At 38.8% G+C, this 72,089-nt stretch overlaps 1 long non-coding RNA gene across 1 annotated transcript; it reads left to right on the top strand.

Annotated features, from left to right (window-relative positions):
• The first annotated feature begins 29,712 nt into the window (after positions 1-29,712).
• On the top strand, positions 29,713-47,389 carry LOC149460471 (uncharacterized). Its single transcript, XR_016313065.1, has 4 exons — positions 29,713-29,830; positions 32,511-32,529; positions 47,064-47,159; positions 47,254-47,389. It is a non-coding gene; the product is annotated as an uncharacterized LOC149460471 (long non-coding RNA).
• Positions 47,390-72,089: the final 24,700 nt, after the last annotated feature.

Here is a 72,089-nt window from a genome sequence, read left to right as displayed (position 1 = left end):
AGTTGATTAGACTCTGCTGAAAATAACTGTCACTTAAAAAAATAATGTACACTTATACTTCAAGAAAGCAAAATTCCATAGCTATTTTGTTACTCACATAGAGCAGAATATTCCTATTTAATAAATATATTGCATGTGATATAATAATACTGACTCTGTATATATGAATCACTAGTACTGATGTCGTTTTATTTTATAGGCTTAAAGGTATGGATCTCTATTTTAGTCATGGGACTATCATTTTCAAGGCTCATTAGACTCAATTAAAAATAACTGTCACTTAAAAAAAAAAGTACACTTAATCCAGGGACACTAGAATTCCAATGTATTACACAGAGCAGAATATTACTATGTAATAAATATATTACATATGGTATAATACAAGCTGACTACTGAAACTGCATATTTGGGTTACTAGTACTGATGTAGTTTTATTGTATAGTCTTATGGGTAAGGATCTTTATTTTAGTCATGTGACCTTAATTTTCAAGGCTTATTAGACTCAATTTTAAAAATAACTGTCATTTAAAAAAAATAATGTACACTTAATCAAGGGACACTAGAATTCCAATGTGATACACAGAGCAGAATATTACTATGAAACTGTACATATGGGTCACTAGTACTGATGTAGTTTTATTGTTTAGTTTTAAGGGTAAGGATCTTTATTTTAACCATGTGACCATCATTTCCAAAGCTTATTAGACCCAATTAAAAATAACTGTCACTTTTAAAAATAAAATAATGTACACTTCATTTAGGGGTACAAGAATTCCAATGTATTACACAGAGCAGAATATTACTATGTAATAAATATATTACATATGGTATAATACAAGCTGACTATTGAAACTGTATATATGGGTCACTACTACAAATGTAGCTTTATTATATTGGCTTAAGGATAAGGATCTTTATTTTAGTCATGTGACTATTATTTTCAAGGCTCATTAGACCCAATTAAAAATAACTGTCACTTAAAAAAATAAAATAATGCACACTTCATTTAGGGGCACAAGAATTCCAATTTAATCCTTATGTTTTACTTACATAGAATAGAATACCACTCTGTAATAAATATATGATATGTAGAATAATGAACAATGTATATATGGATCATTAATATAGCTTTATTCTGTAGGCTCAAGGGTAAGAATCTGTGGGACTGATTTACTAAAACTGGAGTGAAAAAATCTGGTGCAGCTGTGCATGGTAGCCAATCAGCTTTCAACATCAGCTTGTTCGTTTAAGCTTTGACAAAAAAAACTGGAAGCTGATTGGTTTCTATGCAGAGCTACACCAGATTTTGCATTCTACTTATAATCAACCACCCCCTGTGTTTAGCTATGTGACTATTATTTGCAAAGCTAATTTAAAAAAATTGTCATTTTTTTTGTAATAAAGATCCTTATCCTGGTAGGTTAGGTTGGGTTCCTGATGTGTGATTTAATAAATGAATACTCAATATTACTCATGGATATGTACATAAAGACCAGTGAGCTGTGTTTTGTGATTTTGGTGGCATGAACACTGGTCATCATTTGGAGAACGTTGCTGTTGTTGATGACTGGTCATCTGCCTCCATATTCATCAATAAAGGGAGATGCAGAGTAGGAGAAATATGATGGCTGGAAATGTTCCTTCTTCTATTGGAAATGCAAGGACAGATGCTTGTCTCTTGTGAGTGGGTCTCCTTGAGGAAGGCAGTGAAGCAGAAAGACATGATGGAGAAGAGTTCGCCTCCCCCCTTGTCAAAGTGTTAAAAATGTTCTTGTCTTACTCTGCAGCCAGCATTGGAAATGAAAGTGACATTTACGCCAAGGAAGCCACGTGTGCTCCTCCTCTGCATCTCTCCGCCGATCTTCTTTAAGGTTGGCCACATCTAGCCTGGAAACAGCTCAGGCATCCCAAAAAAGTGAAATAATTAGGACGTAGACACAAGTGACAAAAATGGAAGAGGAGGAGGAGACTGGGAGGGAGGGGGGTCTGTCCTGCCTAATTGATTCGGTTAAACGGAATGCAGGAGATGTGAACGGCTGGACGCTCCTATTCCCACGCTCGGGGGCAAGTGGCAGTGCCATGGGCCGGCAGCCTGTGATAGACAGACAGCCATGCAGGAGGGGGGGAGGGGAGGAGGGGGAGACACAGCAAGTGCCCCAACACCACACTCAGCTCACAGCTTTAAGAAAGTGCAGGCATTTCCCACCCACAGCCATCTGCAGGCTCCCCAATGAGAGCACCAACTGTTTAGCAGCAGCACACTGTCTGCTTTTTGTTCATCTAATAATCACCAAGATCCTGATGCTATGACTGTGTCAGTATATATATATATATATATAGAGAGAGAGAGAGAGAGAGAGAGAGAGAGAGAGAGAGAGAGAGAGAGAGAGAGAGAGAGAGAGAGAGAGAGAGAGAGAGAGAGAGAGAGAGAGAGAGAGAGAGAGAGAGAGAGAGAGAGAGAGAGAGATGATCTTTGATCCTGATACTATTAGTGTGTGTATATATACATATTATATCATATGTATCATATCATACATGATCTTGATAATATGAGTATATATCAAATCATAGCATCAGGATCATATATGATATGACACATGATATCATATACATATTTATATACACTAAGGGATTGATCTGATCTGATACATATGACTTGATTTGTGTGTGTAATATATATATATGTATATAATGACGATCTGCTATAATCAGGAATATATATATATATATAAGGTTCCAAGGAGTAGGGCCCCCCTAACCCTCTTGTATTGAACTGTATCGTTGCTGTATTGTCTCCCTTTATATTGTAAAGCACTGAGCAAACTGTCGGCGCCATATACATTCTGTATAATAATAATATATGATCCTGATGCTATTAGAGTGTGTATAAATACAAATGATATCATATGTTTCAGATCATATATGATCCGGATGCTATACGTATATATATATATATACATATATATATATATATATATATATATATATATATATATATACATAGTATCCGGATCATATATGATATGATACATATCATGATAATATATATATATATATTAGGTTTTGCACTCTCCAGTTTTAGTAAATCAATGCCATACTATATAACTTTATATATATATATATATATATATATATATAAATATATATATAGTATGGCATTGATTTACTAAAACTGGAGAGTGCAAAATCTAGTGCAGATGTGCATTGTGCATGGTAGCCAATCAGCTTCTAAATTCAGCTTGTTCAATTAAGCTTTGATAAAAAAAAATAATAAACTTGGAAGCTGATTGGTTTCTATGCAGAGCTGCACAAGATTTTGCACTCACTAGTTTTAATTCTCTCTATATAGGGGTTTTAACCCTGTATATGAATGAACCCCTATATATATTAGGGCAATGGCATGCATTGTTGTTTCATGAATAAGGAGGTCTTTTGTTATGCACTCTTAATATTTTGGCTTCTTTAGGGTTTACTAGAGGTCTACTACTTCAGTCAAGTCAATTCTAAATTGAATGTTTATTCTTTAATTTAAAACAACATTGATTTAGGAAGTTTACTGATGACTGATCAGGCAGAGTTAAACACTGATGATACTCAGTATGTTCCCATTATATAAGGTTTATGTATCTTAAGGCAATCCATGTCTAAACAACGGTTACAAAAAATGAAAATTTCCCATTCAGCAATGTTTTACCTGATGTAAATTATCAATGGGATATAATATGCTGCGCTGTGTAGTGTAATTATTACAGAAGCAACAATAGTAGCGAATAAAAAGTATAACATGTTTATACAAAGGTGAACAGGCATAGTATATGCACATGATAGAGACTCACATACAATTAGTATATAAATACATATGTGTGCGTGTATATTTATATATATATATATATATATATATTTATTATTTTTTTTTTTTGGATGTAGTATTATGTTGTTCTGCTTGGCTTCAGATGCATTTGGGAGGTTATTATGTATAGATTCCATACCCCATTATTTATAGAGTTTTTTCACAGATGTTTTCAATAGCCTCATCATGACAAATGCATAGTTTATACCAGAATATGTTTTCATAATAATGTATGCTTCCCATAAGGGCCTTCATATTCATCCACTGAGAAGCCATGCAAACAGATACACAATTAGAACAACATGGGGTCTATTTATCAAAGTCCTTGGGCTGCAAAATGGGGCCAGAAGGGTAGCAAGTGCTGCTTTTGGTCTGATCAAAGACCCCTAAATCCATTATCATTTAAAGCAATAGATTTCATTAGATAAAGTTTCAGCTAGCCCTCTAAAGGCACACTAAACATTAAAAATATTATGCTGGGCCTTCTCCCCCCAAGTATGAAAAGGGCTTAGCTGCAAAAGCTCAGTAAAACATTACAGCGGCTTATGTTTTTTTTGTGGATTCAGGGCGGTTATGTAAATCTTGTAGAGGGGGCCAGAAAACCCAATAATGCAGGCGTATATGTTTAATGTTATCCAATAGAGAGGGAAATACTAAGCTCAGGCATTCGCTTCTCCAGTATTCTCCAATCTGGTTTATATGAGTAACAGAATGAGCAATCATCATCATCTGATATTTACATTTTGATATGAGCAATTGTGTAGGTTTCGGCTATATTAACCTTTTAATACAATTTGGCTCTAAATTATGCTGCCCTTTCAAGGCTCAGTTTTGTATGTGTAATAATTGCAAAAAAAAGCTTGCACCTATAGAGTTACAATAAAGGAAGTACCATTGCGTCATTAGTTACCGTTATAAGGATTACTACTACCCAAATATAAGATGCTTCCTCTTTGCAGGTTAGTTAGGCCTGGGGCCATGATTTGCAGAATGGATTGTACTTAACAGCAGCCACGTGAGTTTGATTTAATTTCCACGGCCCAATCAGCTTGGAAAAATTTAAAATATAGAAATGTCCCCTTATACTTAATGCATACTCGAAGACAACACTTGTTAGTGTAAACCATGCACATTTTAGCACCTCGCTGTCTTGACTAAATCAGTAATTTTTTTTTGTTTTTGTTTTTAATCAACCAAGTTGTTTTTTTTTGTGATGCTGATTTTACCTCCTATGTATTTTACAATACAGTACATGATGTTTTAGGTGCCATAATTACTGTCTCATTTATTCCAATAAAAAATGTTATATGATTTTGGCAAAATTATGCCTTGGCTTGATATATTATATTGCTTCATAGTTTACCAAGTCAAATAAAAATCGCTGTCTTATTCACTGTGTGTGATAGGAACTAAGCTGAATACATGTTTTGCTTCTGAGCAGAAGACAGCAGGCTGCAGGCTTTGGGCCTACTGGAAATTAAACAAAAGCCAAGCCTGTGAAACATTTAGCATCATCCATCGCTTACTGTAACAGCGTGATAGCTTGGCTTTGAATATTTACAGAAATGGCCTTTAAAAAAGAAAGAAAATCCCTCTTCTTTTTGAATATGGGCCATTACACTACTATATCTTTTGCCATGGTGAAATGTATCTATGTTGATTGTATTTTATATGAAGATGATTGTGTGTTATGTGATTTTTACACTATACTTGCATGTTCTCATGTACAAGTATTTATTTTCATTACCAAGGATAGGATAATATATTGTTTTTCTGTTTGATCTACATAGGTCTGTCTTTGCAGTGTGCTATCACATGAGATTAAGGTATATCAAAAGGCATTGCTCACAGATGTTGTCAGTAAATACCTTTATTGGCACTTTGTTTATGTTGCTGAAGCCACTGGCAAAATATTAGTACAGAAAAATTGAGCTATAAAGCGACTGCTTTCATTTTTATTTCTAGCTACTACTTTTATGGTGTTTGAAAAACATGCATGGTTGTGTCTTATAGATCTCCCTTTGTCATGTGTCTGTAAGTGATCGTGTTATTGCAAGCATGTATATTCCAGTTGTGATATATAACAGGTCATGGGTGGCTATTTTCATTGACAACAAAACTGATCACACTGTGATGTAGATTTAAACTACTGTTTAATTGTAGTAATATATGTGTAAAACTGGTGATCGCTTTTTGATGTGTTTTCAGTACTCAACAGTACATTTGACTGATCAACCGAGCTAAGTCTTTTCAGGGCGTTCTGAGGGTGGTGGGACCTGCATGCAGAATTCGACCGCCCTCAGGCACTGCCATTTTGTGGCACTACCATTAACATGAATGTTCTGCTCGGCTGGATGTTCGTGTTTAAGTGAGAAGGGGTGGGGGGTGGGTTGGTGACGAGATAAGCGGTAATGGCAGACACTGCCAGGGCAACTTATTTCAGCAACATACAGTCACTATCAGAGAACATTTTCTCAGCTGCCCCAGTGACTGTCCCCCAAGACAACTATTAAGGTTGAGACTACTCAAAGTTAAGATATGAGATTGCTACCAATCTGCCTTTAAATGGACAGATCAGTTGATCATCATCTTGTGTTTATGAGTACCTTTACTGATATCTAATTGCTTCAGGCCTAGTGCTTAGTAAAGGTTCCTATAACAAACTGGGGTAGATTTACTAAAACTGGAGAGCACAAAATCTGGTGCAGCTCTGCATAGATATAAACCAATCAGCTTCCATTTGTTTTTTTTTTGTCAAAACTTAATTGAACAAGCTGAATGTAGAAGCTGATTGGCTTCCATGCACAGTTGCACCAGATTTTGTGCTCTCCAGTTTTAATAAATCAACCCCATTGCTGTAAATGAGTGTAATGCAAGTATATATGGGTGTGCTTTATTAACATAGTCACTTCTGCATCTCTGTATGATTCAAACATCCAATTTGATTTTCTAAAGGAAAATTGCATTCGATTTTATAAAGAATTCTTAGGATCCATACTTACAGGATAAAAGTAATAATTTTGAAAAGTTCATGTTTCAAAAAGCACAGGCCAGACCAAAAGCTTTTGAAATGTTCAGTTTCTCTAGCCACATTAAGGATGATTGAACCTTAATGCATAAACTTGCTGACATTTGCAGGTTTATTCAATAAGAAAGTGTTAGAAGCAATGATAATGTGTAAAGTGCAGCAGTCCATTACAACCAATCAAAAATGTACTCTTCACCAAGTTTACTTTAGTAATGCTAAATGTGATTGGTAAACATGAGTTGCTGCATTGTAGTGCTTTTTGCATTGCTTTAATGAATATACTTGGTTATGTCCTTAGTTGAACCCCAGACAGGCAGCTAAATATAGAGATGGGCTGCACATATTGGAAGTTTAAACTGCCTAGGGATTTGTAATTCTCTGAAGCTAGTTTAGTGATCTGGGAACCCCTACCAGATAGCACAGCTAAGTCCGCTACCTCCACTGCAGCATGAACAAACAGAGTCCCAGCCCGCTGCTTGCACATAAATGGAGCTGCAGCACAGAGATGAGACTGGCCTCCTTCACATGGCCGAAACATGGCCGTAAAATTTTTAATGACCATTTAGCAAGGAACAAAAGTTCCTGCCTAAATGATCAGTAAATAGATTATTTTTGTACGTGTAAAAATTGTCATGTTGGTATTTATGTATATGCATATCCACAAATGCAGATTTCTAGATTTTGTGTTATTAATCTAAGTACAATGAATGTTTACTTACCTGTGTGAATATCTCCATTGAAAATGCAGCTGTGTTCAGATCCATAAATTAAAAAAAATGGTTGTAAAGGCATTTTTTTACAACCATGAGAATGAGGCCTTATCACTATGCTTACCACCCCAGTTACCACATGTAAACTGCAGCAGGTTCAAATGACTGACCCCTCTCAGTTCTGATATATAGGAAGGCAAATTAAGAAATTTATATTGGTGGCCTTTAAAACGGAGTTTTTTTGTAATGAATACCTAATTGCATTAGTTGGTTTAACAAGTTCAGGCAATTACTGTCAGTTGTGTTACAATAGAGCATCCCTATACTGACCATTCGAGTTAAGAGTTTTTTTTTTTGCGGTTGTTGATGTCTCCTTGCTTATTTGTGTTTTGGAGCGAGGAGTGTTCTTACACCAGAAGATTATATTTTTTTAATTTTCACTGTTATTTTTTTAGGAAAACTGTACTAATAGGGCACTTTATGCCATTTAGCAATTCTCTCCTTACAAATGTTACTGATAGTCAGCAAGTGGGCAATTCATTAAGAATGGTAACCAGACCAATAAATTTCTATTCATCTCGAATACCCAATAAAATCATGGGGAGTTACTATCTTATTTTCTTCTTATTGGGCATTACAAACACATGTTCACCTTAATAACGGTATCCACCAGATAATACACAACCAGTCATGTAATGCTTTATCATTAGAAGGTCTGTTCAAAATTTGCTTCAGGCCTGAGCTTGAATGAATGGATTTTACCACTATGACTTTAGAAACCTTCAGAAATAATTATCTAGTCAATTTTGGGAAAATAGTTGGTATGATTTACTAAGACTGGAGAGTGCACAATCTGATGCAACACTGCATGGAAACCAATCAGCTTCCAGGTTTTAATGTCAAATTACTTGAACAAGCTGAAATTAGAAACTAATTGGCTACTATGCACAGCTGCACCAGACTCCCAGCACAAACCTTTTTAGTAAATCGCCCCCAGTGTGTATTGTTTTAGAGTTTCACTGTCCACAATTATGCTTCCAGATAATCCCATAGCCCATAGACATGCATGCTTGCTTGTTATGAATACTTTCGCCTGCTCATGTATCAATGAACAATCAAGTCATCAGGTGAGTGTGATTGTGTGTACTCAATCCAATTGCTATGGTATGCTATCTATGGCCAGGTATAAGCACACTCCAAGATCTATTGGCTTAGCATCTATGAGGAGATCCTGCCTAGCTTGACTATTGTACATACTAAATTCCAGCATCTCCTGCCATTAGAAAACAAAAATATGTTTTTGAAGTTGAAGTAACATAGTGACATATTCAGTGGAGTCCAATTAATAAATAAAATAATAAAATAATTCGGATTTATCAGAGATCCCCCAAAACAAGACAAGAGAGTTAAATAGGTGACATGCAGACCCAGGCTGGGCACGCACATATGCCATGACAGAAAGAACATATGGTCTTTTAATAATAAAACATTAACAGTGCACAGGGTTAAATGAGGTAACATGTCATTTCCTGCTCTGTGTGTGACTTTGTAAAGTAAGGTTAACAGCAATGTGATCACTTTCTTATTACATGATACTCTCAATGTGTATATCAGTCTGTCCCTTCTACATATACAGGCTTATTAAACAAGGCAGCTCAAACAGTCATGATTATAGGCAAAGTACAGCAATCCTTAGGAACTGATAAGAACTTCAAATCAACTGATCTGACTACAACAAAAATGGTTGCAATGGGTCACTGAAAGTAGTCTATGACTTGGCTGATAGTGTTATATGTCTTGAAAGGTTCTTTCCCTTATCTTCATAGTAAGCAGAATGATTTGATGTTTTCCAAAATGCTGAAGAATATTTGTACTTAATAATGAAAGCTAAGAAGCTGCCATTATTACGCTGATATTTTTCTGATGTGAACCTATGCTGCCCAGTTGTTGCTGAAATTTGTTAAAACACTTGCTTCTTTTAAGACTAGTATGATAATTTCCCTTAGCTTTCAGGTAGAGAACTAAGTTGAATAAGCGAATACACCCGTACATGTATGAAATTGTCACTGCACTGAATAAGATACAGAACAAATATAATATACTCATAGGTTTCTACGCTGTCACCCTGTTTTACCATATCTGAAAACAAAAATGGGACAGAAAATGGTCTTTTATGCAAAAGTGAAAACTAGAGTTAAAGAGAACCAAAAGTTGCCTGTAGCAACCATTCCATTGTTTGAATCCATCTGCACATTATTAGCTGAGATTTGACTGATTGCTCTGGAAAACCCTTCTACTTTCCATTTCTTCAGCTTTTATTGATAGAAAATATATCACATGAAAAAATAATAGAATTCAACAAAAAGTATACATTATCTGCCATTAATCCAGTATTGCATGAGTGATAAGCTGTAAAACATACAATTGCTTAAAAAAAAGACTTTTCTGTAGATTCTAATAACAGTGCAGTTTGGATCTCTTAATATACCTTACAAGATTTTTGTTTCAGGTTCTTAAAGTACAACACCAGCCAACACTTTTTTCAATTAGTTTTGGGGAGTTTGAAATTATTAAAATATCCATTTTTAATCAGGATTCATGGAACTTTAGTTCCACCAGAAGTTGCTAGGGGTTCCTTGAGCTGTGGCTGATTGACTTTCCATTTGATGGTGCCTACATAGTTCTAGGGTCAACACCACTTGGCAAGGCCAACAGCATGGCACCAATTATTATTTTTGTATAGGTGATATTCTAACCAATATTGTAAGGGTTGCAATCGTCCTATTGATCACCAATGTATGGGCAATTTTTCCAATTGACCCCCAATGAAGTGGTTTTAGTAGGGGTTCCCCTATGGCAGACTTGATTATTATTAAGGGGTTCCCCTATGGTAAAAGGGTTGAGAAAGGCTGGATAAGAGCCTCTGTTTGGTTTGTATTGCTGTCTGTGTAACTATTGGGGAGATGCCCTTCGCTGTCCCAGAGAAAATGGTCACCAACACAGAAAGTGAAAGGAAATTGCTACAATGGGAACTAAGAGAGGTTTTAATCCTCCTTTTTTATACCATGTTTTGGCTGGAAACACACTTTATAATAGTTATGCAAATTAACTTCTAAAGCAGACAGCCAGAATCATTGCCGTCTTTTCTTGTGCTTCTTGTATTGGAAGATGGTTGTTGGATTGGTGTGACTTTGCCTGCTCCCTAATAGTGGTCACATTTTAAGGAGCAGGAGGAGCTCTTATTTTTATTTTGTAGTTCGTACTCATTTTTACTACAGGCATAAGGACTTTCTAAACAGTAAATGTTTCTTTACAAAATAGCTATAGCTTTTTTAAAATTACATTTGGGTTATGTTATCAGTTTATAAGTAAGTAGTGCCTGGTGGAGTTCTTTTTTTCACCTTGTATGATTACACATAATGACTTTTTATATTTTCTGGGCTATTTCTCCATCCTTAGATGAAAGGCAATTTTGTGACGCGGATTGTAAAATTACTCCGACTCTCTTGTATGACCCACTCTACAAGGTAAAATATACTCTGCTCCTTAGCTCTTTTCCAGTTTGATTAAAATCACCTGGATTTAGTCAATGAAGTATTGTGAAGGGTTTGTCAGGTGATTATAATCAGAAAGGTCATGAGAAGTTTAAGAGCAGAATATTTTTTACGTAACGGAGTGGGTCATACTGGAGGGCCTGCTACTGCTAGTTACATTTGTACTAACAGTATATATAATATAATGTGTGCAATCTTTATCCTGAATTGATGTATCTGATAATACAAAGGCAGTAGTAATTTTACCTCAAACCAAGTTTTCTGCAAGGTTACAGAAAATCTGTCTGAATTCTTGGCTACCCACTTGGCTATCTATACAAATAAAATGCCACTTGGGCATGATATGAAGCTCTGAAAGCCCTAAAATGCATCTTATATTCAGTGCAGATACCCATGTCATCCTATTCCAGAGGAATAAACAGCTGTAGGATGAGAAGAATCAATGTGATAGTCATGGAGGTTGGCTGCAGGTGCCTGCTGAGGTATAGCTCATGCAGTGGTCAAAGGTACAAAAGTGCAAGATATGGATCCATGAAAATGTTCAAGGACAAGTCTGACCACAAATGATATTTGAATTTTAGGTGCAGTCTGTCAGGCTGAATCACCCACCAAATTATAATGTCCCTGGGGATTCAGTAATAAGCTCTTCCCACCAAAACGCCTGGCTTTGTTGTTACTCTTTTTCATGTCTCTTTCTCCTTCTACAAAAGTAAAAATACAACAGGTAGAGTGGTTCCCTTTGTAAGTGCTGAAGAAACTTTGGAGATCTGAGAACTCAGCAGGTCGACTCTCACCACAAGAGTCCCTGAAAATCATAAAAAAAAACACTTAGTGATAGAACTGTCAAAAATATAACGAAAACGGAAATATTCATTTTTGGGCAGATTATACAGGTTTACAGAGTTTTGCATGGCTAACCACTTCAGTACGTCATTATGTGTCACTCTGATTTGAGCAATGTTCTATAACATGTTAATATCCTGGTTTATTTCGAGACCCAACTAGACATAAGGCTGCCCAGACAAGTCCCATCATTTACAAATGCAATAAATCATTCTCTTATGACTTCTTACAAATCTCTTGCTGCGAGTCATTCTCAGCTGGGGGGCAGCCTTAAGGGATGTGTCTGCTTACATTAAAATGTCCCATAGACATATGGGCAATCTAAGTGCACAATGATCATTCTTAAACATGATAATTTTTTTTATGGTCATATTGATTAAAGCAGACTTTTTATCCCAGAGGAACCCTTAAAATGATTTCAGGTCTGCAGGAACCCTTACAAAAAGGGGCAAAAATGTCCCTTGCATTGGTGGTTGGTAGAAAAGAATGCACCATTACAGTGGGGATCATAATTCCACTCAGAAAGGTAAAGAGATAATTGGTGTTTCGTAGCTTGCTTTGCCTAGTGGTATTGGTCCTGCATTAATGCAGGCACCATCAATAAGCCACAGCTCAAGGAACCCTTAGCAACCTCTGGAGCAACCCTAGGATTCATCTGAACTTTGGCTTAGAATGGCTTGGTTAAAGATTCATATTTATACATTGTGAAAGTTCTAGTGGGTTTGGCTTCATCTTCAGGGAATGCTAGAAAATCCAGTATGGTTTAATGACCTTTTTCCCACGAATAGTCAACTTGGCATATATGCTATAGTCATTATAGATTAAATCGCCCATATCATTTAATAGCCATCCTATGCTTGTGGATACGTTTATGTTACAACTTATAGCAGTTCACATATACCTACAAAAGGTTTATGTGTAAAATACCTAGCCCACAGCGACCAATCCAAATTTAGTTTATTAGTCAGACCAATACAACACACATTTTTGTTGGTTCCTGTGGATAATGCTGTTTGAATTAATTTCTTTGCTTCTTAAACTGCGTTACTGAATAAGTCCTCTAATGTGTAAAATCTGTATGCTTATTAATGATTGTTTAACCGATTTAATCTGCTTAGCATTTCCCAACAAATGTGATTACTCTTGAATTTTTATTATTAGTTCCCTCCCAAAGAATTAACAAAATGCCGAGGCCTAGTCGGCTTTGACATTAGTCAAATCCATTGTACTTGCGTTAACAAATAACCAGACAATCATATATGACTGCATTTAAAATATTAATGTTGGTTAGCTCCATCCAGTTTTAGCAGTTTCCCTGTTCCATTCATTAAGTGCCAGCAGGAAATATGTTTAGGCCTTGTAGCATCTTGGGAGCAGTAAGCAAGCAATGCATTCATTAAGTGTAAACAGTCCTTGTGGGACAGGTCTGTCTGCAGCTTTCTGCTTTACAAGACAGGTTTACTGACTGTCTGCAGGACAGTGTATTTGCATTGATACCCTCATTGGTGATTTTACACGTGTTGGGTTTAAGTACAGCTTGCACTGAAGGCCTAAGCCATGTGTTTATGTACATTCGAACACTGTTAACACAAACAAGCATTGCCTGTTAAGTGGATGCATATGCATGGTTTATTGCTAGTCCAGGGGTTCTATTTACCTAGAGCTTTTGTCTCCCCCCAATTAGCATTTACATTACAAAGTGTATGGCTTCCTTCCCTCAACCAGTTCAATTAAGACAATAATATGTTTGCTGGGAGGCCTATTGTTTACCAAAAGCACTCAGCAGAGTCAAATTACTCCACTCTCACAGCCTGTCATGCAATGTCTGGATGTTCGAATAAATACAACCTGTCTTTTTCTCTCCTTGCACTGAAAGAACTGAGTTATGTATAAAAACAAGGGCCTGATATACTAAGGTTACACCTCTGTTCACCAGGCCCTCCATCTTGGCCTGTGCAGTAAGGATGCCTTTCTGTGATTTACCAATAGTGAATGACACATACAGCTTATGACACCTACTAATTCACTAAAATAGAGCAAATCTCCACATGGATGGAACAGCCTATTGCTAAGAATTCATCAACTACTTGGAGCACAGATTTTAAAATTTAATATTTTTTTACAGTGTTTTCCTACATTCTATTTTTACAGACTATTGGGATACCTGGTACAGTGAACTATTTAGAATTAAATGTTATATATTTAATATAACATTAAATATATATTGGATATTAAATATTAATGTTTTGTTAATTTATCACCCATAGTAGGCTATATTTCTATAGTCTGTACACTTAGGCCAGCCCTGTCTGCCCATATACATGTTCATTTGCAGAGACATTCATGCAATGAAGCAAGAATACCAGCAGACAGGCATGATCATTTTGTGAGCATGTATCTTTGAATACTATTCAACCTTGTTGACAGAGTGAGCTCAGCCTGTATATATTAAAAAAAAAAAACAAATAAATATTATACACATATTAAATTAAAAAAAAAAAATTATATATATATTCATTTTGTAAAGCGCTGCACAAACTGTTGGCGCTATATAAATCCTGTATAATTATAATTATATATATATATATATATATATATATATATATATATATTTATACATATGCACACAAATATTCACATGTACATATTTACATGTATGTACCAATGTTTAGGTTGTTGCTTCAAGCTCTGAATCTTTGGTTACAAACATGCACACCATACAAAGCCATAATTTGCATAATTTAATGATTGTAATGGATTTTGTGTGTATACTGTAGGCCAAAATAAATAATAATAATATAAATCATTGTGTTTATTTTTAAAAAAATCATACAGGAGTTTTATAGCGTCAGAAATTTTTTCAGTACTTTACAAAATAAAGATAGACAGTACAGTTACAATTTAGGACATCAGGTTTAGAAGGGCCCTGCTCATGATTGCTTATAATCTAATATAAAAGATACATGATTAAAAAATCTTATGTTGTAAATTGCTAACATACCTCCATATCTTTCTCTTAAATATAATTTTTTATGTGTGTGCATGTTATTTATGGGTGTCTAGTGATGCATTGTGCATTTATATAAATCTGTAAGAATAAAAAACACCAAATATGGGCAAACAAATGTGTGTGTTTAACAAAAGCTCTAGCATTGTATATGGTTTTATTTATGCAGGTGATGCCAACTGCCACTAGATTTTCCATGGCGGGGCACAGTGCCCTGCGTCTGAGCTGTTGTTTATTTTCTGATGTGAAGAATGGGAAGTCACTGTGTGGTTTGGCAAATGCTGCATTGTCCCCAGCCTTTGTGAATGTTGTTTGTGTCTGGAATATTTTGCTGGGGAATGGGGCAGAGTGTAAAAGAAGTTTATCTAGAGCAGCTCCACTTTGTAAAACAGTTGGAGTGGACTCCTAGCTTGCATGTGTGTGCATGTTAACTAGTGGGAACCAGGCCTTATTCTTTGTGAAAAGGGAGCAGCAGATTGCCTTGCAAGGCCAATGCTAAAAAGACAGCTGAATTTAACACCATCTGGAAGAAAAGGTCCCTTCACGACTTTCTCACACCGTCAGACAAAACTAGTCTCTCTTGTTCTGGGCTCTTGTCTATGCAGCCATACAATACTGAGTCATTATACTTTTGCTGAGAGAAAATATGAGAACACAATATGTGTAACCAGTGAATGACCAAGTTCCATTGTGCCTGCTTAAGTCGATTGAAATCTACGTCTAGAGCCATGAATGGTGGCATTGTCTCCCTCACCGGGGCTATACTAAATGTCAGGCCAGTGTAAAGAAAATCTTCAAGCCTGCAAATAACATACCAGATCTCAATTATAATATTTTCCCACACTAGAACTAATATCATTGCAAGGCCCTACAGTGCTGGAAATAACACACAGAAAAGGGGGACAAAGGCTGGAGAGGCAAAATAATGCAAGTGTTTGACAATTACTTTCACTAAAATGTAAATATTCTCATTCTGCTGAACTTTATGACATGAGAAGATTAAGAATGTATTTTATTATAAATGGGGGGGGCATAGATTCACACAAAGAAAATGATGCATACAAATGTGAGCTAAGCAAACACAAATGTAGGACATGCAGAATATAGATAGATAGATATATAGATATATAGATAGATAGGTAGATAGATAGATAGATAGATAGATAGATATATGGATATTTAGGCATAGTATAGTATATAAAAATATATGCATTGTGTAATGCATACAACATATGTCATGTTTGAGTTGATAATATAAGGATATAGGCCTAGAAAATGCTTGGGAATATTTGATTACATATTACACAGTGACATAAAAGTGGATAAAATACTATGTATAATTTTATTTTTATAGTTAAGTTTGTGTTGCATGTAAGTGCATATATACTGTATATACATAGAAACATACAAAACACACACTTAAACACACACATATATATATATATAATTTTTTTTTCTTTAAGAGCATATGTTGTATTTTAATATACATACACACATATATATATATATATGTATATATATATATATATATATATATATATATATATATATATATAAAAATAATTTTCAATTGCATGCAAGTACATGTTAAGAATTCACTTGGAAAACTTTTAACTGCCCAAAATAGCCATGTTTATTGCATGACTTGTCAACAACTAAGGCACAATAAGGTGAGTTATTCCCAGTCAAAGCATTGAAGTTATTATCACTGGTCTTTGATGCATTGCCTGAGCTGATACATATAACAGATTATTAATTCAGAAGCGTTTGATGGCTTATTTCCTTCCAGCTTATTGCCTCATCTGAATGCTTGTTTTAATTGGCATTTTTGCTTAGGAAATCAGTTATGTCACAGAAGAATCCGCCTCCCTCTCTGTCCTGTGTAACTGAGAAGGGATTCAGGTTTTAGAAGAGCCTAGTGTTATGAGGCTGTGCATACAATGCAGTATCACATTATGTATATGAAAGGATCCTGCTGAAATATAATAGAGCAGACTGGGGGACTCATGACTACAACTGAAATACAAGAAAGCAGGCGTGTCCTCTTCTCTTTTCAAGGCAGAAATTCATGTATGTGAACCATCAGATGAACTATTTGTTTTACCACTAGAAATTATTGTAGGGTGGGTGTGTGTTTTATAGTGAAGACGAGCAAGGGGCACAAAATATTCTTCTAAATATATACATACAGTATGCTGTATGACGAATACAGTATATTGTCGTTATGGAGCAGTTTAAACATACAGAAGGAGCAAACAATGGGATAAATAATGTTTAAGTGTATCTAAACACAAGCACAACAATGTTATATATTGCAGCTTAACTGTCCTTAGATGTAGAGGTTGCATTAGTTTTCTTTTTTCAGGCTTGTTTTCCCCCTTATTTACACTTGGTGATCCTGTGAGTAACATACTACCTGTCCTATTGTGACAACATTCAATCACTGTACCATATGGAGGAGCAACTTTATCACTCTAGCATGGTTTCCTGATCTTCTCTTCTCCCCTCTTCTCTTCCCTTTCTGTTCCCTCCTCTTATTTTTTTCTCCTCTCCTCTTCTATCCTCTCCTCTTCTCTTCCCTTCTTTTGCCTTCTCTATCATTACCTATTTTTACATATTCATTTAAAATCACACATTTGGGATGGTGCTGTAAAAGGACTAAACTTGACCCTTTATTCACCTCAATCAAGTACAAAGAACTTAAAAAAATACATTTACCTGGACTGTATAGAAAGATTAAAGTGGATGGGAAGAGAATGGCCTCTTTAGTAAATCAGCCCCATAAGGAGAACAGTAACACCTCACAAATGGAAGACATTAAAAAGTAGTCTTACATTGAGAAATACTCAAAAATTGCTCAAAGTGCAGTGGGGCACTGCACTTTGAGCAATTTTTGAGTATTTCTCAATGTAAGACTACTTTTTAATGTCTTCCATTTGTGAGGTGTTACTGTTCTCCTTATGGGGCTGATTTACTAAAGAGGCCATTCTCTTCCCATCCACTTTAATCTTCGAACCACTCAGATGATTTTTTAAATTAAATCTACCCTGTTGTAGTTTACTGTTCAAGATGCACATTTCCCAGTTACCACTTTCATGTGACAGTGACATTGGCCCTCAGCTCATTGCCATAAATAAATTCTTTATGAAGCTCTTTTCTCCCTTACAAAACCCTCCTTGTCCTTTCATGTGGATTCCATTAACCATTGCCACCCCAAAGATAATATTTCCACCTCTGTGTAATCAGCCAACATTATACATGAAAATAATTGGTGTTTGCCGTGGGTCCCTCTTTACCCAATAGGACTATATGCATCAGCACCATACACTCTCTTACAATAACTTGTCAACTAGGTTACATGTACATGGACATACGTTTTACTAGGCTACATGTTCGTGGTCATATGGTTTACTAGGCTACATGTACATGGTCATATGGCTTACTAGGCTACATGTATATGTCTATATGGTTTGCTGATCATATAGGAAGAGTTTTTCTGGCATAAAAGGTCTTGCGTAAATGATCATTAAACTGCTTGTGTTTTATTGCCTTTAAACATGAAAAGGCATGTATGCAATAAATGCGAAAAATTTAGTTGTATATCCTCTTTCTCTTTTTTTCAATCCTACAATGCTCTCTTCTTACCTCTGTAAATGTGCATACATGTGTTTACATGCATATGTGAATGAGGCCTCTTTCACACAGGTGGTTGTTCTGCCGCTTGTAAATGCATATTCTTTTATTTTGAAATTCCAACACTCCTGGCACAGAGATCACTTGCATTTGTACATTGCATTTATCGGCGATTACATGCATTTACATGCGGCTGCGATTAACTTTGGTAGTAAATTTTTGCCTTTTCTATAGCAATAGTTTACTTATTTTTTCTTTGTACTGCGATTACCTGCATTTATGTACAGATAGCTGTGGAACATTGCTCCTGGATGCTGTCAACTTTATTTTTCCCAAATGCATAAAACCGTATGTTATTTAAACATTGCTAAACACAGTGTGTGAATGGAGCCATAGGAATGCATTGTCTGCATTTAGCTGCGTTAAATAAGTTCCTCTAACTGCATCTGAAAGCTGAAATATAACTGCTCCTGTGAAAGGGGCCTTATGCAGGCCATAGACAGGTCAAACATTGGCCGATTTTTCGAAAAAAAAAACCAAACAATCAGTCATTTGGTAACCAACGTTACCACCAACGGTAACAAAAATCGTCCAACAAAAACATAGAGTTCACCCCATAACTTCTGTCCCTTGCAGGTCATGGTTCATGCGCAGGTTTTTTATCGGTAAAACGATTGGCCAATTTGTCCATCATTGCTGGGAAAATCGGCCGATCGTCAAAATCGTCCGCAAATTTTCCGACATGACTGAAAAAAAATGTGCAAAAAATCAGAAAAACGGCCGGCCAATTAACCCACTAACAGTGCGAAAATCGGCCGATTTTTTTTTCAGCCGAAATTGGCCGATTTTCGAACCGTCTATGGCCGGCATTAAATGCGTGTCTGCAGATATTTTGATTATTGGTTACAGATCTAAATGTACAGCATGTTTATACACCAGTGCACATGTCCTCATTAAAACAATACATCTGTATTCAGTTCCTTAAAGAAACAAATGCTTTGAATTGCACTTTGTTATGGTCAAGTGCATGGACCCTTCCGTACAGTATCAGTATATAGAAAATGGCATTATTGGGAGCAAATGTTAGCCCAGATGATACACAGCACTGGGGGCAGCTAGATACTATAAGTGCTTACTTTCAGCTAAGTTTTTACAAGTCTGAAACTAACCATAAAACACTTCATCTTTAAACAATAAACTCTAAGGGTAGAAATGTGGGATTAAACAGATAGAGTATTGTGGCGACCTCATTTTTGGCTTGATTCCTATAATCAAAGCTTGTAGTGTCAGATTGTTGGTTGGTGTATGTATCTCTCAGCAGGTGAAGCAATGATTACTTGCTTTACACACAACATTATGATATGGCTGGGGTCTGCCTAGGTTGTCAGGTCATTCCATTAAATTCTGCCCTCCTGGTTGTTGGAAGATGGAGAACTCCACAGCTGTGGACACTTCACAAGCATTTTATATGCAGGTTAGAAACAGTCTTATATTAATGACTGATAAAATATTTTTACAATACAGGACTGCATTCCCTGAGCTCCATATTAGATAAAATATTGCATAGATCAATATTGATGTGCAAACTGCAGTAACCTATAGCAACAAAGCACATGTCAGATAAGTGAATCAGTTTGGGATTCTAGCCTTCTGATTGCTATAGAGGTCATAAGGAAGCTGCATTTTAGTGCTTTATCTTGAATGCATATTTTACCATAATTATTATTATTATACAGGTTTTATATAGCACCAACAGTTTGATGAGAGCTTTACAATATAAAGGGAGACAGTACGATTACAATACATTTCAGTACAAAAAGAATAGGAGGGCCCTGCTCGTGGAGCTTACAATCTAAAGGAAAGGGGAGGTGGTACAAAAGGTGATAGCTGTAGGGGATGATCTGATGGAGGTGGCTCAAGTTCAGTTTTTAGGTGGAGGAGGGGGAGGATTCCCTGAATATGTGAGTTTTCAAAGATCACCTAAAGGCAGACAGGGTGGGGGCTGACCGGAAATACTGGGGTAGGGAGCTCAAGAGAATGGGAGAAGTTCTAGAGAAGTCCTGGAGGCGAGTGTGGGAGGAGGTGATGAGGGAGCCAGAGAGAAAGATGTCTTACAAGGAGTGGAACAGGCAATTTGGACGATATCTGTGGATGAGGTTGGTGAAGTAGCTAGGGGCAGTGTTGTGGATGGCTTTGTATGTTGTGGTTAGTATTTTGAATTCTATACTCCTTACTTACTCCTTACTTTGCTGCAAAAAGGTATTAGTCCCTATTCACACCTTTGCAATATAATGCATGTTGGACAATGTGGGACACTGCATGACAAGAGGATTACCATTATTTCATTATTTTCTATGGGGCTCAATCTTCCTACCTGTGCATTTCTCTTCAATTAATTTTGTAAAAATGTGCAGGTGTACATTGGGAGCACAAGAAGATCACATAAAAATGAAAATGCATAAAAAAGTATTAAAATGCATAAAAATACATGAAAATACAGATACACAAGTGTGAACCTAACCTAAGTTTGCCCTTTTCCTCTGATGTGTTTTCAACTGAAAACAGTCATCCCATGATGTCATGTGTATTCAATGCATGCTGCAATGCATTTGTATTAAATATCACCACACATCATAAAGCACATCAATGCGCTCTGATACACATCATGATGAATAATGGGCATCCTGATGCATGTTTTAATGCATGCTTTATAGAGTGTTTCCATTTATTTCAGTGGAAACTGCATCAGGCAAAAATGCAAAGGTTTCAATCCAGAATTAAAAGGATGCAAAACACAATAATATGCATATTGAAGACAAGTGCTGAAATGCAGTGTTTCCATAGTACTACAGGGTAATTGCCCCTTTAATGTAATTTTCAAATTGCTACAGTCCTACCAAGCAAAATATAAACAGATTAAACTTCAGTTTAAATTGTACACTGTACATCTCTTTAACATAATGGGCTTGATTTACTAAAGCTGAACTCATATATTACCAGCAAGGATGAGCAGTGCTCCCTCTTCTTGCCTGGCTACATGATGCTTCCTTCCTCATGCTTGCACCTTCTCAAGGCTGAACACTGCTGTACTCACTGGATGATCTCTGGGATGTACCTTACTATGGATGATCAGTCAAGTAAGTGACACATAGCTCATTCTGAAGACTTTGCAAAAAATAAGAAAATACTGAAAACAGCTGGAGAAAAAAAAACATTGTATCATATATGTTTTAAAGAAAGACTTTTAATATCTATTAAAATAAACTTTTATTGATGTCAGTGTCTGCTATTTTTTATTGGAACAATACTTCTCACAATGTGTATCATAGCTGGTAACAAATTATGTTCACATAGACAGCAGACCTTCCCATAAATTCATCACATACAGTAAGTGGTCTGTTGAAATTGGCCAAAATCTAGGGAACTTGTGCACACTCATTACACTGATGGAATGAGCACACCCCTGTGTACTGACTGAGGTCATTTACTAAAAATAGAGAGTTCAAAATCTGGTGCAGCTTTGCACAGAAACCAATCAGCTTCCAGTTTTATTGCCAACACTTAACTGAACAAGCTGAAGTTAGAAACTGATTGGCTACCATGCACAACTGCACCTGATTCTGAGTGCACTGGTTTTAGTAAATCTACCCCTGTGTGTACTGACTGTGATGTGGACACCATTTAGCTGGCGGAGAGATCCTATACACATATCTTCATAAATATACATGTGCTAACAGAAATATTAAAAGTACTCTCTCCTACAAAAAAATAACTCTAAAAAAGAAAGACTCTTACCTCTTCACCTATACTTACTTCTTCAGTAAGTGGTATTTTCTCACTTCACCACTTTCAACAGCTATACCCGCCAGGAGAATCTTCAGCATCGGACACTTCCTTCCGTATGTGTCGGATTCATGCGTCTCCTGCTGTGCTCTATGGTTCCATCTGCTGGCCACTACCATACTGCAGTACACATAAGTGCTGTAGGGACCAGCGGGGAGAAGCTCAGTGCACAGCAGGAACCAGGCATTCACCTCATATTTTTGAGATTTTTTTTTAATTGCTTTAATAATTCCTTAATTTAATCGGGGTTGATTTGTTATTGGATTAGTGGCTGTTTACTTAGCAAGTTGATTGTTCAGTGTGAAAAGTGTATATTCACCCTGCAAAAAGAATGATAGTAAATAAAGTGTGTTCACTTTGTGGAGATGAATGAGAATAAAAAAAACATTATTTTCTGGTAGCACAGGTGTTTTTGGTAACACATTTTACAAACTCATTGTACATTAACTTTACAACAATGCACCTCCATAGTGTTTTATACAGGTGCACACAAAATATGAAGTTTAAAAATAAAAAAGAATATATATATATATATATATATATATATATATATATAATTCTATTTTATATATATATATTTATTCCTTTATGATTTTCTTTTCGCACAATTAATTAATCTTCAATAACCACATGCTAATTTCCATGTGTTCATCTCATTCTAATAAAAAACCTAAATAGCATACATTGATTAGAATAAAAATCAAAATCAGTTTGATGTGTATGGTTGGGAGGGGGGTGGAGGTATTTTCTTAACGTCTTATGATCATATCTATTTGCATGTCCCAAAAAAGCAATGAACCAATCAGGAAAATGAACCAGCTCTTAATATTTAATGTAGCTGAATATCTACATGTAGGTCTTTGTGATCTTTGGACGATCACATATTTCAGGCAAGGATGATCCATGAATTGGAGGTTTCCTTACAGACTGCAGGAAATTGCCTATTGTCAATTTTAGTAAATCAGGATCCATGATGAATGGACTATCTAGTGATCAAAGTTATGCTCTTAGTAAATAAGGCCCCTAGACCGGATTTTAAATAAAACAAATAATTGCCAGAAATATATAATTTCTATAATTTTCCACTATAAGGCCCCCCCGAAATAATAAAAAAAACCCATGTCTGTGTTAGCAGTTGCAGTGAAGCTCTCGGGGTAAGTGGCAGAATTGGTCCTGTCACTCCAGTGGCTGATATGCAATTGTGCGGCGAGTGATCTCACCATGGGAGGCTTGTGCTGCCACCGAATGGTCCAGTTCTTTGCTCCTGTGAGTGCTCTTCTTGCCGGCCGCTGATTGGTGTTTCCTAGGAGACGGCCGCTGTGCTTTCCTGAGCTCCCTGTGTACTGATGTGCGGCATGGCACTCCTTGCAGTAGGTGCTGAGATTGGGAGCACAGCCGCCTTTTATCCCAATTAGAATTACAGCGGTCCATGGCTTCACTCACATCGCTCATTTCCAGGACCATTCGCATGAGAGATATAAGTCAGCAAGATCAGCACTTTAACATGATTAGAAGGCAGAGATCACCTGTATGAGAAGGCATTAATTCATTCAAAAATCATGAAATGAAAATATTTCTTATCAGAAATCTGTCAGACTAAACCCACTCTCCTATAGTGTATTCAAATGCAAATATAACATTTTCCTAAAAACACAGGGGCTTAAAAGTCCTGTCCTCTGTCTTCCTATAAATTCCGTCCTCTGTCTTCTTTAAATCAAAGTCTACCTTAAATGAAATAAAGCAAATATTCCACAATCAAATTTCATGACACTGCAATGGTATAATAATCACATTCCCTGGATGTATAGAAATACAATGTCTGAAGCAGTATAAACTAATAATAATAACAAATAAATAATAGTAATAATAATAATGATAAATTTATATATACATATATATATATATACATATATATATATATATATATAAATATATATTATTGCAGCTTACCAATCCTTAGATGTGGTGACTGTATTTGTTCTTTTAAGCTTTTTTTCCATTTATTTTCAGTGATACTTCCTGTCTTTTTGTTGTCATAAATACTTCAATAAATGATCAATCTCTTTCCAAATTTTCTCTTTTGATAGGATTAATCGATCAATAGTCGACAACCCATATGACACACACCAGGAAGTGGATTTTGATTGATAGTTAAGTTATGATAGTAATTTACAATTGTAAATTATCGGTTGCATCTCTGTTTCTGTCACGTAATCCCATAATATAATGGATCGAAAAACAATTGTATCCATGAACAAAGTATCTCAGTGATACTGATCGATGCAAAACGATCAACAATTTTCCGCCCTGGCCAATCAACTCGGTTTGATCAAACCCGATCTAAATTGAGTTTAAAACATTTGGAAGCTATGGCTATTAAATTGTTGGCAGTTTCAAGCAGTTTGTTGGAATCACACGTGGAACAGCTAATAAAATCATAGCATGCATGGACACCATTAATGTGTCTCCACTCTAGAGGGAGGAGCAATAGAGCCACCCCTGGAAATCAGCATTGTCAGTCTGGGGACAGGACATTGTTAAGGTAACCACATAACCTCCCATAATGATCATTTTTTTCCAATTGATATCTACCAAAAAGACTACTCAATCTATAGCCAATAACCAATTTGATCAATATGCTACATATGGGGAAGCAGATTCTGATCAAAAGGTATGATACAATTGTAATTTATGATCGTAAGTTATCAATCACACCTCTGTTTCCACCACATAATTTCATAATCTGTTCAATCATATTCATAAACCTGACTGAAGTAAAAAAAAGAAAAGGAAATGCAGCCACAATATCTAAGAATTGGTAAGCTTCAATATTTTACATTTTGTTCCCTCTTGGGTTTTAATACTGCTTTAAGAAAAATGGTAGCATGTTTTTATGCTAACATGAACAATGGCATGACAGTAAGCAAGCTAATGAAAGCTTGTTCTGATTGGATGCTTCCAGGTACTGAACACACTATCATCACATAGCCATTATATTATATAGGAATAGCTGCAACAATTCCAGGGTAGCAATCAATAGACATGACATTAATAAATGTGAGATATATTTAATGAGATGATATTGTAAATCTCTAAATTACATGATTTTCTCAAGTCTGTTTTTTTTTCACAGATCCTGCATGTAAGTACTTATTTAAAGCCAGCTAATAACATCATGCATGGACATTTAAACTTGTTGTAAGTTCCAGAGAGGATTAGAGGGAAGTCAAGCTGTGCGTAGATAATGATAGCATCTGAGATCCTCAAGTGGCAGCTAAATCTCCCTATCTCCATCCATGGGTTGTGGGCTCCTCTCATAGGGGACAAGAGAAGAGTACTGCAAAATGGGACTTATTATATAAACAATTTTATAGTGAAAAATACCAAGGACAGTATATATGGACAGCTATAGACAGAATATGTATGGACAGAATGCAGGGACACATATTCTGAATGGGGTTGATTTACTAAAACTGGACAATGCAAAATCTGGTGCAGCTGTGCACAGTAGCCAAACAGCTTCTAACTTCAGCTTGTTCAATAAGGCTTTGACAAAACATAACTGGAAGTTTACTGTTTCTATGCAGAGCAAACAATACAATAATATCCTCTAGACAGTGGGATTTTTTATGCATCAATACATCCATATAGCCATATTGAATATATAAAACATTCTTAAGTGTATGAGAAATAAGATAAAATACATCCTCATGATTAAAAAAACATGTAAATATACAAAAGGAAGTAAGCAACCATGTAATGAACACCAATACACAGACAATAGTCAGTGTACATAGTGTTGGAACCAATGCCATGTATTTGAAGGCAACATTCAACGAGTTTCGAGATGTACAAATCCCTTCTTCAGGGGTAAGCACATTCAGGTTCAAAGTGTTTATTCTGCAATGTGAAATAATAATTAACAACCAACATATAAATATATGGACAAAAATGACATTTGCTATTAAAAATAATTTACTGACCTAGCTTGCTATTTGAAGTATATACATGGATCTAATCTCTGTATATTGCTCCCTCTCTTACCGTTAGGGGCTGTGTCCCCATAACTTGTGAATGTTTACCAGGCACCCACTATGCCGCTGCTGATGTTATTCCCTGCTGTGTTTGCCTGCCAGTAACCTTTGTACTTGTTACCCTACAATAAAGTATTTGAACAAGAAGTATATACATGGAGTCGCCAATGATAAAAACAATAATATAGGTTGTGCGGCCAGCATAGGGGGTTACTGAGGACGGCCACCAACAAGGTCAAAGTGCCTGCACCACTGGGATTACCAATGGTAGGGAGACAAGAACCACTCCTCAGTGACCCCTATGCTGGCAGCACAACCTGTATCATTGTTTTTATCATTGGCGACTCCATGTATATACTTCTTGTTCAAATACTTTATTGCAGAGTAACAATTACAAAGCTTACTGGCAGGTAAACATAGCACAGAATAATATCAGCAACGGCATAGTGGGTGCCTGGTAAATGCAGCCCCTAATGGTAAGAGAGGGAGCAATATACAGAGATTAGATCTATGTATATACTTCAAATAGCAAGCTAGGTTAGGTATATTATTTTTATTACAATGTCTGGCAAAAGGTATGGAATCACCACTCTTGGAAAATGTTCATTCAATTGTTTAATTGTGTAGAAAAAAAAACAATCAAGGACATGCCTCAAAACTATTTTCATTTAACATTCCAACCTTCTGGCTTCAAGAAACACTTAAAAAAAAAAAAAAAAGAAAGAAAACTGTAGCCAATTGCAAATGTTTTTGCAGATCAAGTAGAGAACAAAATATGGAATCACTCAATCCTGAGGAAAATATTATGGAATCACCATGTACTTTGTAGTTCTGCATCAGATTCCATCTGCTAATTAGTCTGCAGTTCAAAAAAGAGTGCTTGCACACCTTGGTGAGCTGTTGCATCAAGATGATTGACATAAATCATGACTCCAACGTGAGAGATCTCAGTGGAAACAAAGGAGAGAATTATAAAACTTCTTCAAGAAGGTAAATCCTCACGGAATGTTGCAAAAGATGTTGGTTGTTCCCAGTCAGTTGTATCTAAAATCTAAAATTGGACAGGGTGATGATGATGAAACTTTCGTTTGGTGCCGTTCCAATGAAATGTACAAAGTCGACTGCCTGAAGAAAGCATGCAAATTTCCACAATCATTGATGATATGGGGTTGTATGTCAGGTAAACGTACGGGAGAGATGACAAGCATTACATCTTCAATAAATTCATAAGTTTATATTGAGATTTTGGACACTTTTCTTATTCCATCAGTTGAAAGGATGTTTGGTGATGATGACATCATTTTTGAGGATGATAATGCATCTTGCCATAGGGCAAAAGCCGTGAAAACTTTCCTTCAAGAAAGACAGAGGGAGATATACTACAGCTGGTTTACTCAGAACCTTGGGCACATGTGCATGGTAGCCAATCAGCTTCTAACCTCAGCTTGTTCAGATAAGCTTTAGCAATAAAACCTGAAAGCTGATTAGTTTCTATGCAGAAGTGCACAAGATTCGGAGTGAACCAGCTTTATAAGATAAACCCCATAATGTCAATGGCATGGCCAGCAAATTGTCTGGACCTCAATCCAATTGAAAATCTATGTTGAAAATGAAAGAAGATGGTCCATGACAAGGCTCCAACCTGCAAAGCTGATCTGGTAACTGCAATAAGAGAAAGTTGAAGCCAGATTGATGAAGAATACTGTTTGTCGATAGTTAAAACCATGCCTCAGAGAATTCAAGCTGTTATAAAAGCCAGAGTTGGTGCAACAAAGTACTAGTGGTGTACTGTAGTATTTTATTCATGATTCCATCTTATTGTCTTCAGAATTGAGTGATTCCTTAACAGTTGCAACTGACTACAGGTTTCTTTCTTTTTTTTTAATTTTTAAGTGTTTCTTAAAGCCAGAAGGTTGGGATGTTAAATGAAAATGGTTTTGAGGCATGTCTGTGGTTAGTTTTGTTTCTACACAATTATAAAATTGAATGAACAGTTTCCAAGAGTGGTGATTCCATACTTTTTGCCAGGGGTTGTAGAAAATGTAATTTTTGTCCACATGTTTATATTTTGGTTGATAATTATTATTTCGCATTGCAGAATAAACACTTTGAACCTGAATGAGCTACCCCTGAGGAAGAGATTTGTACATCTCAAAATGGGGCGGGTTGCCTTCAAATACATGCCCTAGGTTCCAACACTATGTACAATCATCTGTAAATTGGTGTTCATTATATGCTCGCCTACCTCCCTTTGTATTTTTACATGTTTTTTATTCATAAGGATGTATTTTAACTTACTTTAGATAAAGTAAAAAATGTTTTACATATTTAATATGGCTATATGGATGTATTGCTGCATAAAAAAATAACCACTATCTAGAGGGTATTATTGTATTGTTTGTTACTATTAGGGATGATTGCAGTCTCAGATGTCCCTACTCCATTAATCTATGCAAAGCAGTGTCAGATTCTGTACTCTCAAGTTTTAGTTATCAGCCCCAATGCATGGACACCTATGGTTAGAATGTATGGACATCTGTGGACAAACTGCATGGACACCTATGGCCAGAATGCAGGCACATCTATGGAGTGCAAGTAGTACTGATCCTGCAAGTAATACAATACAGTGCATGCATAATCTGGCAATACTACAGCAATCTGGGTCTTATCTAGATCTTATGTCACCTTGTGGACTAGGCACATATAAACAGACATAGTACTAGTACAGATAACACATGCTCTGCACACGTTCTTGTCATCTTGTCACAATTACATTAGCAGGAGAACTAGGATTATCTGTCTGCCCCATGCTGGACAATGAATAAGGACTGCAGGCATCTGATATGTTCATATGTGTGTGTCTGATTTGTGATATGTGTACTTTTAATCCTGCTGCCACACAGCAATCAGGGGACCAGGGACATCATACATCATACAGGATATTCTATGTATGATGTGTCTATTATAAAGATTATCCCTTTCTGCAGCAGTGTCCAAACCACATCCAACTTTCCTATAACATTCCCTGAACACTGCCAGAGATCATTTACGGCATACCTACAAAACACAGGTCATGTGCTCTTATAAGGAGCAATGTCTACATCTACACCATCATCCAATCTAAGCTATCTATCTATCTATCTGTCTATCTATCTATCTATCTATCTATCTATCTATCTATCTATCTCTTTCTTTCTCTCTCTTTTTACAGGATTAGATTGACAGCAGAAGGAGCCAATGTTTTTTGCTGCTGCCTCTGAGTCCTGTGAGGAGTGAGAGAGCAGTGTTGCTGCTCTTGGACATAGTGCTGGATCTAGATAGAACTCAGGTAAATATTTGGGGAAGGAGTGGCTGGTGCAAGAGCTGATAAAAGAAGATTTTTTAATTTAATGTAGAGAATACATTAAGGTAAAAAAACCTTTATCCTTTTCAACCAGTTTAATAACCAGTGACATCATTGGTTTGGATGCCAAACCTGAATCCAAATGAAATCAATGGGAGCCAAATTTTTCAGTTTCTTAGCTATTAGGCAAGGGGACCTGAGGAACATGTATCAACACAAAAAAAAATAATTAAAATTTCGATTCACCTGGGAGCAGTGTTTTTTAGCACTGACATTCACAAAGGAAAAAAGGTATTAAAATTTACTTTGACAGCTGTCACTGACAGCTTCTTTGTTAAAAAAAACACAAAAACAAAAAAAAAACACCAAACAGTACAACTGTCCTGGTGATGTCATTGACCATATATGGATAAGACCATGGTCAATGATGTCACTGGGATCCTGTCCCTTTGCTTACATGGTCGGTATTCTGGAGACATCACTGGTTGTTAAGGGTTCGTTGGTGCCTCTCTTATCCTTAACAACCATTAACAGCAGGAAGTTGTCATGTATAATAGTGGTATCGAATGGGCAAATGTTTGGGCATTCATCCAAACTCTGAACAGCCAAAGTTCATTCCGAACTTGTTAGTGGTGACATCACTGACCAAATACGGAAGCTGTCATGAGTGGCAACATTGATTTTTTTTTTTCGTTTTGATAATCGGCAGGTGAGATACATTTTGACTGATGCCCCCCAATGTTAAGGGCATGCTGTCTGTTTTTGTTCAGGGGGTTGTGTGTCTGCCTCCCCCACTTTTACTGGCTCAGCAGGCTCCATGCTTGCACAGTGGTCCCCCTTAAAGTCCATAGCAGGTCTCCTAGATTGTAAGCTCTAACTAGCAGGGCCCTCTGTTTCCTCCTGTACCAAATTGTATTGTAACTGTAATGTCTACCTTCATTTTTTAAAGCGCTGTGCAAACTGTTGGTGCTATATAAATCCTGTATAATAATAATAATAATAATAATAATCTGAAGGGCCTCGTATGGATTTTGGAGTGGACTCCATGTCTTTTTTTTGTGTGCAGGATTCCCCCTTCAAATGCATAGAAAAAAAAGCTGTTAATTCACTTTTCCTCCAAGCTTCCTTTATTTTGTAAATAATTCAATGGGGACACAATAAAATATGTACCAGACCCTCATCCTCCTTGATGAGGGTCTGGCATGCATTTTAGGGGGGGTCCCAATTGTATTATTTTCAAAATAAAAGAAGGTTTTAAGCAACTATGAATTCATGACATTTTAAATAGTTTTATTTCTTTGTAAAGTCACTATACTACATGGTAGAGATACATCACTTCACAAGCAGGTTTAGTGGACCCGCCTCCCCCAAAGCAGGTTTTTTGAAGGATAGCACTTTTTTAATGTTACACGTTTAGCATTACTAAATTTGTTGCTTTAAAAAAAACATTCCTTGCACTGGCACTTGTCCCCTGAGGTAGTGCTCAGATCCCCATTCACTTTTTTGCCAATACCTTGGCTTTTAGATATAAAAATTGAGAAAATGAATTTGCCAGATTCAATTCCCATTGACTTCACTGGGGTCCGGATTTGACAGTTCAACTTTTGATATGTTCTGCCAAACCTCCATGAACCAAACCCAGGTGTGTTCGGCAAAATTTTTGTGACTAGATTTAGCTTTTTAAAGTGTTAATTCACCTTTACAGAAAAAAATGCATGTACTTAGCTCAGGCAATGCTGAGCTGTCAGTGCCTATTGCAAACCAACAATATAGCCAGCTAGCTTGACACCAACGCTAAGCACTAGTAACAAGCCTTTTAGAAAATCACTATTTTACCTATATGATTTAGGTGTCCATTTATGAACCAGCAGTAATAGCTCGCTGCTCAGTTCTCCAGCATTCTCGGAGAACACAGTTCTCCTGTGAATGCCTTTTATGAAGCAGTTCTCCGAACAAAGGGAGAACGGTGTCCAAACGCTGGAAAATGGTCTCCAAATGCTGGAAAACGGCTCATTTTACTATAATCTCGTGAGATTACAGTAAAAGATCAGTTTACTAAGCAGAGGTAAATTATCGCTGATTAGTTTGTGGTTCCTCCGATTCTCCAGCTCTGGGCTGGAGAATCTGGAGGGAGAACACAGATCTCCAGTGAAGAGCTGAACAGTTCTCCACTGATCTCCTGAGTGTCATAAACTGTGAATGACCAGAGAATAGCTGTGATCCCCTGAATTGCAGCTATTCTCTGTGTCATAAACGGACACCTGTGTTCTGAACTATGAAATATAGTTAGGTGTTGGCGCATCAGAAGATTCTCCTATTCTCTTTTATGTGCTACCAATCAATGCAATGTCATAAAGGGTGGCCATTGTATTAGCTGGTTCCTAATTGGAAACAATGAAAGTAAATGTGTTTATGATAACATTTTAAGACTATAAAACAGATTATAAAACAGACAGCCCTTGATAGATTTTATTGTGTGTCTCTATTGTTGAGATATTCCTTCATTTCCTTCCAAGAAATTGATGGGAAATGTCCCTAGCTGGGACAGAGACTGAAACAACACACACAATGGGGAAGGCTACAAACTCTGACAGGTTATTAATATAATCTTTGTCTAATTGTCGTTGTGTTGGCTACTTCCCTCATTTTTGTCCTGTTTCCACAGACTGTCAGAGTAACGGAAGGTAAGTTAAAATCTCGCCAATAGGTGAAACATTGACAACAATATTAACTTTTTTCCAAGTTTATCCAAAACAAAAAGGTATTGCCTGTTGTTGGACTTTAATAATGCTAGTTCAGCATAACAACTTACCTACCATTGTACTTTTTCAAATAGGGATATTTATTTTAGGAGTGATATTTATAAATGGTACTTTAGAAATAACCATTAGGTGGCAAATGCATCCATTAATGCATGTGAACATTTAATAGACATAATGGAAAATTTATGAATACTGAAGCCAGTAGAATTTGGAGTAGTTGTGGATGGCAACCATTCAGTGTCTATTTTCAGCTTGCCCAGTTAAACTTTGAAAATGAAAGTTAGAAGCTGATTAGTTTTTGTGCACATCTGTTCCAAATTCTGGTGGTTCCAGATTGATAAAATCCCCTCTTTGTGTGGAGTTGATCCAAGTGGCTCTGTACCTTGGGATCACTGTGATTGGTCATAGAGACCTATCACAGCAATCTCACATATAAACATCCACACACTCCTCCCATTGTCCTGAGGCTCCTGGGCTGAGCGACCTACTGTTGGGTCCAGGATCATGTGTCATGCCCCAGCTTCTGGGAATATTTGTTTCTCCCCTCCATTGGCTTGGTGATGTATCAATCTGGTCATTCCTACATGTCATGCTTTTTAACCCAACATTAAAGTGAATTTCAATTTTATCAGCTTGCGCAGTTAAACTTTGAAAATTAAAGTTAGAAGCTGATTAGTTTCTGTGCACATCTGCTCCAAATTTTGGTGGTTCCAGATTTGAAAAATCCCCTCTGTGTGTGGAGTTGATCCAAGTTTTGTGCTCATGTCTCATTGCTGATCGCATGAGTTGTTGGAGCTGCCCATGCTGTGGCTATCCACATAACCCCTGGAACCTCACTGCGCTTGGCATTTGCACCTTTTTTTTTTCAACACATGAGTGTAATGAATGTAATTTTTCTTCTCAGAAAATGTAACGCAATTGAAAAATAACTTACCATGACAGCCAGGCAGTTAGCAGTTTCAGACGTCATCAAGCTGGCCTGGACTCACAGGAGAATGCTGCAGAGAATGGCATTCATGCAAGTGTTGGCTGCATTCAGATAACAGTAATATTGTAAATCTTTTGTGATATCATGTCCCCAGGCCATCAGTGGGTTTGTCTGTGTTTTAATACAGCCAGTATAATGTTCAGAACCTGTTATAGAAGAAGGCACAGAAACCCTTTCAACTGTGCTAATACACACTCATGTCAGCCTTTTTACAATGACAGATCCTGGTAATATGGTTCACTGTCATGAATAACATTTGAATGTGACTTACAAGCTGGCAATGCATGGGGACCCAAGTTATACGTTTTTTCATTGTAATAAATAGCGTGGGTTTCCTCTGGATACTCTGATTTCTTCCCACACTCCAAGGACATGCTGGTAAGATAACTGCTTCCCCACCGCCCTATAGTAGAACTACTGCTACAGGGCGGCAGGATGGGCAAAATCACACACACACACACATATATATATATATAAACACAGGTGAAACTAGAAAAATTAGAATATTGTGCAAAAGTTCATTTATTTCAGTAATGCAACTTAAAAGGTGAAACTAATATATGAGATAGACTCATTACATGCAAAGCAAGATAGTTTAGGCCGTGATTTGTCATAATTGTGATGATTATGGCTTACAGCTCATGAAAACCCCAAATCCACAATCTCAGAAAATTAGAATATTGTGAAAAGGTGCAATATTCTCGGCTCAAAGTGTCCCACTCTAATCAGCTAATTAAGCCATAACACCTGCAAAGGGTTCCTGAGCCTTTAAATGGTTTCTCAGGCTGGTTCAGTAGGAATCACAATCATGGGAAAGACTGCTGACCTGACAGTTGTGCAGAAAACTATCATTGACACCCTCCATAAGGAGCGAAAGTCTCAAAAGGTAATTGCAAAAGAAGTTGGATGTTCCCAAAGTGCTGTATCAAAGCACATTAATACAAAGTTATGTAGAAGGGAAAAATGTGGAAGAAAAAGGTGCACAAGCAGCAGGGATGACCGCAGCCTGGAGAGGATTGTCAGCAAAAGGCCATTCAAAAGTGTTGGGGACTTTCACAAGGAGTGGACTGAGGATGGAGTCAGTGCATCAAGAGCCACCACACACAGACGGATCCCATACATGGGCTTCAAATGTCGTGTTCCTCTTGTCAAGCCGCTCCTGAACAACAAACGTCAGGAGCGTCTTACCTGGGCTAAAGAAAAACAGACTTGGTCTGTTGCTCAGTGGTCCAAAGTCCTCTTTTCTGATGAGAGCAACTTTTGCATCTCATTTGGAAACCAAGGACCCAGAGTATGGAGGAAGAATGGAGAGGAACACACTGCAAGATGCTTGAAGTCCAGTGTGAAGTTTCCACAGTCTGTGTTGATTTGGGGAGCCATGTCATCTGCTGGTGTTTGTCCATGTTGCTTCATTAAGTCCAGCCGTCTACCAGGAGATTTTGGAGCACTTCATGCTTCCTTCCACAGACGAGCTTTATGGGGATGCTGACTTCATTTTCCAGCAGGACTTGGCACCTGCCCACACTGCCAAAAGCACCAAAACCTGGTTCAATGACCATGGGATTACTGTGCTTGATTGGCCAGCAAACTTGCCTGACCTGAACCCCATAGAGAATCTATGGGGCATTGCCAAGAGAAAGATGAGAGATATGAGACCGAACAATGCAGAAGAGCTGAAGGCCGCTATTGAAGCATCCTGGTCTTCCATAACACCTCAGCAGTGCCACAGGCTGATAGCTTCCATGCCACACCGCATTGAGGCAGTGATTGCTGCTAAAGGGGCCCAAACCAAGTACTGAGTACATATGCATGCTTATACTTGTCAGGGGTCCGATATTGTTCTATGTACAATCCTTGTTTTATTGATTGCATGTAATATTCTAATTTTCTGAGATTGTGGATTTGGGGTTTTCATGAGCTGTAAGCCATAATCATCACAATTAGGACAAATCACGGCTTGGACTATCTTGCTTTGCATGTAATGAGTCTATCTCATATATATTTTCACCTTTTAAGTTGCATTACTGAAATAAATGCACTTTTGCACGATATTCTAATTTTTCAAGTTTCACCTGTATATATATATACAGTCATGGCCGAAATTGTTGGCACCCTTGATATTTCTCCAGGAAATCATGTATTTCTCACGAAACGTATTGCATTAACACATGTTTTGCTATACACATGTTTATTCCCTTTGTGTGTATTGGGACAAAACAAAAAAAGGGAGGAAAGAAAGCAAATTCGACATAATGTCACACAAACCTCCAAAAATGGGCTGGACAAAAGTATTGGCACCCTTTCACAACTGCGGATAAATAAGAATGTTACAAGCATGTGATGCTCCTGTAAACTCACCTGGGGCAAGTAACAGGTGTGGGCAATATAGAAATCACACCTGAAAGCAGATAAAAAGGAGAGACGTTCACTTAACCTTTGCATTGTGTGTCTGTCTGTGCCACACTAAGCATGGACAACAGAAAGAGGAGACGAGAACTGTCTGAGGACCTGAGAACCAAAATTGTGGCAAAATATCAACAATCTCAAGGTTACAAGTCCATCTCCAGAGAACTAGATTTGCCTTTGTCCACAGTGCGCAACATTATCAAGAAGTTTGCAACCCATGGCACTGTAGCTAATCTCCCTGGTCGTGGACGGATGAGGAAAATTGATGAAAGATTGCAACGCAGAATAGTCCGGATGGTGGATAAGCAGCCCCAAACATGTTCCAAAGACATTCAAGCTGTCCTGCAGGCTCAGGGAGCATCAGTGTCAGCGCGAACTATCCGTCGACATTTAAATGAAATGAAACGCTATGGCAGGAGACCCAGGAGGACCCCACTGCTGACACAGAGACATAAAAAAGAAAGACTACAGTTTGCCAAAATGTACTTGAGTAAGCCAAAAGCCTTCTGGGAAAACGTCTTGTGGACAGATGAGACCAAGATAGAGCTTTTCGGTAAAGCACATCATTCTACTGTTTACCGAAAACGGAATGAGGCCTACAAAGAACAAAACACAGTACCTACGGTAAAATATGGTGGAGGTTCAATGATGTTTTGGGGTTGTTTTGCTGCCTCTGGCACTGGGTGCCTTGACTGTGTGCAAGGCATCATGAAATCTGAGGATTACCAAAGGATTTTGGGTCGCACTGTAGGGCCCAGTGTCAGAAAGCTGGGTTTGCGTCCAAGATCCTGGGTCTTCCAGCAGGACAATGACCCCAAACATACGTCAAAAAGCACTCAGAAATGGATGGCAAAGAAGCGCTGGAGAGTTCTGAAGTGGCCAGCAATGAGCCCAGATCTAAATCCCATTGAACACCTGTGGAGAGATCTTAAAATTGCTGTTGGGAAAAGGTGTCCTTCCAATAAGAGAGACCTGGAGCTGTTTGCAAAGGAAGAGTGGTCCAAAATTCCGGGTGAGAGGTGTCAGAAGCTTATTGATGGTTATAGGAAGCGACTGATTTCAGTTATGTTTTCCAAAGGGTGTGCAACCAAATATTAAGTTAAGGGTGCCAATACTTTTGTCCAGCCCATTTTTGGGGTTTTGTGTGACATTATGTCATATTTGCTTTTCTGCCTCTGTTTTATATTTGTTCCAATACATACAAAGGGAATAAACATGTGTATAGCAAAACATGTGTTAATGCAATACCTTTTTTGTGTGAAATACTTGATTTTCAGGAAAAATATCAAGGGTGCCAACAATTTCGGCCATGACTGTATATATATATATATGTGTGTAATTTGCATTTCTGGGTAGGGGGCTGTATCGCAAAAAATGGCCTGGTCAGGAAGGGGGCTAAATCCTCTGGATGGCAAGTGGTTAATTGACTCATGTCTAAATTGGCCCTAGTATATGTATGTAATAATTTGAGGTAGGGATCTTAGATTGTAAGCTCCTTGTGGGCAGAGACTGATGTAAAGCAATGGTAATAAAAATTGTCATTGCTATATAAATACTTGTACAAATAAATGAATAAATAAACAAATACATAATACCAAACTAGGTATGTACAGTAAATGCTATTACACTAACAAGCACACACACACTTCCATTCGAACTGATGTGATCCATGTACATCTTTTAGCTAAAAAATCCAATTAGAATGGGTGTCTATAAACTGTTTTACGTGCCAAGAGTTTTGTAATTCTGTACAGTTAGGGCTCATGTACACTGCAGCTGATAAACTGACATTCAGGAGCTGTTCAGCATTGTTTTCAGCAGCCCCTGAATGCTCCAAAATATTTTCCTATGTGTCCATGTACACATACTCATTTACAGGCAGTTGAGTTTACAGTCGTTTTTTTGAACACACCAAATGTGTGTTCAAGAGTAGATTTTACCGGCGTTTCAAATGCCAAATGCTTGTAAATGCATGTAAACGCTTGTAAACGTGCTTAACCGCGTTTATAAGTGTTTACGCTTAGAATCGTTTTTTAACTGTTCCATATCCAGATGTTGTCTAGAGCCTTTTTTCATCATCAGAAATGCATGCAAAGCATTTTAAACATATTCAAGTGGACCTAGTACACCAGTGCAGTACGTTCCAGGTTACGCGTGAAGGAAAAAATGGTAGAACGTGCTGTATTATGCTCATGATGGGATCCATAATGAATACAACCAGAAAAGATAGGTAATCTCAACACATACTGCTTCTGCTCTCTCTATTTCTCTCAAAATGTCTGAAATAGTTAATTATTTACTATTTTTCAGTGCATTTTGGGCATTTGGGAGGGTCTCCTGAGGTTATCTTTTAAAAACGCTTCTGAACGCAAACGCTTATAAACGTTGCTAAACGCACATAAACACGGTATGCAAACACGGCTAAACTGATGTTTTTTAACCTTTGTTTTCCAGAAGTCAGTTTCCATCATTCAGAAGAGTTTTTCAAATGCCCCGTGTACATGAGCTCTTACTCTTTTGATTCTCACATCCCTGATGCACTGCCTAACTAGCAAGATGATGCCGCTGTTCCATGTTTCAGCTTCCTGTCTGCTCAGTGTGCTTTGATGTTCAGCACAGTGGCTTAATGGCAGGAGCGGACTGAGAACTCCTGGGGCCCCCGGGCAATAGGGGATCATGGGGCCCCTGTGTCCTTGCCCAAACTCAAAATAGCCTATGAAAAAGGTACCAGGGGCATATCATGGGACCCCCTACTGACCCCGGGCCCTCGAGCAGTGCTCGAGTTTCCAAATGGTCAGTTCGCCCCTGCTTAATGGTTAGCACTTTTTCCTTGCAGCACCAGGATTCAAATCCCAGTTCAAAACAAATCCCACTATCTGCATGGGGTTTGCATGCCCTCCCTGTGCTTGTGCAGGTTCCACAATCCAAAGATATGTTCTTAGGTTAACTGGCTTCCGTCTAAATTGGCTATAGTATGTGAATGTATGCATTTAAGATAGGAACCTTAAATTGTAAGCTCCTTGAGGGCAGGAACTGATATGGATGTACAGTATGTGAAGCACTGCATAAATTGTGGGTGCTATGTAAATACATGTAGTAAAGAAAATCATCACATTGATGACGTTCTCCCTGTGTTTTTCTCATGCTGCAAATCTGAACACATCCTCTTCCACATCCCAGTGCCCAAAAACACTTAAAGTGTTACTAAACCCAGGACCCTGCATTCACTAGATCTGGGCTCCCATAGCATACAGAACACGGAAATGCAATTTTTTTAGTAAATATAAACTGCTAAATACCTTTTCTCATTAGCAGTATATAGCAGTCTTGGGACTTCTATTAGTGTCCTGCAGAGCACTGGTTAAAGCTTGTAGAAGAAGTTTTCATTCTACCCTAATTGTCCAATGAGGCTTCATAACCCCTGACCCTCTGTCTGGACTCTCTAGCAATACACATCAAACTGAGCAGCTTATTTGCAGCTTACCCCCAAGGCTCTGTTCTGTCAGCAAATGGATTGGGGATAGTAAAAGAAGGGGAGGATCAGAGAATACAGGATCAAACAGCCATTTTAGAGGATTAACCCCTTAGGTTTTACAGTGAGTATAACAAGCATGCTTTACTGTATATACAGACTGATTTTACTGTTGTGGGTTTAGTAACACATTATGATTAGCAGCATACTGCATAGTAATAGAGACTGATTTGTTCAGAATATACAACCTTCAAATTCAATTTTAATTTCTGGTGTTTTGATACTTTTTAGTGAAGTTTATTATTATATTTATAAAGCACCAACATATTATGCAGTAGTGTACAAAAAAATGAAAGTGGTGCAAATTACAGACTCGGGTAAAAAAGAAGCAGGGTTCGCAGGAACTCAAACAAGACACTCTAGACAATTCTGGATTGTAAAATGTTGGACGGTCTGAAAAAATAACAAAATTTCTGCAGTGATATGCAAATTGCATAACATGAAATCATGGATCCACCTTGTCTTATGTGAGAGGTTTAGGCTACTGTTGGTGTCATTGTGTTGAGAATGTTTTCTAGACAAGCATTTAAGGCACCCTAATGCCAATTTTGCACCATCTGGATTCTAGATGCCAGTGCGTATTATTACTGACCTTATGTACACATTTATGGCTAATAGCTGTACTTAATAAATATAATAGAAATATTAATATAATAGGTAATACAAACATTACATTTATATATATATATATATAAACATTTTCAGAAATGCACAATAACAAATATAACACATTCATCAAAATTTAATTAACCACTTGCCCTCCTGAAGATTTGCCCCCCTTCCTGAGCAGGCCATTTTTTGCATTATAAATTTGGGGCCAATGTAGGCAAAAATGTATTCTGCGACATGTCTTTGCTAAAAAAAATCCCAATATATGTAAATTAATTGGTTTACGTGCAAGTGGACATCCTGACACTGGGAGGAACTGACTTGGTGTCACTGACATCCGCAGTGACACCAATACAGTGATCAGTGCAAAAAAAAAAGACCTGACACTGTACTAATGGTACTGGGTAGGAAAGGGTTAACATGAGAAATGATCAAATGATTAACTGTGTGCAGGGAGTGTTTTACTAGGGGGCGCCGTGTGTTGGTGCTTCACTGTAATCACACTGCCTTGGAAGGATGTGCTGTGCACAGCCATCCAGAGCAGTGCACCCGAGCTGACAGGGAGGAGGACTGTTAGTAAATAAAACAGTCCTCCTCCCCATTGGAAATACTCAGTAATCACCGGGTGCTGGAAGGTAATCACCGGCCGGGACCCGGTGATTGACAGCCGCGACCTCTACCCAGAAATGCAAAATCACGTATATATACATGATTTTGCACACCCGTGCCTCCCTGTAGCAGTATATCTTCTATAGTGCGGCGGGAAAGCTGTTAAACACCAATATGTTTTAATATTTTTTTTAATTTACTGGTCCCATTACATACTTGGAGATGCTACATGACTTCAGTGACAGACAGATGGATTCTGAGCTTGTATAGACTAAGCACCCATAGCTTGGAAATTGAATTAGAGCAGCACAGACAGACCTGCAATAGGCCAATAATAAAAGATTGCGCAGGAGACTTGACCAGGAGGTCATGGAGAGTGAAGTACTCTTCCTGCTATGGTGTCCCAAGTTTCCAGCAAGTGAGGGTACTTCCAGAAACTCTCCACTTTTATCCCGGACTTCACCTCTATAGAGAGGAAAAAAAGGGGAGATAGAGAGAGATCCATTCACCTTTCTCATCTTACTCTGGCCATCTCAACAATCACTTATAGTATTGAGAGAAAAATGCAAAGGGGCATGTGTTCACATCTCCTGCATCTGTTCTCTTGTTTTTCTTGGTTTTGCATAAGTTAGCAACTCTGCATAAGAAATCTAGAAGAAGCTGTTAAAACACAAGCAAATTGTTCTTCCACATATTATCTAACCTGACCTTTATCCACCAAGGGTTCTGCAGAATCCTTTCAAAAGAGAGCAGTGGCAGATTGATATCCTGCCTACTCTAGCCACCAGAGTAAGGGGTCACTTCTACACTGACCAACAATGTAATGGGTTACTTCTACACTGATCACCAATGTAAGGAGTCATTTTTTTTTTTTTTAAAGAAACTTTATTAGGTTTTATTGTACACACACATTAACCAACGTTGAAATTTGTCAGTAGTCATAGCGTGGCAACATGCCAAAGCAGGTGAAAAATTCCAGAGATGACAATTGTACTCATAAACATATTGCAAAAGCCCCGAAAGAAACAAAGGGGGATTAGAGAAATTTGGAAACAGAAGAGTTTCTTATGAGAAGAGAGACATCGTGTGATGTGTCAGGGTACAAGGGCTTAAAGGTAAAGTATGCAGGATTTGGAAAGATCACGTATATGCATTCGTAGGTATGAGCAAATAGGATAAACGATGTATGCAATGTTGACCATTTGTCATAACGACCAAGAGGGAGGTCATCGTGCATATGATTAAGAAGTGGAAGAAAAATGAGGACATAAGGTAGAGATAGATCAGTAAGAAAATAGGAACAAGGAGCTGAGAGAACCAGCATATAAAAGAATATGCCAACAGAGAAGGAAAGAAGGAGAAATGGAGGACAAGAGGTTGTGTTGTCAAACGTCTGAGGCCAGAAGACCAAGAAAGCATGCCAGGATATAAAAATTAGGACAATAAGATAATAGGATGATAGAATAATAGGATAGTATAGTAGGAAGCAGCGCAACAGTATGTGTGAAAATGGGCTAGTAGGGGAACGCTTCATTAAGAGTCAGCAATGAGGTGAGAGAGAGTAAGAGGACAGAACGCCAGGGTGGAAGGAGGGCAGATCGTAAAAATAGTAAAGGAAAATTCTAAGAAAAACACAGCAATGGTAATTTAGCATTCAATTGCCCCCTTAGACGAAAATAACACAATGCATCAGGAATAACCTAGCAACTAACTTATGACTAGTTTAGAAAACCATGAGAGGGGTGCTGTGGCTCAGGAGTCATTTTTACAATGACCACCAGAGTAATGGGTCACTTCTAAACTGACCATAAATATAAGAGTAACTTCTACACAAACCACCCTCTATCTTTGCACATCAACTTTGCACAGCTATTGCACAAAACAATCGCTCATATAGTTGTACTGGATTGCTGTAATGCTGCATCCAACCAGTCGGCCAAAAAGTAGAAGAATGCTCTATAAATCAGGTAAGTTGTTATAACTATGGGGGACTTCAACTATCCTGATATTAATTGGACAGATGGAACTGCAGAATCAGCTATGGCTCATCATTTCTATGTATTGCAGCACTAATTCATAGGCCAAATGATGGAAGCCCCATCTAGAAATAAAGCTCTGCTAATGTCAAATAACACTGTGCTGTTTGCAGATGGAGATATTAGAGATAATTTTGGCAACAGTGACCACAGAGTTTCTACAGAGTTTTATATTTGCTATAAATTACAGGAAAGATGTATACATGGTTATAGGGAGAATATTATATTTCAAAAGAACCCACTTTACTATGTGTTCCTTACCATATGATACTAAATTAAATCAAATTTTCAAAACAAAGCACACTGAAGACAAGTGTAGGTGTTTTAAGGACATAATAAGCAACAACATTAACCATTGCATTATATTGGGTAAGACATATAAAAGAACAAATGTTAAACCTGGGTGGCTAAATTCTAGGAAAAAAAGTCTTATAAATTAAAAAAACCTGGTCTCTAAAAAACATAAGATGAAACAGTCACCATCGGCATTTCAGCACTACAGGGAATGCAATATGAAATGCAGGAACACAGCCAGGGCAGCTAAAATAAATTACAAGAAACTTTTTGCTACAGAAAGTAAAAAACCTTCAATTCAATTCAGTTCTTCAACTATATCTCTAATAAAAAGGTCAGGACAGATCATGTAGTCCCCATAAAAGATAAACAGGGGAAGTTGGTCACAAAAAAAGAGAGAAGGCAGATGTATTAAATACATTCTTTCCATCAGTTTATATAAACAAAAAGAAGGGTATTACAAACAAAACAGAAATGCTAACAACACAGAGGGAAAATGATAAAATCAGGTATGGATTCTAAGTGAAAAAACTGAATACTGGCTCAAACCAAATGCACACTAAATACTCAAGATTAGGCTAAGGGGGGGGGGGGGGGGTTAAATGTATTTCCTCATGGATTTTAAGAAGGGTTCCACTCACAAAGGGTGTGTGAGGTGCCCCAGGAAATCCATACCACCCAAGGGTCTACTATGGATTTTAAGGGCGATTCCATGCAAAAAAAAAAAAGTGAGGTCCTCCTTAGAAGTCCAAACCAGACCCTTAATCTGAGCATGCAGCCTGACTGTCCAGAAAAATGAAGGGGAGGGGGGATGAGCTTCTGCCCCTCTCCTGAACCATACCAGTTTGCATGCCCTCAACATGGGAGGGTGCCTTGCCTTGCTAATATAGACAAAGGCCTGTTCCCTACAACCCTTGTCTGGTAGTTGTGAGGGTCTGTGGATGGGAGGCTTATCAGAATCTGAAAGCCCCCTTTATTAAAAAGAGGGCCCCGATATACTGCCCTACATTGCTGAGCTGATATACCTATACTCATTCACAAAAAAAGGTGCAACTTAGAAATAAAGACACCCAAACATTTGACAAGTTTTTAAAAGAAAATACAAAAATCCCCAAAAATGTCCATCGTTGTAAATCCATCATCAATCACAATGCCTGCCACCACCAAAAACCCTCATGACATGTCTCATTCAACTGATCCTGACGATAACACTAGTTGTATGAGCTGTCACCAGCTATATGAAGATAGAAATGGGGATAGTGGTGACATAATTTCCCAAATTTTTCCATGGCCATATTTAGTCAATGTCATTGCCCAAAAATGGCCAGTGGTATGGCATCAGAGGTTCCTAGGAGCTTCCTTATGAACAAAGCACAGTGGAAAATACCACTTTCTATGAACAGGGGACTGAACAGACTAAAGCTTGAGCAATTGATTGTCCGAATGCCTAAACAGCCAAAGTTCAGGCCGAACCTAGGTTTGGCTCACCCCTAATGTCCACCAAACTTATTCTGAGTTGTAGTGGAAGACATTCTCAAAGCTATATTCATCCTTATCCCTACTAAAATTTGGAAAAATACAAGCAGCTTTTACAAAGTTGATTGCCTTTTTTTTTAGGGGAAAATCGGAAGGCAAAGTGTAACACCTTCCATTTGTTAGGAAAACATGCAAATGTATATTCTATTTTTTTTAGTACATGGCAAAGCCTATAACTGGAGACATTTTTTGGATGGCTCAGTCCTTTTTGCACATATGGCCTCAATAAATGTTCCCCCAGAGCCTTGGCCGTGCCACCCACAACCATAAATGGTGTGCTGGTTCTGTTGTATCAGACCAGGGTCTGTCATCAGGAATATTTAGTTCACTTCTCTTTAACTTCTACCCAAGTTTGGAATGATTGAAAGTGGTGAAATCCCTGCTGCTTCCATAGGATGTAGGTAAATTTGTAGTCTGCATACACCACAGACATTGACACCATTGAGAAATACTTCTAGTAGCTGAATTATTTGCTACCAATGAACAGTGGTGTCACTATCCTAATATATCCTGATATTGTCAATAGCTCCTAAGCAGTTGGGGAAATTTGACCAAATTTGGACAACAATGGAGGGAAGTTAGGAATGCCTTGAATTCTCACTGGCATCTACTAACACAAAATTCACAGATAGCAAGAATTGTAGGGGAGAGTCCACAAATGGTAGCAAAAAGGGCTCAGAATCTAAATGATATACTAGTACAGTCAGAGTTTCAGAGGACTCCACAAACAAACTGGCTGACTAGGAAGAAACGCATGAGAGGTATGTTTCCATGTGGCCACTGTCAAATCTGCCCATATGTACATAAGACTAACCTATTCTCCAATAAGGATAATTCACGGGAATTTCAGATACGTAGTTTTATTAACTGCTCCAGCAATAGAGTAATATACATGATAGAATGTCCCTGTAAGAAAATGTACATAGGAAAAACTAAAAGAAATCTTAGAACTAGGATTGGCGAACACCTGAGAGATATTAGAAATGAGAATAGAAATGTAGGGAAGGGTGAGAAAGAAAATCCCCTGGCACAATACTTTAAAGAAGTACATGGGGGAAGAACAGAAGGCCTGAAAGTTAAAGGGATCTTCTTGCTGAATATTTCAGCTAGACGGGGTGACTTTGATAAAGTCCTTCTTCAAAAAGAAAAATTCTGGATATATACCCTAGGTGCACTTGTCCCCTATGGACTAAATACAGAACTTAACTTTAAAGTCTTTTTGAAATAAATGTTTGAAGCTATATATATTTTTTCCTGTATTATTATGATCATACTGTTAGTCCTAAACTAGGAAAATATGGATTCCCTCTGTTATAATATATCCCCGATATGAAGGCCCCTAGGGGACTAAATAGGAAATGTAATCGGTACTAGGCTCTATCTGGTCTCAAATCCGACCTCTGCATTATCTAAAATATTAAAAAAGATAGTATTAAAATGTGGACTCTGCTCTGCCCTGGGGGTCCCCCTGCTCCCTCTTCTCCTTTTGTCCCCTGGATCTGGAATTATTCTGTCCCTTATTTTTACTCTCACTAAAGAATATCTTTCTATTGTAAAATAAGGCTTCTCTATGTAATGTCAGCAGTCATTATATGTTTTTAAACTCACTTTGGATTTTTTAATGTAGTGATATCTTTTCAACACAAGAGGGCAACATGGAGATTTCTCTATATGCAATTAGTGTACTATATAAGGCAATGGAAATGAAGTCCCCTCCCAGTTCTGACGAAGTCCGCGGTGATTGGCGGACGAAACGCGTCAATGTAATGACGTCACTACGCTCGGCGTCTTCATAGGGTGCGGTGTCCACGAGGAGGAAAGGAGTGGTGTTTGCTCCAGATCCATGTTAAGAAGGCACGAGGCTCTGAAAAAACTACCATAGGGCTACCTTTCCAGCAGTCCGCATGTGGCAATACTAAATAGAGCATACCTTCCACCGGTGGCAAGTAATTTTTTGCCTATTTGGCTAAGTTAGCGGGTAGTCGCTGGTTAAGGTCAATAAGCCTATAGGGAATTTTTATGGAATGCTATATGTGCCTAGTACCCCTGTTGTTTCAGGGAATTTTTTGGAAATCCTCTGTGGAGGAATATATGTATCCTATGTCACACATGTGCTATATGTTGTGATATGGTGATATCCTTAAGGAACCGCCCTGCTATCTCAGTTTGAGCAATTTTTGGAAACCCCTCAGTGGGTATATAGATTCAGGTATATATTGCCTGCTATATATATACTATTTTTCTTTGAAGTTTTTTGCTTTGAGAATACCTGGCTTCCCACCCATATATACACTACTAAACAAGCAGAAAGGACCTGATCCTATTTCAAGTCGACGTGAAGTCTTCTTGATCATTACTGATGGTAATATATACCTTATATTTTTTTGTTTTTATTCAGGGATCCTGCCTGATACTTATCATTTATATACTTTATATATATCCTTAGAATCAGTTGTTACTGTGGACCTTGTTTCACTTGTGGTGGTTACCCAGGAAGTCTCTACATTCACCATGCTGGTATGACAGCCAAATCACTGAGAAGGTAACTGGAGTAATAGTTCATGTGTATATGGGGTAGAGTTGGTGTGATTTATACGTTACTTATAGTTTTTGACTACCATCTCTTTGTGTTATAGTCTCTACTCACCAGGAAGTTACTCTACATACCCTGGCACATACCAAGAATATGTCTGAAGACTACATGGTCAATTCTAATACAAGACTGGACTATATGTAAACTTAAGAGAATATTGCTAGAAAATTCTATTGCCTTACAGTTGCAAGAAAAAGTATGTGAACCCCTTGGGATTACGTGGAGTTTTGCATGAATTGGGCATAAAATGTGTTCTGAACGTCATCTAAGTCACAACAATAGAAGAACACAGTCTGCTGAACATAATACTACACAAACATTAGATGTTGCCATGGTTTAATTGCACATAACATGTAAACATTCACAGTGCAGGGAGGAAAAAGTATGTGAACCTTTGGACTTAATAACTGGTTGACCCTCCTTTGGCAGCAATAACCTCAACCAAATGTTTCCTGTAGTTGCAGATCAGACCTGCACAACAATCTGGAGTAGTTTTGGACCACTCCTCTTCACAAAACTGTTTCAGTGTAGCAATATTCTTGGGATGTCTGGTGTGAATCCCTCTTTTAAGGTCATGCCACAGCATTTCAATCGGGTTGAGGTCAGGACTCTGACTGGGCCACTCCAGAAGGCGTATTCTGTGCTGTTGCAGCCATTGTTTTGTTGAATTACTTGTATGCTTTGGGTCATTGTCCTGTTGCATCACCCATCCTCTGCGGAGCTTCAGTTGGTGGACAGATGGTCGTACGTTTTCCTGCAAAATGTCTTGATAAACTCTGGAATTCATTTTCCCATCAATGACAACAATCCGTCCAGGCCCTGAGGCAGCAAAGCAGCCCCAAACCATGATGCTCCCTCCGCCATGTTTTACAGTGGGGATGAGGTTTTGATGTTGGTGTGCTGTGCCTTTTTTTTCTCCACACATAGCGTTGTGTGTTCTTCCCAAACAACTCAATCTTGGTTTCATCTGTCCACAGTATATTTTGCAGTAGTGCTGTGGAACATCCAGGTGCTCTTTTGCAAACTTCAAACGTGCTGCAATATTCTTTTTGGACAGCAATGGCTTCCTCCGTGGTGTCCTCCCATGTACTCCATTCTTGTTTAATATTTTCCTTATTGTAGATGTGTCAACAAAAATGTTAGCATGTGCCAGAGATTTCTGTAGGTCTTTAGCTGACACTCTGGGATTCTTCTTTACCTCATGCAGCATTCTGCGCTGTGCTCTTGCAGTCATTTTTACAGGACGACCAAGCCTAGGGAGAGTAGCAACAGTGCTAAACTTTCTCCATTTGTAGACAGTCTGTCTTACCATGGACATATGAACATCAAGGCTTTTGGAGATACTTTTGTAACCCTTTCCAGCTTCATGCAAGTCAACAATTCTTGATCGTAGGTCTTCTGAGAGCTCTTTTCTGCGAGGCATGGTTCACATCAGACAGTGCTTCTTGAAACCAGTAAACCCAAAACAGGTGTGCGTTTTTTAAGGGCAGGACAGCTGTCAGCAACACATCCAATGTCATCACACTGATTGGAGTCAAGGTTGGCTCGCTCCTGGCTCCAATTAGCTCTGGGAGAAGTCATTAAGCTAGGGCCTCACATACTTTTTCCTCCCTGCACTGTGAATGTTTACATGTTATGTGCAATTAAACCATGGCAACATGTAATGTTTGTGTAGTATTATGTTCAGCAGACTGTGTTCTTCTATTGTTGTGACTTAGATGTTGTTCAGAGCACATTTTATGCCCAATTCATGCAAAACTCCATGTAATCCCAAGGGGTTCACATACTTTTTCTTGCAACTGTATATGGTTCCCTATGTGCCCAAATCACCCAGAAATGAGGACGCTAAGTGCTTTTAAATGATTTTATTTTGTTTGATATGTTCACTATGCTCGTGTTCAACCTCCTTATGATCTATGTGATCAAAATAAAGTATTCTCTGTAATTACCTAACATACATTACTCCGCGTGGATGTTTAAGTAACCACTTTCCCTCTTGGGTGGTGTTGCTCTTGTCACACTATCATATTTTCTATTATGCATTCCTCGGTTTATTAATCCACACTTCTATAACAAGTGAGACGGAGATAGTATTATGACACAAAGTATTTGTGTTATTATTGGTGGCTCTTTTCGGTTGCCGTTTTTGTGATAGGGGAAATGTGTGCATTGCCCCAAAGCTCAACAATCTCTCTCCTTCCTTTTGTGGGAACCAGTATGAACCTTTTTATTGGGTTTTTTAATTTTTGGGTAAACACTTAAGACATATTGGCATAGTGTGAAATATAATTATGGAAGAGAACTACAACAGCAGAAAAAAATTGCAGGGGAGTGCTTCTGGAGCAAGCAGGAGGATTCCATACTACTACTTCCACGAGCTGGAGTTTCTAAGACCCTATTTGGGCTTGCAGTCATAATTTGATTGTATTGATAATGACTGCTGTATGAGGATCTCTATTGTTTTATTGTATTTATGATATACATTTATTTTCTAGAACCACATGTAGAGTTGGATGCAGAGTTCAAAGTGGCTGGTCCAAGAATGTCTCAGAAGACCACTTCCTTCTATTCAACCCTCCTTCCAGGGTCTACATCATGGAGAAGAAAAACAGTTGGTAGAGGCTCTTAACACTTATATGCAGCAGAGGAGGTCCAAACAAAGTCCATGGTACCATTTTGCTGTCACTTTGTGTGATATGCTTCAACTCATTACTGCATATATACTGTATATCTTCTGATGTCCCACCAGACCTTACAGACCCAGTCCTCCCACATACCCATTGCCCCTCCTCACCAGCAGTATGTATACCGCTACAACCAGCAATCTTATTGCCCCCATTTGTATTCTCTGCCTTTTCCAGGCTCACCTTTTCCTGTTCATGCCACCAAATATTCTCCAGCCCAAGATTTGAGGCAACTTGAAAAAGGGTCACTATTATTTATTAGGGATTCATCAGAAAATGCTTCCTTAAAATGTTTTTTCTATTTGTCATATTTTTGCATACATTTTAATACATTTTTAAAAAACACCAAAGACCCCCCTTAATTTTGCATTTTCCATTTACTCCAGTACATTTTCATTCAAATCGTGGGATTTTCCTGAAATCTCTTAATTAACACCAACATTTTGGGGAGATGAAACCACTCAGTTTTGGTCATCCCTACTGTCTGTTCTCCTGGGAAAGTGAGGTGACATAACTGGTAACTCTAGGTAAAGTAGGCATGTAGCTTATTCCCACATGACTGTGCTGGTGCTTGGTCATTGGCTGCCCAGGCATCCAGGGCAGTTAGATAGGGCGGGGAGTCCTCAGTCCCTGCTTAACCTTCAGATCATGACTTGGAATTTAACATGGCTTCCCCTATCCCACAGGTTAACGGAGCAGATGGGGAATGAAGGTAAAGTTGGTGTTGGCAGTCAATGGGGCCAACATTGAAGTGGATCCTGTTGCTTTGCCCTGCATGGGAAATTTTCGACCAGAATAAAAATACTCCTTTAGAAAATCACACATATAGTATTTTGCACATTCTTAAACCTACATGATGGTATGAAAAAAAAGGTTTGCTGCATTCACATATTGGAATTGAAAAAGGAAAATAGTACAATAGCCTCAGTTCAGAGTCAGCACAATCAGAAATCATTCTACACAGGAAAAGTGACAAAGGTATCCCACTTGCTTTAGTATACATATCCTGTTGAGTTCAGTGTTTTTTCTGTCTATTGATTTGTATGTGTGAGACTTTAGCAAGAGAAATATTTAGCTTGAGGCAGAGCTGCAATGATCATGCTGCACCTAAATATTTCTTTTAATAAAAGTAAAGGGAGGTGGTGATGTGATGCTTAACTGGTTATTTTCCTGAAAGTAAAACTTTACTACATGAATAATGTAGCATACACAGTAGAAAGTGCTTATCACAAGTCACAGATATGCTGTATACTAAATGAAGCATAGCTATAGAAATGTATTAGATAGCAAAAACATTGTAATACAACAGATAGGTTCTGTTACTCCAAAGCACAAAATCCCATACCAGAATAAGTGGACCACATGCCAAGATTGGGACTCCAATTAGAAATGTTCTATTCATTCCTGTCAATCAAATTACTGTTAAGCCACACCCACCAGAACTATGCCCTACACCTAACAGCAATTAATTCCTTAAAAGAAAGGTAGCGTTGAAGAGAAGTGTACTGATTACGCAATTCTATATACTGTATCTTTCTTAAAGTAGATGTAAACCTAATCATTAAAATCTCATTTAAATTATAAAATGTTAATGTAATTTCAAAAGCAATTTTCAATCTTTTCAAATCTGCAGCATTCATTAAAATAATGCCTGGTGATCGTGCCATGAATGTCTTTATTCAGACACTTCCTCATATGGGGTAACAATGTTTGGTTCCTGTCTCACAATTGCTCTCCTGTTTTGTCATACTGTCATAATGTGCTTCTGGTGGAGACTAAAAGTGGCTGTGCCAGTGCTCAATGCACTGTTACATTTTATAATTGTTACCAAGCTTGCCCTGAACAATGACATGTAGCCACCAGTGGAGTGAGTGCATGCGGACAGAAATAGGCTGCAAGGAGGATGGAGAATAAGAAATAACAGAGCTCAACTCTTTGAGGACACATAGGTGTAAGCCATCTGGTTCAGATGCTTTATTCACCTTTATTTTGTCCAAATGTTTCTGTACCATAATTGTGAGCCATTGGGGTTCTTTTGGGGCTATATCAATACTATCCCTGTTATGGACATGAGATTCCCCATTTCCAATTCTATACATAGTCAGTATTAAAAAATTGCCTTCTCTTTGTTCCCAGTCACCAACTTATCTTGTAAGGGGCTCACATTTTATGAGCTGACTTTTTTTTACAATTAATATATTTGAAGAATTCATTTTTTTGGGTGGTTGTCCTACTCTTTTTAGCAACCTGCCGCCCAATTGTGAATTTTTGCAGCCTTTTTACATATATTTTTTTGAACTTTCAAATGATAATAATCTTAGGGTTAACAACATCATTTTACTGCAGTCACTGACACCAATGTTTTAAAGATTCCTTTACTCATTGACACCAATGATGGGCGTTATTACTGCACTTGCTGACACCAATCCTGGGAGCTTTTACTGCACCTGCTGACACCAATGATGGGGGTTATTTCTGTATCCAATGAATTACTATAAATACCTTTTGTGCTGCCACCTACACTTCATTAAATGCTTAATCTGAGCTGTTGCTGACACCTATCTGTGTAACCTACCACAGAGAACAAAATTAAAACATAAGTATGGTATACACCATACTTATTATTTAATTATGTTTTATTACTGTACCCAACTACACCAATGCTGGGAGTTATTTCTGTACTTACTGATAACAATGCTGGAGCTTATTGCTGCACTCAATGACACCAATGCATAATGACATAATGCATCAATACTGGGATCTATTACTGCAAATACTGACGCCAATGCTGCACTGGTAGTTATTACTGCATTCACTGACACTAATGCTGGAGATTTCTACTAAATTTACTGACACCAACATTGCTATGTCATTCCTGCAGCACACATCTACCCCCAAAGTGATACAACTGTCCCTAACTCAGAAATCCTGTCTTTTATCACAGTACCCACTTCAGCCACAACCAATTCTCACTTCAAATTTAGCATGACACATCTGGGATTCAAGATCATATTTATGTAGCTAGCACTTTAACCGATTGAGCCACAGCTAGAGCTGGTTGACAGGCTTGCCAAATAAGTAGGACTATATTAGAGATAGAAATTGAGCCTTTGACCAGCGGAACCTATACTGTACTGTTGAGCTAAGGCTAGAACAACTTTTGACACGGCACAAAATCCGGCCCTTATTAGATATAGAAACTGGTACTGAAGATTTAGTGTCTGGTTTCTATGTCTTACAAGGCCTTAGTTTTTGAAAATCATAAGTGCATTGAAGGATTAGGGGTTTTGGAGGATGGGAGCAGTAGGAAATGCAAACACAAGATGAAACGTGGGCAGCTGTATAGGTGTATTGAGAACTGGTAGGGGATTAGAGGTTTTGGAAGTGGAGGGAGGGGTCTCAAACACATTCTGCTAAAATCAGGAGTGCAACAAGGTGTTTGAGATGACCCCTTGAGAATGCTGATGGAGACATACACAGGCAACCCCTGTGGATAGAGGAGAAGCTGTATTACAGGAGCATAGCAGCATGAGAGGATTGCTGGTAAGGTGGGTGGGGAGAATGAGGCAACATTGAGAGGGTGTTGGGTAAATGAAGCTGCATTGCTGGTGGTAGGGTGATTCCCTGACACCCAGAGGGATTCAGTGGCAATTGTGCTGAATTTGGGGGAGTTTGTACAGGGTAACATGGAGGATCAGGATGGTGGAACTTATAGGTGTGTGCTAGACTGTTTCTGTAGATATGGGTCAGTGACAGAGGTGCTGTTAACTCTGGGGTGCATGGAGCTTGGGTAGTAAGGGATGTAACAGTGGGCGTGCTGGAGGTAGGTCAGGGAGCATTAGCAGGCTGTTATCATTTCTACCCCAATTTTACCCCTGCATCCTTCATTTTACTTTCCCTTTCATCCAACTCCCCTGCACCCACACTCCTAGCAGGGGAGAAGTGGTGGAAAGCCTGTGCAGGTTAACATGGAGGAACTGGCAAGTACTACTGGGAAATATGGGTGTGCATGAGGGTTCAGTAACAAGGGTGCTGGTGGCAGTGATAACAATATCAGGGATGCAGGGAGCTTTGGTGGCGGGGGAGATAATATCAGGGGTGCTGGACATAACAGGTAGCATTGGAAGGGGTTCTTTGTAAGCAGATCAAATGTCAGGGGTGATGGGTTCAGTTGGGGGAGCTTTCACAGGCCATCATCAGCTCTCTCCCCTGTAACCCTGCACCCTTCATTTTGCTTTCCCTGTCACCCATCTCCCCTGCATCCATGGGGTACCCCACATTCCTAGCACCCTTGTGTCACTGCATCCTTCCACACCTTTGAAAACCCTATCTCTGTGCTTGGGGGGCATTAAAGTGTTACCCCAAACACCACATACTGTATTTTTCTATACCAGCTGCTCACCTCAAGGCCACTCTTGTTATCCAGCGCTCTAGTCTAGATGAACGCTTAGTTTTGGGGGGTTGCGTGTCACCAAACACTACTTACTCTGTCCCTCGACATCAGGGGTGTCAAACTGCGGCCCTACAGCTGTTGCAGAACTGCAAATGTCATGAGGCATTGCAAGGCTGACAGTTACAAGCATGACTCCCAAAAGTAGAGGCATGATGGGACTTTTAGTTTCTCAACAGCTGGAGGGTGGTAGTTTGACACCTGTGCTCTACATCAACTGCTCAACACACCCTTGCAATCTACACAAATTGGCTTCCAATGCTTCCATCTGTCATCCAGATCCCGTGATGGAAGTTATTTGTACACTCACTGTTTCATATGCTGGGGTTAATTCCTGCATGCACTGATACCAACGATGACACTTATTGCTGCACCTATTGACATCAGTGCTTTTTTTGCTGTAAACACTGACACCAATGCTGGGCGTATTACTCTGCCTACTAGCTAAATACATGGGAGCTATTACTGGACTGTCACTAAGCTCAATATTGCTATATCATCCCCGAAGCCCCCTATTGCCAACTTGATACAGATCAACCCTTATTACTCCCCCTACATGCAAGCAACTCCCACTTCAAATTGCTATAGAGATTTGCCAAAAAATAGGGCCATAATTGTGCAGAATGCTTCCATCAAAGCAACAATTGCTTCTAATTGTCCTGATTGCTGCAGCAGTTATTCTGGGGGGTGGAGAGACTAACATTAATTCAATGAATACAAGTATGGGACTGAGTGTTCTGGAACAGGGGGGTGCAAACACAAGATAAAATGGGGGCAGCTTAATAACGGTGAAAGTTTTTTCAAGGGTTCAATAAGGGGTTAGTGCTGAAGGTAGGAATGTGGTATCAGATGTTTGAGATGGCCCCCTGATGATGCAGGTTGAACCTGCAAAGGTACCCACTGCAGATGCAGGAGAATCTGCATGAAAACTGTGTGTGAATAGGAGGGTGACTGGTAGCGGAAATAGTGGAAGGAGGGTGTTAAAAAGTGGGTGAGGTTGGGTGGAAGCCAGCACAGGATACTGAGGATTGGGTAGCACTGGAAAGGAGAAGCAAGATTTTTCATAATAGTAACAATCTAATGCAATGCACTGATAAGGAGAGCTTCATAGATATGAAGAGCTTTTTAGATTGTAATGGTAACTAGTTTTCATGCTCTTGATCCTGCTGTGATCCTCAATTGTGCACACAGACATAATGGTGTGAACATATTGTTGTGCAAAACTGTTAAACTCTGAGCAGATCTATCAGATACGTTGATTCCTGTTCTTTTTTCAAGTTTTCTCATCTTTCCCTGTGTACAGCTGTGCTCAAAAGTTTGCATACCCTTGCAAAAATTGTGAAATTTTGGCATTAATATTGAAAATATGACTGATCATGCCAAAACTCTGTCTTTTATTTAAGGATAGTGATCATATGAATCCATTTATGATCACATAGTTATTTGGCTACTCTTTAAGTCATAATGATAACAGAAATCACCCAAATGGCCCTGATCAAAAGTTTACATACCCTGGAATCAGGCCCGGACTGGACATAGGGCACACTGGGCATTTGCCCGGTGGGCCGTGGCCACCTGGACAGGAGAGGCGGCAGGGCGGATTCTAGGGGATTGTGCATTTCTCGGTTCCGCCCGGCCGCCTCTATTATCCATCTCATGCAGGCTGCATGCCCTGGGCTCCTGTATGCGTCCCCGCGGCCAGAGCCCCCTCATCCCCCAGAGCACTGCGGGGATCTGTCAGCAGATCCCATCCCCAGTGCTGACAGTTCCCCACCTACCACAAATGGGAGAGGTGAGAGAAAGCTGGCCTTCCTCCTCCGCCCTACCCTCCTGTGTCTGCCCCGCCCACACTGCCAGCCAACCTTGTGTCTTCTCTCCCTCCCCTCTTCTTTATTTCTATCTTTTCTATTTCTTTCTTTCTTTCTTTCTTTCTTTCTTTCTTTCTGTCTGTCTCCCGTTTCTCTCATCTTTTCTTTCACTCTTTCCCTCTCTCTGACTCTTGTTTCTTTCCTTTATTTCTTTTTCTCTTTCTCTCCTTTCTTTCTTTCTTTCTTTCTTTCTCCCGTTTCTCTCATCTTTTCTTTCTCTCTTTCTTTCTCTCTTTCCCTCTCTCTGACTCCTGTTTCTTTCCTTTATTTCTTTTTCTCTTTCTCGCTCTTTGTCTCCCATTTCTCTCCTTTCTTTCTTTCTTTCTTTCTTTCTTTCTTTCTTTCTTTCTTTCTTTCTTTCTTTCTTTCTTTCTTTCTTTCTTTCTTTCTTTCTCTCTCGCACAACTGTATATATGCAGTAGTTTATGATTAAGAATGACAAAAATGCACAAATATGTAACCAAATCAAGGCATGGCTGGAATGCTCACATCATTAAAAAACTATAAAAAGTAACAAAAAAAAAATATAATATCTATTTATATTACAAAGGATAATTAATGCAACAAAGCACAATTATTTTGCAATTTTACGAAACATTTTACCATCTGCTGTCAAAAGAAGCTCTACTTTTTTCCCATAGTGCTCTTCTATAATGCATTTCTTTGGAATAAACAGGCTTAGCACCTTCAGATTCAGCATTGCTGCTCCTGTCATCCATCACCACTTTGTATATAGGATTATATAGTTCAGTGACAGATGTGCACTATGACATATCCTTTAATAATCCTGCTCTATGGGAAGCTAGTATGCAGACACACTACCTATATACATTGAAGAAGAATGCCTCATACTGAGAATTAATATGAATAGTGATGTGATAGCTTCTTAGAGGAGCTTAACTGCTATTATTGCCAGGGATGAGTGGGTCTTGTCCTGCATGCTAAAATGTGTACCACATTACTACGCCATTTGCCAGATTTTTTCTATTATTTATTAAGTGCATAGTAGGCTAGGCAATTACACATAAATATGCCCTTGTGCACACAAAGAAGTGGTATTTTTGTCAAAAAGCAAGTAACAACTTTGCCACCGACATTGATAAAGGTCAATACAATTGGTTTCATTAAGGCTAAGAGCAGATGGGTAGATAGGTAGATAGATAGATAGATAGATAAATAGATAGATTGATGGACAGATGGACCTCTAAAACCTTGTGGTTGCGCACTTGCTTGCAACTAACTACATAGATATGTAGGTAGACAGACAAAGGGGTAAAGGGATTCTGTGCTCTCGGAATCACTTCCAGAATTTCCTAAACTCCTACTTTCCAAATGCCTGCCCGGAATTTCATTGGCCCTTACAGAATCCCTCGCAGGACTTCCAGTGAACCTCACAGAATCCCTGCCAGGCAGTGCCAGGACATGGTCATCCAGTGCCCAGGGAAAAGATGCCAAACTGCACCTCCCTTCCCAGGTTGAGTAAGAGGCAGAGCGTGGTCATGTTAATACGGAAATCGAAACATATGTTACATATAAGTTTATTCGCAGCACACAGTATATCCCCCACAGTAAAATATGAGTCTAACAGAAATGTAGAAAGAAATGCCCCAGTATCATTGTGAGGAAAAAAAATGCCTTTTTGTGGTGTCACTAAAAGGGAAAGATATTTCTGCATCAGTGGTGTCACGGGGAGGAAAAATGTCCCTGAGTCGGCGGTGTGACTGGAAGCAAAAATGTCCATGCATCGGTGGAGTCTGAGAAAGACTGATTTGGTGGTAGTATGAAAGGGTGAGGGGAGTTGGGGGGGCTGGGGGCACTGTGGGGTGCACTTCAGGGCCCATTTACATTATGTGCCATTCAGTGCATTTTTTCTCATGGATAAATGCAGGTAACTGCAATGACACATAGAAATCAATAGTTTTCTGTGTATCATGTTCACACCAGAACGTGGTGTTTCTCTGCACTCCAGAGATGTTTGATTTTATACAACATGTTTGCATAATATCACACCTCAGTGGATGGCACCACATGCACAGCAAGCGTAACGCACTGCACTGCTGTGCAGTGACATGAATGAAGTGTCACTTTGTGCACTTTACATAAAGTTAAAAAATGACGGGGCTGTGTGATGTGATAAAGCAAGCATCATACCACCCCCGCCACAAGTCACTGCAGCCCAAAACGAACTGCTGCCTGCACACAACTGCTCCAGTTTAGTATCCTAAGGGGCCCTCTGTTGCTCTGAGGGAGTGAGAGGGGAGCTCTGGGGCCACCCTTTCTGTCTATTTGAAGTTTTAAAAAACAGATTTCTTTTAACATTTTAGCAGCTTTATACATATAATCCCATAATATCCCAAGATGGTTTCTACTATACTGTCTGTCATTGCAGAGAGATGTTCAGACATTTGTAAATGAACCTAAAAAGTAAGTGTAACTGATAACAGACTTCAAAATTAAAGTGGTTGTAAACCATTACATAGACTCAGTGAAGTGACTAGCTTCAGATGATACACAGAGATGAAACAGATCCTTGTAACATCTACCTGCTTAACTGCATCAGTTTGTCCTGTATATCCTTGTAAAACTAAGAGAACAAGATCATTTTTCACAGGCTCACAATGCTGGGGGTGGGGAGCTACAGTTATACACTTTACAAGAGCTCTGAGAGCTGACTGGAGGGAAGGGACACAAACCCCTTCACACAGCACACAGGAGCAGAGCTGAGGCTGCCAATCACACTCTGTGTGCCGGAGCTCCCTCCCCTGTCACCTTTTTTCTGTTGGTGTCAGGAAAGCCTGTTAGACTTGACTTGTGCTGATATTAGAAGAACCAGACAGCAGAGTGAAATGACACTTGTGTGCTTTGGAGAGTAAACAATATAGAAATATGTGCGTTGTTCATATATCACGTCTGAGGTTAACAACTACTTATAATAAGCCTGGGAAGTAATGTAGTTGTCTTGGTCTAGGGTCTCATCAGAGTTGCTGGCTAGTAGACTGTAAAAAGCAAACACTGATCACAGTTCTTTCTGACAGACAGGTAGAATAACACATGTATACTTCCTGACAGTAGCCTAGCTTGCTCTACAAATATATTTCAGGACTTTACCTTGATTTAGGTTCTGCTGAAAAATGAAACTCTGGTGACTGTGGGGCTGGACAGTGATCGGTGCTCAGTGTCTGTAGATATGATGAACTTCCTCCTGCCTGTTTCAGCCACTTGTAATGCTGCTGGGACTGTAACAACCTTGTTACAGCCAGCCAGCAGGGCCTTGGATAAGGGGGTACCACTGATCCTCTTGTACGGGGCCCAGACAAGCAGGGGGGCCCAGGCAGCAGGGTGAATCGGATGTGGGCAGGGAGGGTGATCGGCACAGCAGTGGGGAGCAATTACTGGAACTGATCCCCTGTATGGCTCTCTCTGCAGCAGCCTCGCAGTGCTCCATACATTTCCTCATACTGTCCAAGTGCCCCTGTGTGCCCCCCCAACCCCGGCTTCCCTCCTCTCCTTCCCACTGGCAGCTGCAAGCACACAATAGGATCCTTCAGGATGGAGAGTGGGGTAAGGGTCCGGTAAATATGTCACATTTACCAGACGCTTCCTTTCCTGATTGAATACAGTGGTGATCAGTACTGATCACTCACTGTGTTCATTCATAACGGAAGCATAGTAAACTGTGTTTATTTGGGGGGTCCTGTTACATTGGCTGTATAGGGCTCCATCGTTTCTAACAACAGCCCTGCCAGCCAGACTGTGTGACACCTTACTACTGTAGAGAGGAGGCATGGGACGGGCACCTGTACATCCTCAGCTAAGTTTTTGTGAGGTTGTAGCAGCAACAATGGATGGGATACAGCTAGGGTGGTTTATTTGTCTATAGTTGCTCCTCCATATGATGTGCTCCTCCCTCCAGAAGACACTTGGAAAATGCCCCTCCTGCTCATCCCTTGTCCTAACCCTGCTGTCGGACTTCCAGTGTTAGTCTCACAATCCCTGGCAGGACTTCCAAAGGAATGCACAGAATCCTTGCCAGGACTTTTAATAGTACTTGCAGAATCCCTAATAGGACTTCCAGTAGTACTCACATTATCCCTTCTAGGACTTCCAGAGTGCCCTGAAATGATGCTGGGCATGTTCTCTGATTAAAATGGTATTTAGGCTTCAGCCTTTGAAGTGGCTAAGAATGTGTCTTATCACCAGCTATCCTTGTGAAAAAAGCTATAATACTTACCTGTGAGACTATCTGTCCAGTGCCAATCCAAATTGACCTGACCACTCTCTGGATTGCTACTTGTACTCGACCTCTGCTTGGGCTAGACTAGTGATGGTGACCCTTTTTGAGCCAGAGTGCCCAACCTGCAACACAAAACCAACTTATATATTTCAAAGTGCAAACACTGCAATTAAACCTGAATACTGAGGTTTTAGTTTAGAAAAAACAACTCATACAGTTGTCTGAACTAATTAACATCTTTTGTCTTAAAAGAAAAACACAATAACAGAGCTTTCAATGAAACAAACAGTTTTATATTGAAAAAAAACATAATTTCTACATGTGCACGTATTTTTCCAAATGACTCTGCCCAGGCCTCTTGGAATGATCTTCCACTATCTGTTTTCAGTTTTGTTTTCTTTGCTGTGCTCATTTTTTGGTGTTTACCACTTGGAGCCTATAAAAACACAAAAATAAAAAAAATGATTTACTAACCCCACCCATATAAGATATGTCTTTAAATGTTATCAAAATATGGCTATATACAAGTCATTATGAGAGCAACTTACATTTTTGTAGACATGCATAGGCATTGCCATAGTCCAACGTCCTGTGGAACAACAAGGTGCTCTGTGCCCGGGTAAGAAATCCTCATGGACACCACTGTGCCACAGGTGACACCACTCTGCTGGGTCTGGAAGCTGGGTGTGTGTGAAGAATCCTGAAGAGAGGGCTGGAATACTCAGGAGCCATGTGTCAGGCGCGATGATGTCACTGGACAAGCTGCAACTCGGTACCGAGTGTGCACATTGGCGATGGCTGCCGGGGTTTAGTGATCTGCTCGAGTGCCCACAGAGAGGGCTCAGCGTGCCAGCTGTGCCATAGGTTCGCCATCGCTGGCCTAGACTATTCTCCTGCCTGCTGTCTGGCATATAGTTTCCACATTGTAGTTCTTTTGTTCCTGCTATCCACTTAGCTGAATGTTCCTGAGGGCTGCAACCTAGTGACAGTTTGCAATAAAATAAACTGTAACTAATAAGGTCTGTGACCCATGTCCACCTTCAGGAGCTCCAGTGAAGACCAGCTGTGGCTTAGATCCTTAGCCTTGGGTGAGTCCACATCACCTGCCGAGGGCACCATAACTGCCATAAACATTATCATATGCATAAACACATGGCAGCAGAACAAATAAGTGTGGCCAGACCCTCAAAGTTTTATGGTTGTGCAAGTATGTGCAACCAAAGGGATAGATAGATAGATAGATAGATAGATAGATAGATAGATAGATAGATAGATAGATAATGGATTCTATGAAGTTGGATTTGGAAACTATGAAAATACAATTGGATGGTTTTGTTTAGGTGGACAAATGTATCCAAAAACCCTCCACAAAACTGTTGCAAAGAGCAGAATCTAGTTAAAATAAAAGGTATTTGGATGTATCACTTCCATCAGAAATCCAAAAATAAGGGGTTCACATGTTCATTTGAAAGTGACCTTTTTTTTATAGGAGCTTTAGGATCTGCTGTGCTTTATGCTGGTTTTGTTGCTAGAAGTTTTGGTTTCTTTTAGCCCACTTCATGGCAACTGCAGCCCGTCTTTTTTTAAACTCTTTAAAAATGGAAACAAGTAGCTTACTGACCAGTTCATTAGGTGATTCACATTACAACGTGTGTTTATATGTTTGCTCATCACTACGCAAAAAAGATAATTTTGGAAAACAGGTAACATTTATTGTAAGACAATGACTAACAGCGAATTAGAAATTTTCCAAAGTTAATGAACACGTTTTCTTGGTCTATGGGTACAGTGCAGTGCACTATAACTTCAAATAACACTTGGGATTACTTTTTTTCTCAACTGTGAACTAGCTTTTGATGGCAGAAGGTGTGTTTAAAATAGCCAACCAACACTGTGAAGTAGAGGTTGCCCTGGTAGAAACTTGTGATGGATCTACTCAAAGCCTGCCAGGTCCTCTTTGGATGCCAGGACATGAACTTTTGGATTGAAGATAGTGAACAGAAGGCACCAGACATATAATTTTGTAAGTCATTTTATTTAAAAATGTTGATGGTCTTAAAGACATTTTATTGTGTTTATTTACCACACTCAAAAAGCACCAATATAGTATGCTGTCTTGGAACCAAAGCAATATATGTAAAGTCAAGAGATCCCAAAAAGAAACAAGGCAGGACCTCTCAAAGACAACAAAAAATATATTTTATTAGCAAATCCTTACATGTATACAATTAGAAGACACAGCTCTGACCTGAAAACTGTTAAAATGATCCCAAATATCATTGTTTAGCCATCCATAATAAATCCATTTATCTCCATTTCCAATAAAAAAGTTCCTTGGCAATCCACATTAACTGTATCATATATGAAAGAATCTGCTGCATGAACCCAGCATCATAACCAGTGTCCATCAGCTACTTACAAAAGGCCCAGCTCCCATTAATTATAAAATCCAGTTTAATACATATCTGTGACCAAATTGATACAGAACAGTTATAAATACATAGGTGAAAAAACCCACAATTAGTAAATTAGAAATATTTTCAGTTAATAGCTCAAGTGATTTGAATGTGCCACCAGTGCACATCCTCTTTCTGAAAAGATGTTTAAAAAATCCCAAAGCAAGTAAATTACATTACCATAATAAATAAGTTCTGGAGAAGAAAAAGAGAGTTCCCAGTGCACCTATGGCATGTCCAGCAACTGATGATCAAATCCAATATCACAGCGGGAGGGCACCCCTTACAAGCCCCACATGTTTAATGGAATCCAACTTCTTGGAAGTTTGAGTTTATTTTACTGTGCTGTGATATATTTTTTATTGTTTGTTTTAAGGTCCTGCTTTAGTTCTATATGGAGCCCTTAAAGACAGGAACAGATGTCAAGTGCAACTGTAATTTGGCTCCAAGGGAATGCCTTCTATCCCAGCCACTGTAGCCTTCCCTGAAGAATGCTTGCCAACCCTGCAGACCCTTACCTGCAACTGTGATCACTATTATGACTAATTCTATGGTTAGAGATTATTAAATGGACAGTGAAAGCAAAGTTTTGTGATGCAAGTCTGGTAAGTGTCCTGTGGAGAGGGTGCAACATGATGGAGTATGGTGAATTTGCTTAACTGGTGTAAAAGATCTGTGGTTAGAGGTTTTAGTCAGTGTCTGCATGTTTGCTGTTTCATCCATAGCTAGAGAACAGGAAATATGTGGCACAACTGTAGGGGCTTACATAAGGCAGTGTAAAAAATTATAATGCTGTGCGAAGTGTAGTAACCCATTCAAGATGCTCCCATGCATTTAAAACTAAATTAATAAATAACAAGTTTGAATGGTAGTGTTGAGAATGATCTTATTAAATGTGCACAGCGTTGCTACAACAAGCATATATAAAAACCAAAGCCCAGGCTAATATGAAAACCCACTAATCAAAGTAAAAGTCACAATGAATGACATGGCTCACTTTATAAATTGCTGTATGTGTATGTAAGATATGCTAAACTATAGAACTAGAATCTTCCTGTTTCCTCCATGTAAGCTGGTTGACCAGATTGTGTTTAGCTACCCTTGAGGCCTTTTGTCTGCCAGTGTAAAATAACTTGATTTTGCCACATACTGTATATTTGTTCTCTGGCTTTCCTCCCTATAAAAATCTGTCCATTGATTGATGTAAAGAATCTAAGCAGTTACATGGGCAGTATCTTTGTTTATGGTTTGTCCCAAAATCTCTACACAAAGAGATCACCTATACACAGCCACATATTGTCAAATGTTCATGGAAACTCAGCAAATTATTGAGTTTATGTGTATTAAACAAAGTTCATAAAAACATGGTTTGATGAGTTTGGTGTCCAGTCTGGGTCTCTAGTGGCCTGAAAAGAGCCCTGACCTCAACCCTATTAATCAGCTTTAAAGTGGTTGTACAGGGTGAATGTCTTTTTTATGTTCCTGCAAAAAGGTAAAAAAACCTTCTGCCTACTGCTCCCCCCCGCAGCCCCACCAATACACCAAACCCCACCTCGATCCAGCATTGTGCACAGGAGCCTCAGTTCTCCTGGGTCTCTCTCTCCTCACTGGCTAAGACACAATGGCTCCTCCCACTGCTGTCATTCACAGCCAATGAGGAGGGAGCGCGGGGAGGGACTGAGCCACGCTCTGTGCATCCCATAGACACACAGAGGGGACTGCGAAGCAAGCAGGCACAAGTGCTCTTCTGCTTGAATGGGCACAAATTCCACAGACACACACCAAAATTGTGTGGAAAGTCTTCTAAGAGTAAAGGCTGTTATAACCACAGGGAGGAAGAAAGGGGGCAGCTCCATAGTAATGCCCATACTTTGGGAATGGGATGTCTAATAAACTCATATTAGTGTGATGGTCAGGTGTCCACAAACTTTTGGCTTTATAGTGTGATTTGTTAGCTGCAATGGCTGCTGGGACAAGTATTCAGAGAAACCACAGTAACAGCACAAGCAAGTACCATTTGCCTGTTGGAATACACTCCCACAGATCTGCATTTTGTTAATTTTAATGCTGCCGTATTGCATCGTGTGACTCAGGCTTTGAGACGGTAAATAAACTACAAATCAAGTTTTTTAAAAATTCTATTACTGTCCAATTCTTGTAAGATGACCTGTTTTAAGGGAGCCTGGACATTAGGATTAAACCTGTAGGGACAGCAAATATAGAGTGTCAAATAGTATTGCTTGTCTGGCCTATTTTCAACTTTTGATGAGACTACCTGTCTTCTCTCATTTGTATATAAAAAAAAAGCACAGGTTTGTTAAAATGTGTGACATATTTGGTTTCAAAGCCATAGTCTGCAATGCTAACAAGAAATAGTTTGAAAATGAATTGTAATGGTATCTCAAGGAGATGCCGGAATTTAGCTGTGCATTAAGTGGAAAATAAATCCAGCCATCCACCACCTGATTTCTCATCCAACAAATTTGATCATGCATGGCCAAATTGACAAGGGGATACTTTTCAGGGAATAAAATTAGCAACAATATATGTAGAGCTTTTTCAATTCAGCTTTGGCTCACAGAAAAAAAAAGTTGCTCAGTTAGATTTGCATACTTTTTAACAAATATTGTTTTATAAATTGTTTATGTCTTAAAACCTTGCAGCACAGAACTTACTGGATTTTCATATTAAAAATAAATTTTTCAAACCTTCACAGCAAAGAAGGCTCCTGTCCAAACATACATACAAATGGCAGTTGCAATATAATATAATTACTAGTGCCTTTTTCATCAAAAGGAGACAACTGCGGCATTCCCAATAAGATTTATTACTTAAGATTATGCTTATTGAATCACTTTTAGGAAAACAGATGATGCAGTAAAATGGTTTTCAATGAAAGATTTTGAAATAAAACTTTTGGAATATAAAATTAAAAAAAATAAATGTAGTAATATTAAATCAATTATTTTCTTTACTCAGACGTGATTTTTTGGTCATTTTTAGTTTTTATTTCTCTCTTTAAAGCATATGTGAATTATAGGTTCATTTAGATTTTTTATCAGTCGTTTCCTATGCATTTTAAAGTTTTCATCCTTAAAATATTTTAGATAGATGTGCAGAGCATTTTCACAATGGTAGAAAATGTTAGCATTGTCTTGCAATACTGGAATCGTGGATTTAAACCCAAAACAATCTGTATGGAGTTTGCACAGTATATCTTTTTACTCTCATTGCCCATGTACATATTATTAGGTTTATTATCTTCCAAACAGGTTTATTGGTTTCTGAGCAAATTATCTGTAGTGTGTGACTTTAGTAGGGTCTATAGCTTACTTAGTAAAGATCTTTAGAATATGCTGAATTTATACAAATATGAGAAACCAAATAAGTTTAAACAGGGTCAGCTAAGGTTGAGGTAAAGAAGGCACCTGCCTCGGGCACTGTGCTGGACTGGGCCAAGTAGTTGGGGTGGGAGCATCTCCTGCTTCCACATCACTTGTCTACCTTCTGCACAGTCAAACGTACAACTTTCTGCAGCTTCTTCAGTTTGCAATGGTAGAGCGGCTCTCCAAGTGTAATTAGTCAAGCTCTTTTGTCAGGGTGACAGCCATCCTGCTCACTATCAGAGATGCTGGCATAGATTCTGATAAATCTGGAAAACCCCTCTCCCAGTGGGCAGAAAAGGGGCTAAGTGGTTAGCATTTCCTCCTGGCAGCTGTAAAGCACTGCATAAACTGTTAGTGCTTTATAAATACTTGTAATAAATGGCATGATTGAACTGTCAGTAACCCAGTCCTGCTTTTCATTTATTTAGGAATGAAGGCTACAGTTGTAACCTTCGTTCATAAATTAGTGTTATGACTAGATTATAAAAAATGTAGCGCTACCCCCACTGGGGTCGCTTTACGATGCTTGTTAATCACGTACCTGGTGACGGAGGCCAATGGAGAGAGGGCTTCCCTTGCGGCTAAGTTCTGGACTCCCCTGAAAGTGGGACAGCGGAAGTCAGGCCCAAAGTTGCACAGGTCGCCTGTTGGAGTGCTGGTTGGTGGTCCACTCAGAAGCACAGCTGGTGCACAGAGATAGGTCTGCAGACTGGAGGAGCCTGTGCGTGGTATGTTAGCCCTTCTGGGATTTAGATGTTTACTGGGTAGTCGGTTCAAGCCAAGGTCAAGTATCAGGTGGGAATCAGAGCAGACGTAGTCAGATGGGATAGCCGAGGTCATACACAGAGGATTGAGAGAGAGAGAGTATCCGTAAGTCAAGCTGAGGTCAGATCAGGGGTAAAGCAGAGTAGATAGGTCTAGGAGCAAGCCAAGTCAGTAATAGGAAATCACAGGTCAAAATAACAGGAAATAGGAACAGGGCATGGGGAGCTAGAGATCATCCAGCAACTTGAGGAAATGATGAGCCTCCTTATAAAGGTCGTCTGGCACCAAACTGAGGCTGATGTGTGCTTCTACGGCCATGCAGAGTACTGGCAGAAATGCCAGATCTTCCAGAACTTCTGCCGTAGAGAGGACCCTGACACTTATCCCCAGTGGTTGCCTTGACCTTGCAAGTCTCCCAATACCTCTGACACTCTGGGTTCAGAAATATTATAACAGTAAAGAAAAATAATGCAAGGGACACAATTCCTTAGTAACACCTCTATGTTAGACTTGTTCAAAAGAGTAGGCTAGAGGAATAATGGCTTTAGGATATACAACCCCATTTAATGCATGAAAGCAGGACACTTGTAAAATAGGAATAATCAATTAGCAATGTTTAACAGGTTATACAGTCCTGAGTAGTAAGTTTCAATTATTTATTGCAACACCAGCAGCAAGAGGGGGTAGAAAAGGCTTGTTGACTGATCAGCTCCCTCCATGCCACTGACGTTGCAATGGGACATGCAGAGAATTATGTAAATGTATACTCTGGTACAAATAGATATAAGTACCCTAAGTTGAATAACAATGGCCCTAGAAGAGAAAAGGTCCCTTTTACTAGAGAATGCAATCAGTCCTGTGATGATCTCCTGGTCACTGAGGTGTAAATGTATCTGCATGCAGTGTCTCCAGAGGAAGGACAGAAATATTGGGCATCGACCTGCTCACCAATCCTATGGATAGTACGGCCTCCTAGGAACAAGAGTTCTTATCAGCTCCCTCCATGCCACTGATGTTGCAACGGGGCATGCAGAGAATGATGTAAATGTATACTCCGGCACAAATAGATATAAGTACCCTAAGTTGAATAACAATGGCCTTAGAAGAGAAAAGGTCCCTTTAACTAGAGATTGCAACTTCATTCCTGAGATGATCTCCTGGTAACTGTGGTGTAAATGTATCTGCATGCAGTGTCTCCAGAGGGATGACAGAAAGGTTGCGAATCCACCTGCTTAGCAATCCTATGGATAGCACCACCTCCTAGGAACAAGAGTTCTTATACAGGCTCTAGGCCAGCAATGGGCAAACTACGGCCCGCGGGCTGTATACGGCCTGGCGGACCTTTTAATCCGGCACGCGGAGCTAGGCTCCCGCTAGGCTCCTCTCACAGTCCGCCCTGAAGACCGGTGTAGCATGAAAATCTGTCTCCTATGAGGATCTGTCCCCCTCGACGTATCTGCGCATGTGCCGGAGATCGCCGATCGGCTGCTAATGCCTGAAACTGGCACATGCGCAGATATCTCGAGGGGGACAGATCCTCATAGGAGACAGATTTTCATGCTACACCGGAGCGGCGCGGGAACACGGCGAGAGGAACGCGCGGAGCAAAGGTAAGTGAATTGACACAGGGGGGACTTGGGGACTTAATATGGGGGATGAATTACTATATGGGGGATGAATTACTATATGGGGGATGAATTACTATGGGGGATGAATTACTATATGGGGGATGAATTACTATATGGGGGATGAATTACTATGGGGGATGAATTACTATATGGGGGATGAATTACTATGGGGGATGAATTACTATGGGGGATGAATTACTATATGGGGGATGAATTACTATATGGGGGATGCATTACTATATGGGGGATGAATTACTATGGGGTATGAATTACTATATGAGGGATGAATTACTATATGGGGGATGAATTACTATGGGGGATGAATTACTATGGGGGATGAATTACTATATGGGGGATGAATTACTATATGGGGGATGAATTACTATGGGGGATGAATTACTATATGGGGGATTAATTACTATGCTTACTATGGGGGAATATTACTATACTTACTATGGATGACACATACACATCATTCATCTACTCTTGGTCCGGCCCCCGGGTCCAATATATGAACCCATTGCGGCCCTCAAGTCAAAACGTTTGCCCACCCCTGCTCTAGGCTGTTTGCAGAAATATACAGTGTCACTGCCCGATGGCCTGTCAGTGAGGCGAGCAGACATGTCTGTGTGAAGACGGAACAGTCATAGTCCCAATGCAGAGAAGCTGATGAAATCCAGGTGTGGCGATCAGCATTACAGCTGTGCTGAACTTATGTGCAGAGTCCTGCAGCAGTAGACCAGCAATCTGTCTCTGGAGGAGAACGGCAGTCCCCCTTTGTTCAGTTCTAAATCCTGCACCAAGAGAGGGAGTTAGTCCCTTGCTGTAGAATATATCTGCTATCCCAGCATCCTTTTAGTTTTCCAGCTCTCTAATAGTTGTAGTTCAATCAGCACTCAGAAATACAAAATATATTGGCTATATGACTACAAATGTCAAGAACCTCTGATGTTAGAAGAACTAGATTCACTCTACTAACAGAAAGTGATGTAGCAGTCCCAGTACTGGGCACTAGAGGGAAAAGGATTAGTCATAGTCTCATCTGTAAATGTCCCTGAAAGGCACCTGGCTACAAAAATGAAAATAAAATTAGCATCTTTTTGCCTTCCTCTGGATCAACTGTGGGTATAGGCTTTTGTATATGGGGGTTTTCAATATCTTTTTCTTGTTGATTGAACTAACTGGACTAGTGTCTTTTGTCAAACATACTATATAACTATAAAAAATATATTTTTATTTCTTAAATTACATTTTAGCCCCACCCCTCCCCCTTCCCCTATCAGCCCTTAGTTTATATTAACTCATTCATCCTCTTTTCCACTTTTTTATGGGATCCTTTTAAATGTATGTTTGTTTAGTTTTGTAACGAATTCAAATGCCTTTATGAAAGTTACAAATAACAGAACTAAATGTATACTTTTGATGAGTTATAAACTATTTTCCAGATTATTTAACAAGATGATCATGACTAATCACACTGGTTTAAATAGTCCCAACATTTCTTGATGTTGATTCAGCTGTCTTTGGGCCAAACGTTAGTTACCTTAGGGCTGGAAGACAGCTATTGTCATTTCTGCACAATCTACCGCAGCTCAGAAGTCTGCCAACTGCAACTTGTTTTTTTTACTGTAAAAAGTGTTTTATTTGATTCCTGGCTGTTTGCTCTATTCATAGCTCCCCCATCTTTTCTTTTCTTCATATGTAGTACATACTAAATTTACACCCCTATTCATTTTTTAAAAATATGCTTTTCATACAGGCAATAAAACATGATATAAAAGATCCTTTTATAAAACAATTGCTATTTTAGGGTTACTTTAATCAGCATAGAATATTGTAGAAATGCAAAAAATATCTTATATGAGATGGCAGCATTTCTACTGATGGGAAGAAAATGTGACATTAAGGAAGCAGTATTAAACCCAAAAGCAAACACTTATTATATTGCAGCTTATCAGTACTTAGATGTGGTGGCTGGGTAAAGCTGGGTTCCTTAACACAAGTAAAATGTTGGGTGACATATCGTTTACATTACAGTCCTATCTATTAGGTTATGGTTAGTTTTAGGTTACAGATAAGAATAAGATCTTTGGATTCAGGTAAGGGGTTAAGATTAATTTTAATATTTAGATTGTTGTTAGGTGTATGTTAAGGTCAAACTGAGTATTAAGAGTTAATATGGGAATTTATGCTAAGCATTAGGGCTTAAGAGAAGGCAAGGTTAACTATCAAGACTATCCTAAGGGTCAAGTTAGGTCAGGGATCAAACCATTTGAGAATTCAGTGTTTTTTTTTATTTTTTTGTTTTTTTAAATTAACAAAGGACATAACATCATTATTCTGAAATTCATATAAGGGAGCTGTTTTACCTGCCAAAGTCTTGAGCTTTAAACAGCTTTGTCACACATCACAGTCCTGTCTGGAAAGCCCTGTTCAAATCTCACATAGTGAGCATGAGCGTTCCCGCTCAAGATTTTTAAAACAAGATTTACATGTTTCTGCGTTTCACGCATAGGGCCCATTCATTTCAATGGTCTGCCCTTTGTGCATTTGTCACCCAAAAGAAGCTCTTGCTCTTTTTCGGGCTCCAAGCTTCATGCAAATTTTAAGTCCGTGTTTTGCCATGATTGCTGCGTGATTCTGTCATGAGACAATTGCGGAAAAATCTCAGAGCATTTGGGGTGTATTAAGAATAATAACAACCAAACGTGCATCGTGCATTTTTGCATTTGGAGTTGCGGGCAGAATTGTCATGTGTGACTGGGGCTGAATGGCAGTAGACCTGATTCTTCTCTGTTGTAATTCAGTAACACTTACAGGGTTTCTCCCTACTCCCAATCTCTGATTGTACAGTGAAGAGAGAAGCAGAACACTAATGAGCTTATCTCTCTGTTAGTCTGCTTTCCCCTCCTATCAGCATGCCCCTTGCACTGCAGCACAATTGATAGGCTGCTTTTTCCTCCACTCTGCTGAGCTCTGCCGAACCGCATTAATTTGTGTCTTGTATATATAGTATGTCTACAGGCTCAGGTTTGTTTTGTTGCAGATTTGCCAAATATTTCTGAAATTTGGATCCTGAATCTGAACCTCATTGGGATCTGAATCTTAGAAATCAGTGATGGCCATTTTCTGGGCTAATAGGGTTTGGGTTGCTGGCATGTAACAGTGAAAAAAACCCAAACAATTATCATTAAGAGGTGGTGTCACATACCTGATGGAGATCGAGCCGGAGGGGGAAATTCTCTTGCACCTCTTGTCCAACACCTCTGGTTGTGATGACAGGAGGTGTGATTACACAGAGTGGTATGAAGACCAATGTAGCGGGCAGTACCAGCTGCTGATTGCAGGATACAGATGACTGTGGATCACCAGATAGGGACCAGATATTGGAACACAGTGAGACTTGAT

The sequence above is a fragment of the Staurois parvus genome, unplaced genomic scaffold, assembly GCF_062004578.1.
Source record: "Staurois parvus isolate SC_StPar_1 unplaced genomic scaffold, SC_StPar_1.0 ptg000229l, whole genome shotgun sequence".
NCBI classification, from domain to species: domain Eukaryota; kingdom Metazoa; phylum Chordata; class Amphibia; order Anura; family Ranidae; genus Staurois; species Staurois parvus.
Note: the sequence above shows the minus strand (reverse complement) of the source record. Positions and strands in the feature narration are given on the sequence as shown.